This window comes from Adiantum capillus-veneris, chromosome 28, assembly GCF_014529385.1.
Source record: "Adiantum capillus-veneris isolate H3 chromosome 28, ASM1452938v2, whole genome shotgun sequence".
In the NCBI taxonomy this organism is placed as follows: domain Eukaryota; kingdom Viridiplantae; phylum Streptophyta; class Polypodiopsida; order Polypodiales; family Pteridaceae; genus Adiantum; species Adiantum capillus-veneris.
The window spans coordinates 133,134,145-133,206,233 of record NC_140958.1 but is presented as its reverse complement, the minus strand read 5'-3'; the positions used below and the strand labels follow the sequence as shown (position 1 = coordinate 133,206,233).

The 72,089-nt window shown below is 45.4% G+C and overlaps 1 protein-coding gene across 1 annotated transcript; it reads left to right on the top strand.

Annotated features, from left to right (window-relative positions):
• Nucleotides 1–13,786: 13,786 nt before the first annotated feature.
• LOC147421333 (lipid-binding serum glycoprotein family protein) lies at nucleotides 13,787–68,892 on the top strand. The gene is made up of 6 exons (XM_086505186.1): nucleotides 13,787–14,592; nucleotides 63,375–63,514; nucleotides 66,976–67,327; nucleotides 67,495–67,743; nucleotides 67,856–67,981; nucleotides 68,470–68,892. The coding sequence occupies exons 1-6, from the start codon at nucleotides 13,912–13,914 to the stop codon at nucleotides 68,647–68,649; spliced, it is 1,728 nt and encodes a 575-aa protein (XP_086361312.1). The 5' UTR covers nucleotides 13,787–13,911; the 3' UTR covers nucleotides 68,650–68,892.
• Nucleotides 68,893–72,089: the final 3,197 nt, after the last annotated feature.

The window sequence follows — 72,089 nt, the reverse complement described above, 5'->3', positions numbered from 1 at the left end:
TCGGATTTTGCCAGGGAAGCTCGAAATTTGCGCTTAGGCCTGGCTATGGATGGCGTAAATCCATTTGGTCAAAGATCAACATCTTACAGTGTATGGCCCGTTGTCATCGTCAACTACAACATTCCCCCATGGTTGACTACGAAGAAGGGGCACCTATGGCTAAGCTTGATTGTGCCAGGGCGATATAAAGTGGGGAATATGGATGTGTATCTTCGTCCACTATTGGAAGAGCTACAACAATTGTGGATTGGCATAGAGGTGGTGGATATGAGCCGACACACAGGACGACGGAATGCTTTGATCAGAGGTATTCTAATGTGGACCATGCATGACTATCCCGGGCTAACAGAATGCTCAGGTGATCTATTGACACTCCTCGCTCAGACACTGTAAATCTTGTTTTTCCCCATAGTTGATCTATTATCATGTGTATACATGCAGGGCTTCAAACAAGCGGATACAGAGCATGTGTCACATGTGGACCTAGACTGAATGCACGTAGGGCACCCTCACTGAAGAAGCAAATCTACGAAGGTCATCAAGCGTATCTTCCGGAGAATCATGTGTTACGCGACGGCTTTTTGGGAAGAGAGCCACCAAGGATGTCTGCACAAGCATGGTTAGAGCAGAAGGAGATGTGCGATGACGGATTGCCTCCAGGGATGAAGAGACTATCTCTATGGTACGAGTTACCATACTGGCCCCGACTCGTGATCAATCACTTGCTCGATCCAATGCACATATTCAAGAATGTGGGTAATCTACTATGGGACCATTTGACCGGCAAGAAAGATACTTTGGGAGCCAGAGTTGACCTTAGAAATGTGGATCGTATGGAGCAATATTGGCCGCAAACAGCGTCTGATGGATCGATAAAACTTCCTAAAGCACCATGGATTTTCACAGGAGCCCAAGAACGCAAAGTAAAAGAGGCCATTCGATCTTTGCGGACCCCCACTGGCGTAATGCACTCGCTCCGAACGTGTTTTACTAAAGAAGGAAAGCTTACCGGTTTGAAGTCACACGATTGGCATAAAATGTGTCAGGTACGTTCATAGTGGACTTTAATATCATTGCATAAAATGTGGACTTTAATATCATTGCTGCACATACTTTACAGTTTATTTTACCGGTTGCCATTGAGGGATGTTTGTCTCTCGACATCCGTAACACAATCTACAAACTTGCAAAGCTGGTGCAATGGATCTCACAAAAGGAGATCGACGTAGACTCCATACCATTCGCCAAACTAAATGCTGCGGAGCTTGTGTGCATGTTTGAGAAACATTTTCCTACTACAATACTAACCATTCAGGTGCATCTTCTTGTTCACATAGTTGATGAGGTGGAAATAGCTGGCACAGTTCATTCCAGATGGATGTTCTTCTTAGAGCGTTTCATGAAAACGCTTAAGGGATATGTGCGTCAAAAGGCACGTCCGGAGGGTAGCATGGCAGAAGGTTGGTTGGTATCAGAGTCCCTAGTGTACATTGGAGAGTGGCTAGACGGATTTGATAAATCCCGGGACACGCTATGGCGAACCATAGATGATGAGCGCATATCTGGGATTGTCATGTGCAATCTCGGTGTTGAGAAGAAGATGACGGAAGATCTAGAGGCTAAAATCAACCGATTTTGCATGCTTCACAATCCAGTGATGCAAAAGTGGATTTCACAATATGAGGATGCAAAGCAAGAGCGACAAAGGGCACGAATCGAGTGGAGACGGGGAAGACGACCACCGATGCACTATCCAGCGGTTCTGGAGAGCCTACCAACCTTCATGAGCTTAAGATGGTTGCACAACCAATTGAAAAGCGCACAACAATGCGGTGACGAAGTGACTGAAGAAGAGTGGGAGTACTCTCGGGGTTGCGCGACCAAGGTAAGTTTGCAATGTACGACTAGCAAGTGACTTTATTTATAAACGTTTGAACGGCCACTCATAATCTTTGTTCGTTGTAGTATAAGTCATACACAGCAGCATGGTGTAAAGGTCGACATTTTAGGGTGGAACGAATCGACAAAAAGCGTTTTACTCAAGATTGTGGAATCATGGCAAAATTTGAACAGTCTAGTCGACGACGTTCCTCTGATGCAGATCCCGTGGTGGCGGAACTCACTTACTTCGGCACGCTGCAAGAGATTTTGAGGATCGATTACAGAGGATTTTTTGTCGACTTGTTCGACGTGCAATGGTTCAAGATAATCATGGAGGGTCGAAACGCTACTGTGCGTAGAGGAGAGTCTGGTTTTCTTGAGGTGGATTCTACTAAGAAATGGACTGACCTAAGAGACACTTTCGTACTACCCGAGCATTGTGAACAAGTAAGTATATAAATAGTTAACATCCCCCTTTTACAAGTTATGTGCTTGAAAGCTCTCATGTAAGTTATGTGGCTCTGGCAGGTAGTATTTCATCCTACAAAGTCTACATCAAACTGGTGGTACGTCATAGAGGTAGCCCCTCGTAGTGCAAGGACGTATGAAGGCTACCATGTACCAATCACAACGACATCAATGGAGGAGATCAGAGAAGATGCTCAATCAGAAGCCGCTGCGGTGGTGCCAGACGAGCATCAAGATGCTACTACTCTATATGTGGTGCATGCAGAGGAGCTACAAAATGAAACAGAGGATATGTGTTTAAACGGAGAGCTCTATATAGATATAGGAAGTTATGCTGAGTTATGCGAGGATGAGAGAGAGATCTCTTAAAGCCACAAATATTGTATTTGAACAATTTTGCTCCGTGCTGTAAAAGCTCTGGCTCTCTAAGTAGCTTCCATGGTGTATAATGCTCTTTTCTACTCGCGCTCACATCTTTTGATTGAAAATTCTGAGTTTTCGACTTGCCTCTTTTATCACTCGATTCATTGCGTCATTGTATTTATATGCGTCATTACGTCATTGTATTTAATGGTCTTTGCGTCATTGTCTACTCTATTCATTCAATATTAAGTTTAAATATTCGTGTGTTTAATGCAGGTATGGATGATGAGGAGTTTCTTTCTTCTTTGTCACCGCAGCAGAGACAGTGGTACGTGGAGCGTCATCGCTCTGGCGCATCATCGCGCGTTCCTACACCATCCGCATCTCCCTCTCTTTCGGAGCATTCGGCGCGCTCCGAAGCTTCGGCGTCGACGAGACGAGCGTCACACTCGTCTAGACACCGGCGCTCTAGTGGTGGCGGTGGCGGTTGTTGTGGGGATTCTGCCACCGATGCCTCCACACCGCCTCGTGTTCGACGAGGCTCTTTACCCTCCCCTTCTTTGCCCGCCCCCACACCAGCCACAGCATCGCCATCTACGCCAGGTTTTGCACGGCTGACTGTTCCTAGAAGCTACACACCTCTACCTACTCCGCCGGGAGCCACCCCACTCGACACTCCTCGCTTCGGCGCCCAGACGCCGGTGGAGACACCTGACGTCCGTACCCCCATCGACACGCCGCTAGAGACCCCTGCCGGGACACCCAGGTTCACGCGTCACCGGCCAGAGGGCTTGCCTTACTCCATCGACATCAGCGGCGGCATCATCATGGATGATGACGGTAAGAAGGTGATCTCGCGCATGCGTGGTCTTTGCTCTCAGCTGTTTAGACACTATATACTAAACAAATGGAGTGAAGTACCAAGTGATTTAAAAAACAGAGTCATCAGCATACTTCATGATGAGTTTCCCGTTCCAACACGGGATCAGCGCTTCAATGAAGACCTGATGAAGATTCGAATGCGCGAATACTGCAAACACAAGCGTTCCGAAGTGCAAAAAGCAATCAAGAATGGGTGGAATAGGCCAGATTGGCTGGCCAAAGAAGATTGGAAGAATGCGAAGAAAGCAGCGCGCGAGAATCCCGACAAGTGGAAGCAACAAAAGGATGCAGCCAGAGCGCGAGTAGAGGCAGGGAGCTCGCACCACTTGGGGAGCGGTGGATGGGCATCATTTGAGGCCGATTTTGTAAGTCTTTTCACATTGCTCTTTATGCATGTTCGATAGTTTAGGGTTTATGAGTTTTTTAGTTCTAACATAATGAAATCTTTGTATGTTTTGACAGTGGTCGATGACAGGACGTGATCCCACACCGTACGAGCGCGAGTACGCAGGCAGGAAGGGCTTAAACGCCCTGATGGACATTCTCAGTTCTCGCGGCGGCATGGTTAGTATTAGGGTTTACTCTTTTTTATTTTTTGTATTGTTTTATAAATGTCGTTATATGTTTATATTTACTGAAAACTGTCTTATTGTCTTTTTTTGCAGAATCCGACAGATACGCCGCTTGGACGCGATGAGACGTCTGATTAGACGACGTCAGTTTAGCCGTAGCTAGATAGCATTAGTTTAGGGTTTCTCGTAGCTTATGTATCATGAGACGGATTTTATACGTCTTTTTGAACCATGTATATTATTACATTTGTCACCGCAATTCCTTTTGCCAATCAATTCTTTATGCCTATGATGTTGTACAATTGTCATTATTACATTTGCCAATCAATTCAGTTTGCCTATGATGTGTACAATTGTCAATTTTGCAAACAATGCGTCTTGTGGGTGACTATTTTGGGTCTATTATCTACTTTTGCACTTTTTTTAAAAACTGAATCAAGTACAATATGGTTGATGGGTGGCAGGGCATTCAATGCCCTGCCACCAAAAAAATATTCTCTCAGGCGCTATTTATGGCTCTGTAGCGTCGCTATATGCGTCGCTATACTCTTCTGTGAGAGCGTCGCTATAGGCGTCGCTATGAGCGTCGCTATATAGTGACGCATATAGCGACGCATATAGCGACGCCTATAGCGACGCTCTCGTAGCGACGCTGTTAGCGACGGTTTTAGCGACGCCGGGGGTTATAAAAACCCAGTGTATTTCCATCGCTAACAGCGTCACAAGAGCACACAACCTCTTGTAGTGGGGGGGGGATAAGGTCGCCGCGACTTACGCGCGAGCACACACACACTCTACCTACCTACTTACAACTAATATACCTACTGTTACACACTAACACACTTCATTAGCTCTCACAGATCTACTTCCTACTTACTATACTTTGTATTACACAGAACTAACAACTTTAATACTAAGACCTTATCACAGAGAAAACACGGTAACCTTTCAAAACTTCATTAACAAAGAAATACATAGTAGCAACACAAAATCCTTCTTCTCAACACACACACCTTCCTTCCCTACCCTTCCTACAATTGAAATTGCACCACAAAAGAAGCACAGAGTGCCATTCAAGCTTAGTGTATGTCAGGCCAAGGGCCAAACCAAGGGGTCCCTGACTTGGCCAAGGGCCGGCTGCCAGTGGGAAGGGGTCCGAAAGGGGCTAGGAGCCTATTAAAGGGAGGCTGGGCGGATGGACCAGTCATGGCAGTCCCTTGGTGCTTACACTGGTATCAGAGCTTCAGGCTATTTTGGGACTGAGGCACGTTTTTTGGAATGCATGTTGCATGCAATCTCGAGTGGAGGGGAAAGAAGCCGAAGCCGAAGAGCTAGGGCGTGGGCAGAACCTCCAAGCCGGGAAGTCGACCTCCCGTCGACCTGCGTCAAATTGCACGCACTTAGGCTCAGTTGGAGCGCAAGGAGATTTCAGAAACATCTCGTGCTTGGCCCGGCCCCAAAAACCTGCTGCATCGTGAGCTTGCATCTCCTTCGTCATCGCGCAGTGAGCCGCTTTCTGTTGCAAACAGAATTTGTCAAAAAAAAAAATTATCTCTTCACTCGAGTCACCCTAAGACTCAATGAAGATCCTTTGTCCACGGGGTCACAGACCGGCACGGCCGGCTGCCTTCTTTCGAAGCCCTCTTTTCATCGGTGGGCATACACAACACACACCGGTGGTAGCTTCTTGCAACTTTTGCATTCCGCACCTGCTGCAAACCAGATTTTGAAGTTTCGACAAAGTGCAAATTGGTCATCAACCTTCAACCGATTTGGTGGTTGCATACGATGCAAGCCACCTCGGCAGTGACTATCCATTGAGTTGTGTTTTCAACTTCCTCATCGGCTGCCCAAATTGTCGGAAACTTTCAAGTTTATTTGGTGTATTGCATACGACGCAAACCAGACTATTAGCACCTCGAATTTTCTCTGTGCTTTCGAGTGAATCATCCACTGCAGTTTTGCTCGTTGTTGTCAAGCCGGTAGTGGTCACGGATTGAACTATGCTTTCGAAGTCGGCGTTCTTTCTTCTCAACGACGTAATTATACGGTTCCTTATCGCATACAGCTATGAGCTCGTTGGAATTCAGGTATTCTCCTTTCTTTTCTCGCACAGTACGTCCACAGCATGGATTCGGACATAGATATGCACCATGCATTTGATTTCGAGCAATCCGCACCCATTTCGTCTACCGATGCCACGCGGACGGTTCCTCTCACGGAGAGTAATCGTGCCCCAACGGCAATAGACGATGCGTATGAGTTGCTGGACATGCAAGATTTTCGTGCATTGCAAACACGCATGACTGTGCTTGAAACGAATTTTGCACAATTAAATCAGAATGTCACAGCATTATCCGATTTGATTAAGTTGCATATGCGGCAGCAGGCCACGGACCCTGCTAGTCAGCCAATTCAGGAGCACGGCTCCACACTAGGCCAAGGGCCGGCTGCTGGGCAAGGCCCTCCTCTGGGACCGCTGCACTCTCTGACCCAAAAAGAGGTGGACGATTTGTTGAAAAATACAAAGCCACCAATTTTTCGGGGAGAAGAGCGTGAGCGAAACAAGGATACCGTGAATATTTTTCTCAATAAGTGGGATGGTATTCATGACCTTAGACGTACCCCCGATTCAGCCAAGGCGCTGCAGACAAGTCTGACTTTGGACGGCAAGGCCTACAAATGGTGGATGTCTCTCAAGGAGAAGGCCATGCTACCACAGACTTGGGCAGCTTTTGAGACTGTCTTCGGGAAGGAATTTCTACCTACCAATGAGAAGGATAGAAATTGGACCGCCTGGGACGAATGTTCTATGCGCCAGCATAAAACATTATTGGAATATATTTCCCATTATCAGGATGTGATCCTCAAGCTGGAAGGGATGGATACCTTTCAGCAGGTCCGTGGGTTCATCCGTGGGTTAACTCCCGAGCTTAAGAAGCACGTTAAAACCCAGGATCCACAAACACTTGAGGACGCAATAGTGCAAGCTCACATCCATGATGATCCCGATGATCGGGCATTGCATATTTCGCATGTGCATGGCACTACACCTGTTTCAACACGTCCACAGCATGTGTATCATAAAAGAAAAAATGTCTCTACTGCATCAGAGACCTCCAAAAAGCCCAAGGGGTTTAGAGGTCCTCTCTCAACGAAAGAGTTTGAGAAAGCCAAAAAAGAAAAGTTGTGCTTTAAATGTTTGGGAACTGGACATAGCAAAAAGGATTGTCCCAAGGGGAAATCTGCTGCTCAAGACAAGGGGAAGGAAAAAGCAGTACACATGGTGCAGCTTTTACCTCTTGAATCCTCTTCCCAGTTTGCTAATGTGGAAGTAACACACACCGAGGCGGTGCATGAGTGTTGTATCACGGCCTTCATGTGGCAGCAGACTTTCGGACCACATGAGTTGGTGCGTATGCATGGATCTATCCAAGGGCACAGGGTGCGGATCTTGGTAGACGACGGTGCATCGCACAATTTCATCAATTATAAATTGGTGAAACGACTCAAATTGCCCCAAACCCCGAGTTCCCATCGCTACAAGGTAGCAATGATTAACGGCCATGATGTTGAGATATGGGAAACTCAGGTTAAAGATGTACCTCTGGAAATTCAAGGATATCGTACCTCTTTGGATTTCCAAGTCATGAATATGGAGAGGGCGGATGTGGTTCTTAGTCGTGAATGGTTGCATAGTTTAGGATCATCCCTTAGACGTAGCTATGAGCATAATAGTCTAATGTTCGAATCCAATGGTGTGCACGTGCTGCTGTTGGGGGAGAAGGATGTACCTTCCTCACCACTTATTTGTACAGCTGAGCTTATGAAGCTCGCTTCTGATGATGCAATAGAAGAACTCTTTTTGTGTTACTCACTATGCCATTTTATTTCCAATGTGGATGATGTTTGTAATGATACCAAAGTTTTGAATCAAACTTCCTCAACGCCGCATTCTTCTCTCTCTCCTCTTCCAGCTATGTCTACTAATTCAAAACAAGCAAATGTTGCTAATGAATTGAAGGAAATTTTAAGGGAATTCAAGGATGTGTTCCCAGATGATTTGCCACCAGGGCTACCGCCGACACGTTCTGTGCAACATGGCATAGACGTGGTTGCAGGTAGTAAGCCAGTGAGTAAACCGCCTTACCGAATGAGTCATTCGGAGGCTGCTGAGGTGGAACATCAGCTTGCTGACTATCTCAGTAGAGGGTTTATTCCACCGAGTTCTTCACCATGGGCCTCTCCCATTCTCTTGGTGAAGAAAAAGGACGGTAGTATGCGCATGTGCGTAGATTACCGTGGATTAAATGCGGTTACTATTAAGAACAAGTACCCATTGCCACGAGTAGATGAGCTGTTTGATAAGCTCACCCACGCTCGTCTATTTTCAAAGATTGATTTAAGATTTGGGTATCATCAAGTACGCATCAGGCTTGCGGATATACCCAAAACAACATTCCAAACAAGGTTTGGACATTATGAGTTTTTGGTAATGCCCTTTGGGTTAACCAATGCTCCAGCTACGTTCATGACACTCATGGATAGTGTCTTGAGACCATACTTGGAAAAGTTTGTTATCGTTTTCCTCGATGACATTCTTGTATATAGTGCATCTGAGGAAGAGCACTTAGTACATTTGAAACAAGTGTTTCATTTGTTACGCCAAAATCAGTTATATGCCAAGGAATCCAAATGTGATTTCCTCAAGGAGGAAATTCACTACTTAGGGCATGTTATTTCGGCTGTAGGGTTACACATGGATCAATCCAAGGTGGATGCCATTCGGAGGTGGCCCTCTCCCAAAAATTTGGAAGAGCTCCAGATTTTTTAAGGCTTTGCAGGTTTTTATCGTCGATTCGTTAAAAACTATGCCCATATTGCTGTTCCCATGATAGATCAGTTGAAAGCCAAGGGCAAGACTTTTCAGTGGGGATTGGAACAACAGCAAAGTTTTGACAAACTTAAAAACACATTAGCCACAACTCCTGTTTTGGCTATTGTGGGTCCCTTAAAGCCATTCGTTTTGGAAATGGATGCTAGTAATCATGCGATTGGAGCAGTCCTTCTACAGGAGGGAAGGCCGATTGCATTTGAAAGCAAGAAGCTGGATTCAGCACAACAGAATTACTCTGATTACGAACGAGAGCTCTATGCAATAGTGTCTACTTTAAAGACATGGCGACATTATTTGTATGGTGCACAGTTCGAGATTGTGTTTGACCATGAAAGCATCAAGTGGTTTACACAACAAAGTGATTTGAAGGGTCGCAAGGCCAGGTGGGCTGAGATTCTTCAGGAGTATGACGCCAAGCTACGATATCGTAAAGGGCGGTACAATGTAGTGGCTGATGCTCTCAGCCGAATGCCAGAGATAAACTCTCTCCTTTTCATGGAATTGCGGAGTGAGTTTTTGGAATCTCTCAAAGGTAAGTGCAAGCATGATACTGCATACTCCAAGGTGTGGAGCTATGTTAGAAAGAGGGATCCTTCTCACTCCAATGTTGGTAGTGGTTTTGTTTCCTCCACACCCAGTTCTCCTCTTTCAAGTGATGAACTGCAAAGATGAAAGAATTTTTCCATGGATGATGGGTACCTACTCCACAAGGGGAGAGTGTGTGTACCGACGGACGCGGACATTTGGCGCCAAATTCTTTATAAATGTCACGATAGTCCAAGTGCAGGGCACCCGGGAATTAAGAAAACTTATGCACTCGTAAGAAGACAGTTTTACTGGCCAGGTTTGCATGGGTATGTTCAAGACTATGTCTTGCATTGCCAAAAATGTCAAGTTAATAAAGCAGAGCGCCTGAAAGCAGGAGGACTCTTACATCCTTTAGAGATTCCCAATGGTAAATGGGAAAGTATCTCCATGGATTTTATTGTGGGTTTACCAACCACTATTCGAGGACATGACTCGGTATGGGTGGTCGTAGACCGATTGACTAAACTTTGTCGGTTTATTCCAACCAAGTCAACCATTAAGACTTCAGACTTAGCTAAGTTATTTGTGGACAATCTTTACCGGTTGTATGGATTGCCAAGTAACATTGTGAGTGATCGTGATCCCAAGTTTAACAGTCATTTTTGGAGGGCTGTTTTTAAGCGATTGGGTACACAACTTAATTTAAGTACGACTGATCACCCTGAAACAGATGATCAGACGGAACGAGTCAACCAAGTGCTAGAGGATAAGCTACGAACATACGTTAGCAAGAAGCAATCAGATTGGGAAGATTATCTTCCTATTCTTGAGTTTGCATATAATAGTGCTAAGCATGTTATAACTGGTTTTAGTCCATTCATGCTTATGTATGGTTTTCAACCTAGATCACCAGTGACGGTGGGGTTGGCAACTGAGAAGCTCCAACAGGTCAAGGAGTTTCTCCAAGATCATATGGAAATGCTGAGACTTGCTCGTCAAAATGTTCGACAAGCACAGGATCGGTATAAGAAGTATGCTGATGAGAAACGTCGGCAAGTTACCTTCACGGAAGGTGAAGAGGTATTTTGGCGTGTGCCAGAGCATTCAGAAACTCTGAAGACTGGATCGACACCCAAATTATCTCCCCGTTATTGCAGGCCATTCAAGATACTCAAGCGAGTTGGTGATAGGGCCTATAAACTTGAGTTACCTGCGCACTCGCGTGTCCATCCGGTATTTCATGTAAGTCGTTTACGTAAACGCTTGCATGGGGACGACAATGTTATCGGCCAGCAGATATTGGTTGATTTCACTGAATCTCCCACTCAACCGCATGAACCTGAACGCATTTTAGATTTTCATGAACTCCGTACTCGTCATCATGTACGTAGTCAAGCTTTAGTCAAGTGGAAAGATTGCCCCGAAGAGGGTGCCACTTGGGAAAACATAAGTGTTCTTAAGAAGAAATTCTCCACTTTTGTTTTCGAGGACGAAAATGCTTCTCCAAGGGGGGAGTAATGTCAGGCCAAGGGCCAAACCAAGGGGTCACGGACTTGGCCAAGGGCCCGGCTGCCAGTGGGAAGGGGTCCGAAAGGGGCTAGGAGCCTATTAAAGGGAGGCTGGGCGGATGGACCAGGCATGGCAGTCCCTTGGTGCTTACAGTGTATGGCATTCCCTGGCAGCGGCGCCTAAAATGTATGCGTATGTCGCACGTGTCAATGCAAGGAACTTGCCGATACACTGTGTGCGACCTACAAATGGCTCCAAGCACACAACAAGCTTAAACTAGTAAGGTCAAAGATGGCGATGGTGTGTCACTCACCGCTCTGCGCTTGCTGGTGTGTCATGGAGGATTCCTCGCCGCGAAGAAGAGGGAGACGCCGCTACGCCGCGCTCAACCACCTCGTCGCCGTCGTGCCGCCGCAATGCTCGATCGCACACACACACTCTCTCTCTCTCTCTCACACGTATACACACACACACACACACACACACACACACACACACACACACACACAAGGAGATGAAGAAGAAGAAGATGGAGATGGAGCAAGAGCACTCTTCTATTGCACATATGAGAGAATGAATGAATTTTAGGTTTAGTTGACTTTTATATGAGCTCGCCCCATTCACACTTGGGCGCCCATGCTTAGCCAACTAATCCCTTGAATGTTCCAGTTAGAGTGCGCCTCTCATCAACGATCACTCTTACCCTTTTCCTATTGGACCGACAAGCCCGGTACCTGACTCTACCAAATAAATAATACGGCATCCGTCTTAGGTGATAGGAATGTGCGTGAGGGTTAACACTAAACTAAAGGAAGCATTGAAAAAGAATAGTTGAATATTTTTTCTTGCAATGTTGCACATATGGAAAATGCTAAATATACAGTGCATGTCATGCAAAAGTGCCATACAAAAGTATGGTGGAGAGTTGACACTGTGGTCTCTCAAGAAATTATAATAGATAAAAGCCAAGCCGTACCCTGTAGGCTTTATGTGTGGATGAAATTGCCACATGCTTTAAAGATGCAAGCGTAGGTGATTACATCTAAGGAAATGCCCTCGCACATCTGATGAAAACAACCCTGAGCTTCCTGCCCCTGCCCTTGTTGGGAATATCCCGCAATCAATGCGTTCAAAGAAACGACATACTGGATAGCCCTTGACTAACAATATCACAATGAGTTCTTCTGCCCATCTCATTGTATTCCAGATTGCTACAAGCCTTGAAGATGCTAACATAGGTGATTGCATCTAGAGAGATGCAATCACCTATGTGAAGAGATGTGCTTGCTTCACATCTCTGAAAACATCTCTCTGGCCCTGCCCTTGAGCATATCCCACAATCAATGCGTTCCAAGCGACGAGATTCCGGACAGAAAGATCCTCAAGCATACCACATCTGGAATACATGTTGATCAAGGGCAGTACATGATCCTTTTGGCGAAGGTTGTCGAGTCGAATGTGTTGGTGCAGGGTTCTATTGACTGTTAGAGGGCTATAGACCAAAGCTTAGTACATGATCCTTTCGGCAAGGGTTGTCGAGTAAAACTTGCCGGTGCAGGGTTCTGTTGACTGTCAGAGGGCTATTGACCAGAGCGCGTCGCAAAGGCAAGGTATTGAGACTGGCGTTACTTTGAAAAGATGGTGCTCATGTCGCTTTTAAAACATCAATCAATTAACTAGAGTGCTTCGTTAGTCGCATTTGTATTGGATTGAAGTGAGAGTAAGAGAAAGCAAGAACCTAGAAGAAAAGCTTCAGAGAGAGAGAGAGAGCTTGTGCTTTGTTTTCCACAGATCTTGTTACCTCAAGTTGAGATGGTCTTGTGTTCACAATGCCATGATCTACATGCCCCAACTTTGATATATCCAGGAAGCCTATCAAGAACTTCTCAACATTGTGCTCTTTGAATATGCGTCTATACTATTGTGAAGCTCAGTGACCAGTTCTTCTAGCTCATGTCCTGAGAGAGAGAGAGAGAGAGAGAGAGAGAGAGAGAGAGAGAGAGAGAGACCAAGTAGTGCATGTGTTTTATTTTTAAAGGCACAATGAGAGGAAAAAAAAAAAGAACGCCAGAGACAAACCTGTAGACAAAGCTCGGAGCTGCTTCAGGCAACCTGCGAACTGCTTGCGGCTGCAACTTGCGAACTGCTTCTGGGAACCTGCGAACTGCTTGTGGAGAAGATCGAATTGCTGCTGAGAGCAACACGGAATGCTTTTTTTATTTTATTCAATGGTAGCTTTTGACAACGTAGTTTTTTTTAGAGCTTTTCATCGCTGGTTTAAAAAAAAAATAAAAGGAGCCATGTGGTTAACGAGAGGCCACAGATAGGAATGCTTTTTTTATTTTATTCACTTGGTAGCTTTTGACAGCGTAGTTTTTTTAAGAGCTTTTCATCACTGGGTTTTTTTTAAAATAAGAGGAGCCACGTGGGTTAACGAGAGGCCAATGATAGGAATGTTTTTTTAATTTTATTCACTTGGTAGCTTTTCACAGCGTAGTTTTTTTAGAGCTTTTCATCGCTGGGTTTTTTTAAAAAACAAGAGGAGCCACGTGGGTTAATGAGAAGCCAGGGATAGAAAAATGCCTTCTACGCCAACGAAATAATCAATGCACGCGATATCGTGCATCATCGATTAGTTGGTTTGATCAATGATTAGTTGGTTTGATCAATGGCTGTCTTTGCGCCAAGTGGCTCACTCCAGGAGACATGAGGCTTACCGGAGCAATCAGAGATCTAAGAGTTTCTATGTTTAGCTCTGCGTGCGAAGAAAACACAGCAACAGAAAATTATGGACCGTGAAAGGACGCAAAGATGAGCTGGTTGCTTGCGATTTTTGTGTTTGGGCTTTGTCTGCCAAGCGTTGAGGTTCTTGGTCGAGAGGAGAGGCAGCCATATTCACGCTGGGCAAATCCCGAGTTGGAACGGGCTGTGGGTAGTGAGGCGGAGTCTTTGGAAAGGGTTTGGAATCTTCTGCAGGATGGGACATCAGATGCTGCAGCAAATGACGACCTTGACCATGGTTTTGGGCATTCAAGGCCATTCAACTCACAGCTTCGTTTGCCTCAGGAACCATCGCTAGTAACTGATGGGGAGCTTGTTGCTCAAAGTGCATCTCCAGCAACATATGCTCACTACCATTGGTACAGTGAATCCAATGATGCCCCCGCAATTTGGATAACTCTAGCACAGAGGGGCCTTGATTACTTGAAGGATGTGCTTTTGACGCAGGTTCTGGAGGCTGTAACTCCTTTTCCTCTACCAAATATTACGAGAACTGCAAACATCCCATTTGTGGGAGAGGTCAGTGCATCCTTCACGAATGTCACTCTCGTGCGCGCTGAAGTGCCCTCATCTACAGTTGCACTTGGTGATACGGGCGTGGCCGTGCAAGCTTTCAATGCAGCTGCCAATTTAACGCTTAGTTGGCAGTATGATTATCGCAACATTTGGCTTCCTGCACCTGTCTCTGACTTTGGTGGTGCTGAAGTGAAGGTAGATTTTTCAGTTCAGTCATCTTCTGCACATGTGGCAAACATCTCTATCCGTATTACATGAATTTCCCTTTTAGTTTTTTCCACATGGTGGATGGTTTTGGTTTGTACAACAAGAAATTTAATACTTCTAATAAATTTTTCTTGGAGGTCATAGCTTAATAGATTGAGCATACGAATGCCAGCAACTTAGCCTGAAGAGAAAAACAAGGGGTGCTTGGTACTATTGTGAGAAAAGGGTCTTCTACCCACAATGAGATAGAGGTTGTGCACACATTCATGGAACTTTCTAGGCGAGGTAACTTGAGGATTATAGTCTGAGGTCAAAGTTTACAACGGTTGAAGAGCTACGCCCTCCCTCTGAGTCATCCACAAAGTTGCAGTCCATTGGGCCGATTTGCTTTGGCCTTTCTTTATAGGAAGGGTCCAAAAGCAACCCCTAAAAGCGATATTAAAAATCACAATTGTTTTTTTAACAAATGCTAAAAGCACCTAAGTGAACTGCCACGAAAACTTGACTCTCAAAAGCATCGAACGTCAACGTTTTCATAATTGGCTCCGAAAAGCGCACACCATGATGTCACGCAATGTTCTCCTCGTCCATACATGCCATGTCAGCATTGTTGTACAGTGCCACGTCACCATGAGTAAATATAATCACATCCATCTTACCATTATACTTATTGAACTGGATCTTCTCGGGAATTGGTTGGTTTGCTGATGTTTTGGTGTCACGTGCACATGGCTCTGTGTGCCACATGGACATGCTTCATCTGTCACGTGCCACTTCACTTGCGCTACATGGACATGTTCTGCCATAATCAAGCATGAGTCTTAGCTTAGGACTGAGCTTGGCACCTTTGTGAGTCTCTAGCAGGACTGCATGTCCAGGCCGGTCACAATTGCATACCCTCTCTTGCACAGAACAATTATTCCAGCATGTAGACATTTGTGCTGCGTGAACCACGGCTTAAGTCATTTTTATTATTAAGTGACTTATGAAATTCCAAATTGTGGAGCTCTCATGATGACTGCTTGGCCCATCTCTTGGGAGCTATAAAGGGAAGGTAGGGGCGCTAGTTGAAGCAGATGACTTGGGAGCTGACAGGAGCTTCGAGTCGTGCCACTAGAGTTAGTAGAAGCTAACGTTTTCTCAGCATGGAGACCAGCGTTTTCAGCCCTAAGAACCAACGTTTTCTAAGAAGAAGCAGGGACACAAGGAGGTAGGCACCCCACTGGCAATACCTTAAGAGCCCTAGCATTTTCTCACCCATGTTTTCAGCCACAGTCATCAGCGTTTTCAGATCAGCTTGGAACCTCGCCGTACCGCATCCTTCCCGGTTGTAGATCCTTGCCGCATCGACCATCGTCACCCAGACCAACCTAGCGTTTTTGGTTTCAGCCAAAGCAGCTAGCGCTTTGCAGATTCAGCCCAGATTAGCTAGCGTTTTTGCATTCCAACTTTGCTTGCATCGGCGGTTGCAGTTCCGCGCCATAGAACCGCCACGAAGCGCGATGGTTCTCTATACCTTCTCACTGCTCTTCTGTCTCGGACCACAAAGTTTTCTTCTCTATGGCATGCACGATTTGGACATCTATGCTATCAGCAGCTTCAGCAGGCTGCTAGGACCTCTATGGTGTAGGGTTTACTAGCGATATGCTCCTCAACAGACGTATGCGAGGCTTGCCAGATGGGCAAGCAACGCAGGGTTTCCTTTCTGAAGCACGCACCCAACAGAGCTTCGGCACCACTCGCACTTGTTCACATTGATCTATGTGGCCCCCCTTAATTTTTTGGCTCACAATTTTTGCTTGTGCTTGTGGATTGGGCTTCGTTCTTAAAGCTCAAGTCGGAGGCTTTCAGTTTTGTCATGTGACACATCCAACCCTATGTGTCCGTGGACAAGCTACAGCATGATCATGGTTCAGTCAGTCCAGTCAGTCTAGATTAGAAGTGATTTGGCACTTTTGTGAGTCTATTCGTAGACCGTGCATGCCGAGTCACTTAGCATAGATGCATATCCTCTGGTTGCACACAGCATGATCATCAGTATTCTCTTCAGAATCCATCAGATTCAGTCAAGGGAATTTTCCAATGCATTTAGCCTATTTTCCCTATTTTTGACATTTTCACTTATTAATTTAAGTGACTTCCCAACAAAAGTAGGTAGGGCAATTTTGCTAAGAAAATATATAAGCAAACCCAACTTAGCACTTTCTGGCAGAAGAGGCAGCAAGAGCTTCCCGCTCAACAGGCACCTTCTCAGCAAGAACCCCATCAGAACCCTGGCGTTTGCAGATTTCCTTCATCGCCAGACATTTCCCTCACTTGGCGTTTTCAGCCCTGCTTGATCGCCATCAACAGTTAGCCCTATCGTTTCTAGTTTGGCATCGCCACAGATACCTACACCCTAGCGTTTTTGACATCATTGGCCTCTCCACCAAGCTGGCGTTTTTCAGCTGTGCATGCATCGCCATCACCCCCATAACCTTAGATTTCACTAACGCTAGCAGTCAGCCCCCAGCGTTTTTGGTTTTCAGCCTTATCGCCGCAGATGCAGCAACGTTTTCAGCTTTGAAGACGGCAACAGATTCAGCCCTAGTTGGCTGCAGAAGACCCCCATTTTCAGCCATCGAAAACGCAGCCAAAAGTCATTTTCAGCCACCCAAAACAGCCCAAAGATTAGCACAAATTCAGCAGATAGAAGACCACAGATTTCAGTCCTAAAGTCGTTGTCATCACCGTTGTCGTCACCGGCATAGTTCGAGGTTGCATCAGTCCATTGCATCATCATTGTACCACTTTGTGCAATCAATAGTAGAGCACTCTCGCCGACGAGAGTGGGGCCTATGGAAGGGGGTTTTACAATGTCTACGGTGTCGTATTTCTCTTCTCTCTCTATCTCTCAGTCTCATACACTTTCTTGCACAGTGTCCATTCACTTTGTTTGTGATCATAGCACTTTCTCATAAAGAATGGAAGGCTCTCCCTTCCATAAGAACAAAAGGAACCTTGAGCACAATTCGGAGCACTCATCTTGAGCAAAGTTCAAACATTCATTCCGCTGCACCTAACATTGGTATCAGAGCTTTGGTAGAGTTCTGTATCACTCAAGGAAAGAACCACAAGAATTTTTTTGCTTGTTGTGGTTGCATGAACCCAAGTTTGCTTGGGCGTGTTGATTCCTAATCGTGTTTTTGAAGAGCGACAGGAATCTAGGAAAGAAGGGCTTGTCCAGTCTCCCCTTGTGTCTCTTTTCACTCATTGAGAGCGGACCGTGCACTTAGCGGCCGGCCAATCGACGTGAGGTGGGAAAAAGCAACCTTGGTGTGAGCACAAGGCCGCCAAGGGGTGCGCCCGCAGAAAGGAGTAGAACTCGGGTGAAGAGAAGATCCTTCTCAAACACAGATTACAAGCTAAAGAAGAACCTCAAGACCCGCAAGAACCTCAAGAACTCAAGAACCCCAAGAACCCAAGTTCCTCGTGAACTTAAGAACCCAAGACCACAAGAACCCACAAGAACCCACGATTTGAGAATGATCATCACTCGAAGCGGAATGGATACTTCGCTTGGAGGTGATGAGCATGAGAGAGACGAAGAAGAATTTTCCCCACCTGAAGGTTTTTCCGACCCTCCCCCTTTCCCATCTACGGCAATGATTGCACTAACTCCAATGGAGGAGTTGGAGTTGTTTATGGAACATAATTTACAATGTGAAGCAAGAAATGCAGCAAGAATGGCAGCCATAGCGCGTGAGCGCGAGCAAGCACGCTTGGAAGCCAAAGAACGAAAAGCCAAATTGGATCGTGAATTCAAAGAAAGAAAAGCAGAAATGGAACGCAGACACGTAGAAAATGAAGCAGAAAGACAAGCAGAGAACAAAGCAAGACAAGCAGAATTTGATTGCGAGATCAAAGCAAGGAGGGAAGAGTTCTTGCGACTCTTTTCTCAAGCTCGGGCACAGATGCAAGAGATTCGGGAAAAGGAGACTCTCTCAGTCTCTTCTTCTCTACAACATGACACACAGGATTTGCATGAGTGTGTGAAGCATGATGATGATTTGATTGACAATGACTTGCATGATGTTTTGATTGACAATGATAAGCACAATGATTTGCATGATGATAAGCATGATGATTTGAATGATAAGCATGATGATTTGGATGACAAAGATAAGCATGATGATTTGAATGATATTGCTAAGCATGATGATTTGGATGCCAAAGATAAGCATGATGATTTGCATGATCAAGATGTGATTTCTCACAAGCACGATGAGTTGCATGAAGATGATGTGATTGTTCACAAGGATGATGTGTTAGTGGATGCTTGTTCTAGCGAAGCTAACCTCGTTGTAGATTCGATCAATCACGAAGAACCGATCTTGGCTTTTGAGTCGAGGTCCAAAGAACCTCCACAGGACGATTAGATCATTCAGGAAGAACCGATCTTGGCTCTCGAGCCTTGGTCCAAAGAACCCTCACAGGAAGTAGTATGTGTTCGCATGATTGATACGCACGCATTTTTTGAATGTTTCATTCGTGATCGTTTCCTGTACTTTAGTCAGCATCGTTATGTGATTCCTTTTCCTAGGCATGACATATTGTATGTTGAGCACGTTCCTCTCATGGATGAGCACGAATGTATGTGGATTGTTTATAAAAAGCTGAAAAGTATGCATTCAAGGAAGTCACCTTTCATGTCTCTTCCTTGGCATGACACAGTTTCCGAACAAGCACATGAAAATGTGAGCACCAAGCATGGGCATTTCCGTTGTGAATTGCCAAAGGTGATTGCTCTAGATCATTAGAGAAAGATTTGATTTCATTGTTTGCATGTGTTTGATGAACGGGTTGTCACTCCGTCTCTATGTTCATCTACATTGCGTACACAGTTTTTAGCAAAGACAAGATTTTTTCCCTCCACTTTACATGGAATGGGTATGTTCATGGTTTTGTGTTGGAAATGGTTTTTGGAATTTTCAGCCATGGAGATACTTGAAGAAGAAAGAAGCAGGTCTCTAGACGAAGTTGAAGCATCGAAGGAGCAACAGAAAAATGTTGCTTTTGGCACAGCCCAAAGAAGCAATTGTTGCAGACCTTTATGAAGTTCAAGTACCGCACGACCCACACAACAGGGTGGGCCGGCGAAGAGTCCCTTCCAGGATTCCGGATGCTATTGGCGATCTCCTTCGACGCCATACAGTTCGGTACAAGTACCTCACTTTGAAAAGGAGGGGATGTTACGTGACACATCCAACCCTATGTGTTCGTGGACAAGCTAGAGCATGATCAGGGTTCAGTCAATCCAATCAAGTCTAGAGTAGAAGTGATCTGGCACTTTTGTGAGTCTATTCGTAGACTGTGCATGCCAAGTCACTTAGCATAGATGCATATCCTATGGTTGCACACAGCATAATCATCAGTATTCCCTTCAGAATCCATCAGATTCAGTCAGGGGAATTTTCCAGTGCATTTAGCCTATTTTCCCTATTTTTGACATTTTCACTTATTAATTTAAGTGACTTCCCAACAAAAGTAGGTAGGGCAATTTTGCTAAGAAAATATATAAGCAAACCCTAGTTAGCACTTTCTGACAGAAGAGGTAGCAGGAGCTTCCCGCTCAACAGGCACCTTCTCAGCAAGAACTCCATGAGAACCCTGGCGTTTGTAGATTCCCTTCATCGCCAGACATTTCCCTCACTTGGCGTTTTTAGCCCTGCTTGATCGCCATCAACAGTTAGCCCTAGCGTTTCCAGTTTGGCATCGCCACAGATACCTACACCCTAGCGTTTTTGACATCATTGGCCTCTCCACCAAGCTGGCGTTTTTCAGCTGTGCATGCATCGCCATCACCCCCATAACCTTAGATTTCACTAACGCTAGCAGTCAGCCCCCAGCGTTTTTGGTTTTCAGCCTTATCGCCGCAGATGCAGCAACGTTTTCAGCTTTGAAGACGGCAACAGATTCAGCCCTAGACCCCCATTTTCAGCCATCGAAAACGCAGCCAAAAGTCATTTTTAGCCACCCAAAACAGCCCAAAGATTAGCACAAATTCAGCAGATAGAAGACCACAGATTTCAGTCCTAAAGTCGTCGTCATCACCGTTGTCGTCACCGGCATAGTTCGAGGTTGCATCAGTCCATTGCATCATCATTGTACCACTTTGTGCAATCAATAGTAGACCACTCTCGCCGACGAGAGTGGGGCCTATGGAAGGGGGTTTTACAATGTCTACGGTGTCGTATTTCTCTTCTCTCTCTATCTCTCAGTCTCATACACTTTCTTGCACAGTGTCCATTCACTTTGTTTGTGATCATAGCACTTTCTCATAAAGAATGGAAGGCTCTTCCTTCCATACGAACAAAAGGAACCTTGCGCACAGTTCGGAGCACTCATCTTGAGCAAAGTTCAAACATTCATTCCGCTGCACCTAACAAGTTTCATTTGAAATTAGAAGACGATGGTTGAAGAGGAGAAGATGTCACAAAGTGATGACGTGGCTACGGACAACAGAAACCCTAAAATTCCTGCAAACCCTAATTTTTTGCCAAAAACCCTAATTTTCGGAAATCGCGGAGACTAAAAAAAAAGTTAAAAAAAAAATAGAATGATGAGCGACGCAAATCTTGCTTTTTCTCTATGCAATGAGAAAGAGAGAGAGAGAATGCTTTTTCTTTCAAGTTTTGACTCTCTGTGAGAGAGAGAGAGCAGTTGTTTTTGATTTGAAGTTTTTGGGGCTCTGCTTTTGGGCATCCCTTGTAACTTTTAAATTAGTGGTGAAGGCCTTACTTCTCAGAGCATCTGGACGTAGAGTCTGAGAGTGAATCCCGACCCACTCTCTTGTACTTTGAACTGATTAATATAAAAAGAAATACCGAAAGGGGCGCCAGTCTTTGGGGCCAATAGCATATCTTGATACAGAAAGGAGTCCCTTTCTTGTGGGGATCCACAGAGGTGACTGCCTTTCAGACATTGAAAGAGAAATTGACTACAGGACCAGATTTGACTTTGCTGGACTTGCAGAAGTCATTTGAAGTATTTTGTGATGCTTATGGTCGTAGTCTGGGTGCGGTCTTGATGCAAGAAGGCCATGTCATTGCTTACGAGAGCCGATTGTTCTCTAGGCCGGAGATGACAGCACAGATTTATGAGAAAGAGCTTTTGGTGGTTACCCATGCTCTTACTCAGTGGCGGCATTACCTACTCGGAGTGGATTTTACCGTCTTTAAAGACCATAAGAGTTTGCGCTACTTCTTGTCACAGAAGCAGCTTTCGGAAAAGCAGATGCGGTGGGCGAACATCTTGTCACAGTTTCACTTCCAGATTGTCCATGTGCAGAGACAGAAGAATGTGGTGGCAGATGCTTTGTCTCGGAAGCCGTTGGTTCTAGCTATTTCCGCGATACATCATAAGAGCCTCGAGGATATGGTCGATCGGTATGCAACAGATACAGATTTTGCAGATATTTTTCACACGGATACGGGATTGGGAGACAGTAGCTCGATACTCCCTTCGGGAAGGCTACTTGATGAGAAAGACTATGTTGTGCGTTACACAGCCGTTGAGGGAAAAGGTTATAACTGAATGCCACTGTCCACCTTTTATGGTCACCGCGGCATTGATACCACCATGAAGGGGGTAGAGAGATACTTCTTTTGGCCGAGACTCAAAAAGGATGTGGAAGAGTTGTGCGCAGTATGCCAGAAGGTCACGTTTGACAGGCATAAGGCACAGGGATTGTTACAGCCTTTACCCATACCCACCCGCCCCTGGGAAAATATTGAAATGGATTTCATTTTTGATCTCCCGAGAACACAGATTGATCACGATGATTTTCTGATTACATGGCACGTCTGAGACGATTGTCTCCGACAGAGACCCCAGATTTATGAGTTTGTTTTGGAAGGCAATTTGGGAGAACATTGGCACGCGGTTGCAGTTCTCGTCATCGTTCCACTTGCTGACTGACGGGCAATTTGAGATTGCCAATTCAGTGATTTTAGATTTATTGAAGTCTTGTATCTCGAATTAGAAGACTCAATGGGAAAAGAACTTACCTTTGGTGGAATTTGCCTACAATAACACGATACACTCTTCGATGGGAAAGACGCCATGTGAGATTGTTGAAAGTGCTGCGAAGGTTCCATCCTTCCTGAGCACGAAAGATTAGATATTCGAAGCGGATGAATATTCGCGAGATTTGGATACGGCTTTTGCCAAGGTTCGCGAGACTTTGTAGGAGTCTCAAGAACGACAGAAAAAGGTAGCGGATCGCCATTGTCGCGACTTGAAATTGAAGGAGGATGATTGGGTGCTCTTACGTTTTGAGAAGGCACGCCTACGAAAGAAAAAGGGAAAGGAGAGGCTTTTTCCAAAGCTTAGTATGCGATACTACGGACCTTTCCAGATCACTGACAAGATAAATGATGTCTCCTTCTGATTGAAACTGCCAGATACTTGGAGGATTCACAATGCATTGCATGTGAGTCTCTTGAAACCTGTTAAGGGTGATGTGTCTGATGATAGGGAGCTTGATGAGCAACCCGAAGTGGAAGAAAACGAGGAGATCCTTGTTCCTGAATAGATTTTGGCACATAACGATACGAAGAAAGGTAAAGTCCGAAGGCGGTTCTTGGTTAAGTTCAAGAACTTTCCTGCATTTGATGCGAAGTGAATGGAGGAGGAGGACCTAGCAGATACTCCTCGGATTGTGAAACTTTACCTCGATGTTTTGGTTTAGCATAGTCTACTCCAAACGGAACCCAGAATTCAGCTTGGCCGGAGATCTGGTGCAGTGGGATGCACAAGAGGGGAGTCACTCCGCTCCCTTGTCAACAGATGCCTTGATTTTGATACTAAAGTCACTGATGTCTCTTTGAGCTTCAGGGATACTGAGAGCTGACAGTATTCTGCTGGATGACTTTATGAAATGGAATTCCTGATAATGATACTGATTTGTTCTTGACTTCTTTTGAGTGCAAGAACTGATAGCCGAAATGATTGCAGCATTTTGGTATGATTGATCTCGAATAGACATGGTTGCAATAGGGGTTAGTCAAGAGGACATCGATGAGGTCCCGATTGGACCTAGATGTGATTGCTAGCTACATTGCCGATAAATCATGGTCTAAGATCCGAATGAATGTTGAATGTCATGTGATGTCCTGTGATGTCGTGTGATGCGACTATCGATTTTGTACATGTGCTAGATGTGTGTTCCTAGTACGTAGGTACTAACAGTCAGTGTCTGCTAAGACGGTTTATGCCTTTTGTTTGTTTTGCAGGCGTAATCGCGGTCGATTACAATGCTTTCAAGAGGGGGGTATGTCACAAAGTGATGACGTGGCTACGGACAACAGAAACCCTAATTTCTGCCAAAAACCCTAAAATTCCTGAAAACCCTAATTTTTGCCAAAAACCCTAATTTTCGGAAATCGTGGAGGCTTTTTTTTTTTTTTTTTTTAATAGAATGATGAGCGACGCAAATCTTGCTTTTTCTCTATGCAATGAGAAAGAGAGAGAATGCTTTTTCTTTCAAGTTTTGACTCTCTGTGAGAGAGAGAGAGCAGTTGTTTTTGATTTGAAGCTTTTGGGCATCCCTTGTAACCTTTAAATTAGTGGTGAGGGCCTCACTTCTCAGAGCATCTGGACGCAGAGTCTGAGAGTGAATTCCGACCCACTCTCTTGTACTTCAAACTGATTAATATAAAAAGAAATACCGAAAGGGGGGCCAGTCTTTGGGGCCAATATCTCTAGGCACGGAACTCCGCCGGGCCAGTGCAAATCTATTGTGATCTGTGAATTGTTTTGAAGTGGTTATTTGGTGTTGTTGCGGTTGATTTTTGACTTGGAGTGTCCAAGTCTGTTACAGAAGAACTTGCACGTCAAATGTATTCGCTCAGATAGAGGGGGTGAGCTCCCCTCGAAGGACTTTGCACAGTGGTGCAAGTCAGAGGGCATCCTGCGCCAACTGACTACTCTTGGCGCTGACTACTCCTTACACTCCTTCCCATAACGGAGTTGTTGAGCAGAAGAATTGGACTATCATGGAGATGGCTCGTGCGATGCTTGTGCATGTTTCTTTGCCCCGGGTCAACTAGGCAGAGGCGTGCAACACGTCGGTTTACATCCAGAACCGTTCTCCTACCCATGTTTTGCAGGACATGACTCCTTATCAAGCTTACTACGGGCGCAAGCCCTTGGTCTCACACTTTCGAGTTTTTGGGTGTCCGGCCTTTGTCCATGTGCCAAAGGAGAAGTGACAGAAGTTAGAATTCAAGGCGAAGAAGCTCTCATCTTCTGTAAGGTGTAGCGAATGTGAATGTTGAACTTTGCTCAAGATGAGTGCTCCGAACTGTGCTCAAGGGTTCCTTTTAATTACGGAAGGGAGAGCCTTCCGTTCCTTTAGTGAGAGAGTGCAAATGATCACAAACAAAGCGGATAAATAGTGTGAATGAAGGTGCTGAGACTGAGAGATAGAGAGAGAGAAGAATACGACACCAGAATGTTGTCAAACCCTCCTGTGAAGGCCCCACTCTCTATGGCAAGAGCGGTCTACTATCGATTGCACAAATCTCTACAATGCAATGGTCTTACCGATGATGAGGATGGCGACGAGACGGTCTGAAAACTGAAAACGCTAAGGGCTGAAATCTGCAAATCTTGTATCTGCTGAATTTTGACTCTATGTCGGTGACGATGTCGATGACGACGATGCGACGACGACGCGCTGAAACGCAGATGCTGAAATCTGCGAATAGCGGGCTGAATCTGCAAACATTGGCTGATTTGACCGTGCGGCGAGGATCTGCTACGGGAAGGTGAGATCTGTGAGGTTTGGGGGTTGTTCTGCGGTGTCTATAGGCTGAAAACTGAAAATGCTGAAGCTAGGGCTGAATCTATCACGGAGACTCTGCAAAATGCTAGGCTGACTTGCTGGTGCAAAAACGCTAGGCTGAATTGACGTCTTGCTGCAAAAACGCTAAGGGATTTGTTGTGGTCTGCTATCGCCAGGTTGATCTGCAATTGCAAAACGTTGGGGCTGTTCTGCACTTGAAGAAAACGCTGGTTCTTGGTGGCTGAAAATGCTAGGTTTACTGTCGGGGCGTCTTGCTGAGAAGGTGCTCTGTTGGACACTTGGTCCCCGCTGCCTCTTCTGCTAGAAAGTGCTAGCGCTAGCTTTTCTTATATACATGCTTGGTCAAATTGCCGTACCCAGTTTCCCAACAAAGTCACTTATTAATAATAAGTGAAAAATGGCTAAAATAGGGAAAAAGGATCTGTGCACTGTAAAAATGCTCCTGATGGGTTCTGATGGTAATCTGATGATCATACTGTGTGCAAGGAGAGGATATGCATCTACTCTAAGTGCCTGGACATGCACGGCCTGCGAACAGACTCACAAAGGTGCCAGAACACTTCCTAAGCTAATTGAACTGAACTGAGTCATGAAGAAGCTTGTCCACGTACACATAGGGTTAGATGTGCACGTGACATCCCCTCCTTTTTAAAGTGAGGTACTGGTACGAACAATATGGCGTCGAGGGAGATCGCCAACAGCGTCTGGAATCCTGGGAAGGACTCTTTGCCGGCCCACTCTGATGCGTGGGTCATGCGATACTTGAACTTCATAAAGGTCTGCAATGCTTGCTTCTCTGGGCCGCGCCGAAAGCGAACAAAGTCATCTGTGGCTCCTTGAATGCTTCAACTTCGTATGCGTCTACGTTCTTTGAGAATCTCCGAGGATGAAAATTCTTGAAACCACTTCCAACACAAGAACATGAACATACCCATTCCCTGTAAAGTGACTAGAAAAATTTTAGTCTTCTTTAAAGACGGTGCATGCAATGTAGATGAACATATAGACGGAGTGCCAAACCGTTTATCAGACACACGCAAACAATGGAATCGAAACTTGTTTTTCTGATCTAAATCAATCAACTGTGGCAAATCACAATGAAAATGCCGATGCTTGATGCTCAATCCTTCTTGTGCTCTCTCGGAGACTGTGTTATGCCAAGGAAGAGACATGGAATGTGAATTCCTTGGGTGCAAACTTTTTCATCTTTCCATGAGTAATCCGCATACATCCATGCTCATTCATGAGTGAATCGTGTTCAGCGTACCATATGTAAGGTGCAGCGGAATGAATGTTGTATTTTCTCAAGATTAGTGATCTTTATTGCTCAAGGTTCCTTTTAGTTCTTAGGGAAAGAGAGAGCTTTCCGTCTTATGGAGAGTGCTATGGTCACGAACAAAGTGAGTGGAAATTGTGCGTGCAAGTGAATGAGACTGAGAGAAGGAGAGAGAAGAGATACGACACCCGAGAGGTTGTAAAACCCTCCTCCGAAGGCCCCACTCTCGTCGGCGAGAGTGGTCTACTTTGATTGCACAAAGGTGTACAATGCGTATTCAATGGACTGATGCAACTTGGACTATACCGATGACGACGACGGTGATGACGACGACGACTTGGTGGCTGAAATCTGAGATCTTCTAATCGCTGAAATTCGGGACTGTTCGGTGGCTGAAAATGACTGTTTTGGCTGCGTTTTCTTGGGCTGAAATTGGTGGTTCTTCTGCAACCAACTTGGTGCTGATCTGCTGCGGTACCATAGGCTGAAAACGCTATGTCTCTGCTGCAGATTGGGGCTGAATCTCAAAACGCTGATGTGGCTGAGGTTTGTTGGGGAACTTGTAGGTGATGGATCTGCTGTGAAGGGAAAACTCCAAGCTGGGGTGTAGATGCAAATCGCCAGGGATGGTTGAAGATGCAAAAACGCCAGCGATGGTCTGAGGGGGGGTACTGCTGAGAAGTTGCCTGTTGAGCGGGAAGCTCCTGCTGCCTCTTCTCCAGAAAGTGCTAACTTGTGTTTGCTTATATATTAACTTAGCAAAATTGCCCTACCTACTTTTGTTGGAAAGTCAGGAAAATAGGCTAAATGCACTGGAAAATTCCCCTAACTGATTCTAATGGATTTTGACGGGAATTCCGATGATCATGCTGTGTGCAACCGGAGGATATGCATCTATGCTAAGTGACTGGGCATGCACAATCTATGAATAGACTCACAAAAGTGCCAGATCACTGCTAATTTAGACTTGACTGGACTGAGTGAACCTTGCTGTGGTGTAGCTTGTCCACGGACACATAGGGTTGGGATGTGTCACGTGACATCCCCTCCTTTTCAAAGTGAGGTACTGGTACCGAACTGTATGGCGTCGAGGGAGATCGCCAATAGCATCCGGAATCCTGGAAGGGACTCTTCGCTGGCCCACTCTGATGTGTGGGTCGTGCGATACTTGAACTTCATAAAGGTTTGCAACGCTTGTGTCTTTGGGCCGCGCCGAAAGCGACAAAGTCGTTTGAATCTCCTCTCTTGCGTCATCTTCGTCAAGAGATATGCGTCTTTCGTCTTGAAGAATCTCCATGGCTGAAAATTCCTGCAACCATCTCCAACACAAAACCATGAACATACCCATTCCATGTAAAGTGAAGGAAAAAAATATTGTCTTTCTCAAAGACTGTGCATGCAATGCAGATGAACAAACAGACGGAGTGACAAACCGTTCATCAAACACATGCAAACAATGAGATCGAATCTTTTCTGTTTGATCAAAATCAATCAACTGTGGCAAATCACAATGGAAATACCTACGCTTGGTGTTCATACTATCATGTGCTCTTTCGGAAACTGTGTCATGCCAAGGAAGAGACATGGAATGTGACTTCCTGACATACAGACTTTTCAGCTTTTCATGAACAATCCGCATGCATTCGTGCTCATCCATGAGAGAAACGTGCTCAACATACAATATGTCATGCCTAGTAAAACGGATCACATAACGATGCCGACTAAAATACAGGAAACCGTCACGAATGAAACACTCGAACAATGCGTGCGTATCAATCATGCGAACACATAATGCTTCTTGTGAGGGTTCTTTGGACCAAGGCTCGAGAGCCAAGATCGGTTTGTCCTGAATGATCGAATCGTTCTGTGGGGGTTCTTTGGACCTCGACTCGAAAGCCAAGATCAGATCTTTGTGACTGCTCGAATCTACAACGAGGTTAGCTTCGCTAGAAAAAGCATCCACTAACACATAATCCTTGTGAACAATCACATCATCTTCATGCAGCTTATCATGCTTGTGAGAAATCACATCTTGATCATGCAAATCATCATGCTTGTCATTGTCATCCAAATCATCATGCAAATCATTATCCTTTAAATCATCATGCGTCTCATAATCATGCAAATCCCGTGTGTCATGCTGTGGAGAAAAAGAGACTGAGAGAATCTCCTTATCTTGAATCCTTTCAACTTTGTCCTGCATATTAGCAATGAGAGATGGAGAAGGAGCAATGTCCACTCCATGAAAGACAGTAGGAGAATCACTTTTGGCATTGAGAGTTAAAGTGTTAGCCTCAAAATCAATGAGAGCGTTAGTCTCACGAAACCATCGAATGCCCAAAATCATATCACATCCTGAGAGAGGAGAAACAACAAATCTTCTAGTGAAGGCAGTCTGTTGAATTGCAAATAACACATCAAGGCATTCCTCTGTGATGAGAGCGTCCATACCGGGAGGAAAGCCAGAGACCTCGATAGGAGATCTCGGACTAACCTCGAGGCGGGCTCTCTCAACAAGAGAGGAACTGATCACATCATGCATACTACCTGGGTCAAACAATATGACAAAACGGTGCCCCGACGTACGACCATAACATTTAATGAGAGAATTATCAATGGGAGGGTCCTGAGAAACTTCGGGCACAATCGTGTTATCATTCATTGCATTGACAGATGTAGTGGGTGCTGTGGGTTCTTTAGATTCATTCGATTCACGCTTAGGACATGTTCTTTTTATGTGACCCTTAATGTGACAATGAAAACAACGACCTTCCTTAGAATACGTGCTTTGTTCTTCCGACGTGATGTATCCTCCTACAATTCCTTGTGCTACCTTTTCATCTGGGGTAAGCTTAGGTTTAGCAATTGTGTTAGCCTCACCCTTAGATTCATTGGAAGAATTCTTTGATGAGAGACTGTTGGAAGATTGGTTAGAAGAGTTATCATTCTTACCATTCTTATCGTTCTTACCATTCTGAGGGTTCTGAGAATTCTGAGATGTCCCTTGAGAAGACTTGTTCTCCTTAGACTTTCCCTTGTTGTGCTTCATCTCTTGGGCGAGAGCGATTGCTACCGCCTTGTAAAGATCCGCGGGGTCAAAGACTTCAACATCAAACTTGATGTATTCGTCTAACCCAAAGAGAAAAACCTCTTTGCGCTCATCATCCAACTTGCGTAATTGAGTGCCTAGGTGCAAAACACGGTTAGAAAAAGACATGACTGGCATACCATGTTGCTTGAGATTACGCCAATCCTCTTTCAATCGTGCGAGGTACTGAGGTGGCATAAACCTCGCCTTGAGCTTGTCTTGGAAATCAGCCCAACTAAAAGAGAGGGGCGTGAAATCCTCGGCTGCCTCTAGGTGCGCGGCTAGCTGTGCCTCTTGCCATGCATGGTACCAATTGATGACATCACCGGCTAGGTACATAGCTGCCGTCAAAACTTTGCTATTTCCTGTTTTCTTAGTTGTCGCAAAATAAGCATTAAATTGATGTAACCAAGAATGAATCACCGTAGCATCCATCTTACCATCATACTTACTGAAAGTCAACTTTTCGGTGACTGGGTTGTTGGAGTCCACATCGTGGCTTGCACCACTAGAGGAACTCCCACGATCTTTGGGTGGTTCGGTCTTCGAGGCTAGCACTTCGGAAATAAATTCTTGATTGCGAATCTCCCTTTGAGGTTCTCGCTCGGCGTCCCTTTTTGCTTTGCGTTCATTTCGTTCATCGCGCTCGCATTCGAGAGCAAGTGGATTTTCTTCTTGTTTTGCGGCAAGTTTTGCGTTTCTTTCATCGCGCTCACGTTCCTGAGCAAGGCGCTCACGTTCCTGAGCAAGGCGACTTGCTTCTTGTCTATCCATCATGGCCATCATCCGCTTGACCATTGCCTCCATAGGGTTTGGTGCACTTGGTGGCGTAGATGGCGAAGGGGGAGGGTTGAAGAAATCATCTCCGGGTGGGGACGAGTCTTCGTCGCCTTTCTCATGCTCATCACCTGTATGCGAAGTATCCATTCCGCTTCGGGTGACGACCATGCACTATGATCTTGGGGTCTTAAGCTCGCGAGGAACTTGGGTTCTTGAGGTCCTTGATTCGTGAGAATCTTGGGTTCTTGAGGATCTTGAGGTGTTCTTTCGCTTGCAAATCGCGTTGGAGAAGGATCTTCTCTTCACCCGAGTTCTACTCCTTTCTGCGGGCGCACCCCTTGGCGGCCTTGCGCTCACACCAAGGTTGCTTTTTCCCACCTCACGTCGATTGGCCGGCCGCTAAGTGCATGGTTCGCTCTCAATGAGTGAAAAGAGACACAAGGGGAGGCTGGACAAGCCCTTCTTTCTTGGGATTCCTATCACTCTTCAACAAAACACGATTAGGAATCGCCACGCCCAAGTAAACTTGGGTTCGTGTGACCGCAACAAGCAAAAAAAATTCTTGTGGTTCTTTCCTTGAGTAATGCAGAACACTTCCAAAGCTCTGATACCAATGTAAGGTGCAACAGAATGAATGTTGTATTTTCTTAAGATTAGTGATGTCACAAAGCGGGCACCACGTGCCAATAGAAAAGAACAAACTGAGCAGACTTTTAGCACTTCAATAACAAGAGAATTCTGTGAGAGAGAGAGAGAGAGAGAGAGAGAGAGAGAGAGAGAGAGAGAGAGAGAGAGAGAGAGAGAGAGAGAGACGACACGCGACACGGAGTGGCGGAATTCCACCCCAGAGAGTATTGGCCCCAAACCTTGGCGCTCCTTTCGGTATTTCTTTATATTGCATCATCAAAGTACAAGCCGGTACTCCATACTCTGCACCTTCTCCAGGAAGCATGCCAGAGAATGAGCCCTAGCCTCATATTTAAAGGCCCTTGGCCTGAAAAGCAGTTTATATGAAAAGCTTTCAAACTCAAAAGCTTCTGGTCCAAAAAGCATAAAAAGTTTTCAAAAGCTTCTGGTCCAAAAGCAATGCCAAAAGCTGCCAGCGCAATTTACGGAAATCCGTACAGCCTGCCACGTCATCATGTCAGCGCAATTTTCGGAATTTGTCTGTTGCCTTAGGGTTAGGGTTTCTGGCAGAAATTAGGGTTTGCAGGTTTTAGGGTTTTCAGAATTAGGGTTTCTGGCAGAAATTAGGGTTAGGGTTTTCTGCACTCGGGCAACCATGTCCTCACTCTGTGACACTTCTTCTGCTGCTTGTTCTTCTTAGGGTTTAGGCCCCTCGGCCGGCATCTGTAAGTTGGCTCCATTCTTTAGGCTTCGACACGTCAGCAGTTTGTTACATCTCCCCTTCTTGAAGAGAGTAATCGTCTGCGATTACAACATATCTGCAAAACAACTCAAGTTAGCTCAAAAATTTCCGAGGGACATTCCGAGGGACAATCAGTTTGCTCTTTTTATTAAGGAGTTAGCTTCTCCTTTCTGCTCTTTTGATCAAGGAGTTAGCTGCTCCTATCGGCTGTTTTGATCAAGGAGTTACCTTCTCCTTTCGTCCAGATCGGAACTCTTGATATTCCGGCGTAGTAAAATTAGCCATCACACCCAGACCGTACTGATCCTCCTCGGGTGTCTTGATGCACTAAAATTACGTACCTAGGCAATCTCATCCAATTAGGAATATTCAGTGGTTGGCACATCACAATGCAACACAAATGCTCACATATGCATGTTACAAGACATAGAAACATAAAGCCGCCGATGAACACTCCTCCCGCATAACCTAACAAGGTCCGGGCCGGGAGATATTCAACGACTCCCTCATCACTCCTCCCGCATAACCTAAAAAGGTCCGGGCCGGGAGATATAGAGGCCTTTTACAACCAAACGCCCCCCAGACCGCAGCCTGCGTCATTTGGAGGTGCTGAGAGTAACCACTGCTCAGACTTCTTAATACTCCTCCCGCATAACCATCTAGGTCCGGGCCGGGAGTCACAACAACAATTATTTTACAAGCATACAACCAAACGCTCCCCAGGCATCAGCCTGCGTCGTTCGGAGGTTTAAACAATACCAAAGTAGTATTTACCACTGCTCCACCCGGGAGTAAAATTACCAATCATTGAAACCAGTATCAAACCAGAGTCAAACAATTCAAATCGGCACCAAAACAAGTTCAAAGCAGATACCATCCATTTCAAACAAAGTTTCAAACAATACTTTCTTAAACAAAGTTCAAAAGTATCTAACTATTAAACAACTAGAGAGTTCATTCAGGCTTTTGTTCGGACAACCGAACTTTGAGGACGACTTGCTTGCCCTTCTGCATCACGGTGATGGTTCGGTTCCGGACTTGGAGAGTCGCATCATTTTTGTCATGCCAAGGCATGCCTAATAGAACGTCACAATTGCCCAACTTCATGATGTGGAAATCATGATGTTCCATGATAATCTTGAATAGTCACTGGAAGAGCACCGATGAGCGGTACTACTTTCTGAGTTTGCCCTGTGGCTAGCTCAGCTTCAATTTCTCCACCCTTTGCATCATAATCAAAGTGCATCTGCTTTAAGAATTCTGGATGGATAAAGTTCTCTGTAGCTCCGGGGTCAAAGAAAATAAGGGCTTTGAAACCATTGACTTTGCCATATGCTCGACACAATTCGTTTGTACTCTCAAGGCGTATGCCATAAATATCAGGAACTAGTCCAATAGCGGGTCTAGCTCTCTTAGCAGGAGGTGGCGCCGGGGTTCTGTCGACCGATGGTGCGGGCGTCGGCCCCTCTGGTCTATCAGTGCGTTTGGGACAATTAGAATGATTATGCCCTGTTTGAAAGCATCCAAAGCATCGGCCTTCTTGTAGTAAGTTGTCTCTTTGTTGAGGCGTCAAACGAAGCCTTTGCGGTTGATTTTCACGAAACTCTCGAGAATTTGTTCGTTGTTGCCGAGAGTTGTGGTTAGTGGCCGGAGATTCTTCTGTGGTTGTAACCGGCCTGTTCAATCCAAAAAGGGCGGTAGACTTTACTTTAAACCTTGATTTAGCTTTCACCCATTATAAGTCGTCTATTATACCTGCGCTATAGTGACACAAGAGAGGGGAATGGGATACAGATGCTAGAATGCACCTGTATGAGAAGACTGACACCAGATTGGCCCCTAACTTAGGCGCCCCTTTCGGTATTTCTTTATTCTTTAAAAGAGGGAAATAATAGCAGTCTGATCACGGCAGTAAATACTAGACTGAGTAATGCAATGAGCAAGAAACTCTCCAGGGGGACCACAATAAGAAGCACCCGTGGACCATAAGTCACGAATCTGTTGTTGCAAAACTTCAGTGGTGAGAACACTATCAGGGATGCGGCAGCCTCGTCTCTGTGCAGAGGATCTAGTGAAGGAGATGAACAATGAGATGGGAAAATGATATGAGAGGCTGGTCCCTCTCCAAATAGTAGTAAATCCACCTAGAGCTGCTGCCCAAGGGCCAATGTAAAAACGATCAAGTCGCTCTAATAATCTCCCCTGCTGTCTCTGAAACCCCACGAGTAATGTAGTTTAGCAGAGTGGTGACCAAAAGAGGGTATGTGCCAGGCGTCAACACCGTTAATAGCTAGAAGGAATCGATCCCAAGCTGGCTACTGATCGGGAGAAATGGATGATAGAACTGGAGGTGTGATGGATCGCCAGTCAGAGTCGCTCTCGACATTGTTTAAGTCGCCTCCAACAACCCAAGAGTCTACAGCAGGTAAACCAGCAGCCAAGGAGGACCAAAAAGTAGCCCTCTCCCGAGGAGTAGTGGGTGCATAGACTGACATAAAACCAATGATAGATTCCCGAATCCGAATAGAAACATAGACTGCTCTGCCAGCGACAAGGGTACCATGCTGCTAAACTGCGGCCAAGTAACGTGGCCCCACTGAGATGCATACACCGCAACTCTGTCCATGAAGGCCCATAGCAGGCTCCCAAAAAGTGTGGGCTCCCGAGGGCATGAGATTACGAAAGGGAGCGGCAATCTTATGCTCCTGTACTAGTAATATATCCACAGTGCCCACTACATGAGCGTGTAAATCTCTGCGAAGTAAAAGCTTACGGGAACCTCTTACCCGAGAAGTCTGTAAACCATTAGCATTCCAAGAAACTACATGTAAATCCATAGACTGCATGAAAGAATTTGTAGAGCATCTGACTAACTGCGCATCTTCTTGGAGGCAGCTGGGCCATCCAAGGGGTGAGCTTCGGGTGGTAGGAAAGCAACCCGCAAGCCCTCTCTAAAATATGGTGTCTCATTGCACCAACTGCGGACCTCAGCTTGTTTACATTGCATTACCGATGCTGCAGCTTTGACACCCCAAATGCGCATAGACATAGGAAGCACCACATCTGAGGATACATGAATGACCATAGGCAATGAATAGCAAGCATAAACATCACTCCACTCCATAGCACCAATACATGAAGGGTAGTGAGGAGACAAAACATCAGGAGCGGAAGTAGACAACCATAAATGAAGTTGAGCCATAGATTGTGCATACACAAAATGTAGAACCTGATCCTCGGACCATTCCTGAGCAGCGTGGAATGGAAGGAAGAAGGAATGGGTAGGCTGTCACAAGGCGGGCACCACGTGCCAGTAGAAAAGAACAGACTGAACAACTTTAAGCACTTCAAATAACAACTGAACTGAAATGGAGAGAGAGACGACACGCGACACGGAGTGGCGGAATTCCACCCCAGAGAGTATTGGCCCCAAACCTTGGCGCCCCTTTCGGTATTTCTTTATATTGCATCAACACAGTACAAGCCGGTACTCCAGACTCTGCACCTTCGTACTGAAGCATGCCAGAGAATGAGCCCTAGCCTCATATTTAAAGGTCCTTGGCCTGAAAAGCAGTTATAGTAAAAAGCCTTTAAAACTCAAAAGCTTCTGGTTCAAAAGCAAAGCCAAAAAGCTGCCAGCGTAAATCATGGAAATCCGTACAGCCTGATGCTTATCTCGCTGCTAGACAGACAGAGCTCACAGAGGAGATTCGTCGCGTACAGGAGGCTAGGTCTGAGTTCGCTCATCATGCTTCAGTTTCTCATTGGATAGCTAAAGCTGATCGAATGAATAAAGACTTCTTCGCTGCGCATAAAGAGCGCCCTCCTGGCACCACCCTTCGGACTTTGTGCGATGCTCAGGGGACTCTACATATGCATCCTGATGTTATTCTTGATATGTCTGCAGATTATTTTGAGACATTGTTCACTGCTGATGTATGCACTACTGAGGTTTTACTGTCCGTGAGAAGATCTGGCATCACACTCGACACCGTTGTACAGACACTATGGCAGAGATCTTGTTGGCACCCTTCTCACTTACAGAGCTCCATGCTGCTATCGAGAGTCTTGATCCATCCTCCTGTCCAGGAGAGGATGGCCTCACTAGAGTTTTCTTTTTGACTTATTGGGATGTATTGCATATACCACTGCTTCGCGGTTGTCAGGACATCTTTGCATCAGGATATATGCATCCGGATCTTTGCTCAGGTCTCATATCTCTTATTCCGAAAGGGGGTGACACCACTCAGCTCCGACAGTGGCGACCTATTACACTACTCCCTTCGGTCTATAAGATATTAGCGTTACTGATTAGCCATCGCTTGAGACCGTTCTTACCAGATATTATTCATACTTCTCAGACAGGCTTTGTCATGGATCGATGCATACTGGATAACATCTTCACTTTTTATGAGGCAGTAGAGTGGGCCAGATCATCTTCTGAACCTCTCGCTTTCTTTATCCTTGACTTCGAGAAGGCATACGATCGTGTTGAGTGGGACTTTCTCGAAGGATCATTAGCCAGGATGGGTTTCCCTTCGAGATGGATCTCAGGAATTTCCGCTCTCTTCAGGACTGCCAGTAGTGCTATTACTATTGGTGGCCGTGTCAGTCGCAGTTTTGAGCTTTTTCGATCTGTCCTTCAGGGATGTCCTTTAGCAACATATCTGTATCTATTTGTAGGAGAGACTATGTCCGACTTTCTTCGTGCTCAGTCATGCATTTCGTGGCTTGACCATTCCAGTACCTACAGCTCCGGACCTTATTGATCAGGAGTTTGCTGATGACACTATGCTGATGTTGCGCTATTTGCTAGCTTCTCTTGATGCCATGCGGGAGGCCCTAGAGGTTTTTTGCATTGCCAGTGGTGCACGCATTAACTGGCATAAATCCCATGGGTTATTGGTTGGCAGTGATGACTTACCTACTTGGGGGGTAGCTGATGGTTTCACATGGCTGCAGCCGGGTCAGACATGCAGATATCTGGGCTTTCACGTTGGATTTGATGTTTCCTCACAGCAGCAGTTTGCACCCATACTACAGTCTATTTGCAGGAAGCTATGTCATTGGTCTTCACGTCATTTGTCGTTGGCTGGCCGTGCATTGGTCGCCAACCAGGTCATTCTGGCTACAGTATGGTATACGGCCTCTTGTTGGATGCTACATTCTGGTGTGATAGCGCAGTTCCGCTGACTAGTGCGGAACTTTTTATGGAGTGGCACAGATGGGACTACTGATACTCGTGCTCGAGTTCGCTGGTCCACGATTATTCGTCCTAGGTCAGAGGGAGGCCTTGGCATTATTGATCGAGAATTACAGAGCCGCGCCCTTCTTACCAAGCTTATTGTTCGGGGTCTTTTTCCCGGCCAAGAACATTGGAAGATGCTTCTTCAGGCCGCTCTTTGCACAGTGACTCCACGCCTCGGCACTAGAGATAGTCATACTTGGCATACAGGGTATCGTTTCCTCTTTACGGATGCCCCCTTGTCCACCACCACCCTCTCACCCTTCATCCTATTGCTCCTTCAGATTTGGGTTTCCATGCAACGGGCTATCATACGCTCACCTCCCTCATGTCGTGAGGAGATTGAGCGCCAGCCTCTCATTTGGAATGATGCAGTTCTTGATTCTTCGGTTAATCCACCTCGTCAGCTTGGAGAGAGGACTCACATTGATTGGGCTGCTTGGGACACTGGCCCTGCTGCCTCTATGCGGTTGTTTCATGAGACGTATGTTGGATGTAGATTTTGTGGCAGAACATTATGACATTGGTCGCGGGGTGACAGACAGACTGCTTGAGATTGACTCCGCCGTTCCTTCACAGTGGGATGCAGTCATGCGAGGCATGGTTGAGATGCCTCCACATTGTGGTTGGGAAGGCCTCTTTGCTCAGAGCACTCTCTTATTAGTTCGTTTAGACACCATGCTGTTCACAGTTGCTGCTGACTACTCTCAGGGGATTCATGCTAGATTGACATATGATGCCACCTCTCTGCACCCTGTCTCCCCCGGCGCTCGATGGGAGGCCATACGAGTAGTCGGCTCGCGTGCGAAGCGTCGTCGTGTTGACCCCCGTTTTGCTTCCGCTGATGCTGCACTTTGGAGGCTCTGGGTGTGGGAGGGTCGTGCCCTATCTCAGCTTTATTGGGACCCAGGAGAGTGGCATTAGCCTCACTCTTACCCCACCGGTAAACCTGTATCATTCTTTGAGTACACTGTCAGGATTGGAAGGTTAGCATTGATGAGACAGCAACTAGAGCAGCCCACTCGTATGCGTTTCTATTTACATTCAGGTCTCTCCCATGCTTATCTACAGCAGTTTTGGTCAGCCATCTTGGTCAGCCATATGGGATTTACATGCGGCTCGTCGTATTTCTTTTTTCATGTGGATGATTGCACATGCAGGACTTCTAGTTGGGACTTGGCTAGCTACAATGGGTCATGATCCGTTATGTACTCGCTGTCCTTTGCGACTACTGGAGTCACCTGCACACTGTCTTTGGTCATGCTCATCTTCTCATGTAGTGTGGCTAGCAGTTTGCTTTTTACTTAGCAGAGCCGGTGTTCAGCATGGATTTCTCACTTGGGGATTTGTCTCATGGTTGATGCCGATGCCCGGACCGCATCTTTTCTACGAGGGCTCAGACACAGATCCAACCCTTATGCTTACCTCGACTGGTTATCGGCGAGGGACTTTGGCTATGTTACCACAGATTGCTTGGCAGGGGGATCCTCAGACACATGATGAAGTTTTTTCAGTCATCACTAGCATTACACTATGGAATGTTTGGAGAGCTCGTTGTCTTCACATTCTCAGTGCGGCTCCACAGCTCCTCCAGGATACCCTCACTGCCATTTGGCTAGACATCATTCACACTCTGATTTGGCAGTGGGATTCTTCCTCAGGTACATCTCGAGCAGCCGAGGCTCGTCGATTTGCCTCTTCGGCGTTGGGCCCGATTCCCACTCTTCTTCACACTAACAGGTGGCCAGATTACATGGCATTATGCCCCCCCTCGGTGGTTTCTCCTCCACTCATCACACAGACCACCATGAGATTGTTCTAGTCGAGTTGTCACTATAGTGGCTCTCATTCTTACATTCAACTTGTACACCCCACGTGATAGGCTATTTTGGCATCCGTTGGGGATTATATTGTACTCAGTAATATACAGCCTTGATTTTTCCAGAGAGAGAGAGAGAGAAAAGAAAGAAAGAAAGAAAGATTTTTAACGTCTATGTCAGGCCGAAATCGGCCTATGAGACAAATCAAATGTACATTGTGTGTATGTCATCCGTCTATCGGAAAGACAAATGAAACAAAATTGATACAAAACTGAACTGAATGTAGGTAGTGGAGTATCTGAGGAGGGATGGAGCTCTATCTCTAGGGGTATATGCATGTCTGTATGCTCAAGGTAGTACAATCATGAGAATGCATCAAGCTATCTAGCTCCATCCTGTACTAATGGGGGGATGTAAGATGTGGTACATGGGTGGGTCTGGTGCCAAGGCTACCCGGATGAAAGCTGTCGGGTTGGCCCTCATCTGAGCCACTCGCTCCTCAGTGGCACGGTGCTCCCGGGCTCGGATCTCCTCGATCTGTCGGTGGTGGGAGCTCGCGCCCCTGTAGCCTGTGACTCGTGGTCGTCGTCTAGCTCGGTTCACCTCCGCCTGTGGGAGTGTCACTCCCCTCTGAGTGTCTGGTGAGGGGGGGGCGGAAATCCTCTGAAAGAAGTCTGTGAGCTGCGACTGTCTCCCCTCTGTCTGTGTAGCTGTGTGTGGCTGTAGTAGTGTGTCCCGATGGCTCTGTATCTCTAGTAAGAAACGTCCGAGCTGTCTCTGATCTCGAGATTCCATGATCTCTCGGAGAGTGGGCTGTCCTCTAAATAGGGCCTCATACCTGCCTCTGATCTCAGTGTATGCTCTGCATCTACATACAAAGTGCTCCTCACTCTCCACCTCCTCTGTGCAGGCTCTGCAGATTCGCTCCTCCTTGGGAACACCAGTATGTCTCCCGATCTCAATCTCTAACCTGTGTGAAGCCACTCTCAGCTGACCAATCGCCACCCGTGAGCTATGTGGCATATATGCGTCCATGTAGCGTGGTCTCTGTATGAACCCCCCAGACAATATGGTGAGAAACTGGTCTCTGTAATCTGACATCCTCGTCCCCAAGCTAGGTGCCTCCCAGACTCTCCTAGTGTATAGCTGCCACAGATCCTGTCTCAATACCAAGTTCCTCTCACTGCGAGAGAGGTGAACATATGGTGAGTGGGGGTCGTACTGGAATGGTGGTAGGCTCTCCGTGTCAAGACCGTGTCCCTCAAACCATGCTCTGACCTGTGAGTACCATGCTCTCTCATGCCCATTCTCTGATAGCTGTATAGCTGCCTCAAATGCTCTACGGGTAAGTCTGTCAGGAGGTAGCTCTCTCATCCTCTGGATGAAGCAAACTGTCTGGAATAGTGCCTCTACAACCATAGGTGGTGTGGCGAGCTCGGCTCTAATAATGTCATGTGGCATTGTCTTCTTGCTGCGGAGCAAGCGTGAGATCATATATACCTGTGGTCTCTCAAGCTGTGTCCATTGGTCAGCTGTCAGTCCTGGTGCCCATACTGCCGCCGAGTACATCAAGGCCGGGGTGACTAAGGTGTCGAAAAGCCATCCCTTCGTGCGGGGCTCCTGAAAGTGTGCCTGGTGGCACCTCCGCTCTAGCATGGCCAGAGTTGCATATCCTCGGGTGAGCCTGTCAACAGCAGCCTGCCTCATAGTGAAGGGTCCTGGTAGGCTGGTGAATGTGATGCCAAGGTAGACATAGGAGGTGACTACATCAACCTGTCCTCCTGCTGCTGTGAAGGTGGCGGCGCTCCTCACTGCACTGGATGTGTGAAAGATCATAACCTTGGTTTTGCCAAGGTTCACAGTCAACCCCCTGTGTGTGCTGAATTCGTCCAAGGCCTCAAGATGGCGTTGCAAGCCCTCGGGTGACTCTGAAATCAACACAATATCATCAGCATATAACATGATGTGGACCGGAGTACCTGCCAAGTCGCTCCCCTCTCCCCCTGCTCGCAGTATGTAGTCGGAGATCTCGTCGATGTATAGCCCAAAGAGGGTCGGGGAGAGTGGGCATCCTTGCTTAACACCAATGGTGCTAGCAATGGTCTCTGAAAAACCGCCTGGGCAACGAACCCGACCCGTCACCCTCTCATAGAGAGCATATATGGCCCAAATCATCTCTGTTGGTACCCCAATGCTGTGAAGGCGCTGGAAGAGTCTCTTGCGTGGGACTGTGTCAAAGGCCTTGCGGAAGTCCACAAAGCAGCAGTAAAGCCTCTTCTTCCGCGCCTTTGCCCCATCAATGAGGCAGCGCAGAACGAAGATGTGGTCAATGGTGGAGAAAGCTCGTCTGAAACCTGCCTGGCCTGGAGCTCGTAAACCCTCGATCTCTGCGTAGCAGCTGAGCTGTGCCTCAAGTACTGCTCCATATAGCTTGGCCATCGTGTGGCCAATCATGATAGTCCTGTAGTTCCCTGGGTCCAGGGTGTCGCTAGATTTGTGGATAGGCACTATGGTGTGCTGTGTCCACTCCTCTAGGAAGCCCTCCCCTATAGCCCGGTTGAAGACATGTGCAATCAACTGGGCTATAGTGGAGGCCGCATAAATGATGTGCTCACTCTGTAATCCAGTATGGTCAGCTGATCGTCTGTGCTGCATGCGGCGTATGGCCCTCTCTACCATCTCTGCTGTAAAGAAGGAGGAGCACGTGGGGCGTGGCTCGTGTGGTTGTGGGATAGGAGGCTGCCCTGACACTTCATAAAGTCGCTCTGCATAATCATGCCATATCTGTGGATCCTCAATAGCTGTAGTCGGACGTGGCTCGCGCAGGGTGCGCCATGCCGTCGCGCTATCCATGCTCATGAATAGGCGGTATAGCTCAAGCTCCTGTGCCTCTTCGAATGCTCGCCGCTTTTGGCGTGTCAGCGTCTTCATATGCCGTCTGGCCTCTCTCTCTGTGATCTCTCCTAAGGCTCGCCGTGCATGGAGGCGTCGGTATAGCTCTCTGCACTCATCATCATACGAGCGGTTCTGAGGCATAGTCCCGGGGGGGGGGAGTGCGTCCTGTGTGAGTGGTGTGTGGAAAAGAGCTAATAGCTGAAGTGTGGAGAACGGAAGAGATATGTGATGTGAGAACTGAGAGTGGTGTGGATGGGTGGAGGAGACATAGGCCATGTTCGACCTTGGCCGAGTAAATAGAGGCTAGCTCATGTGTGAAATGGATGGTGGTGTGTGGAGTGTGTGTTGTGGAGCTGTGTGGGATGGTATCTCCGGTGATGGAGAAAGAGAGGTATGTGTGGTCGGCTCCGATGGGTATGGGTGGGATGGTGAAGGATGTGATAAGGTGTGTAGCCTCCCTGGGTCCCAGGATATAGTCGACTGTACTCCCCCCTCCTTCTGCAACTCCATGTGGCATACAAGTCAGCCCCCCTGAGGTGGGCCACTGGACCATCCCGTTATAAATAACGAGACGGTGCTGGGAGCCAAGTCGAAGTAGATGTCGTCCGTAGGCTGTTACTGGAGCTCTGTCTGCTGTATCTCTCATAGTAGCCTCCTCATCTAGAGTGTGCAGTGTCTCTGGGTCCTCATGGTCATATGTCTCACACTGCTCACTGCGCGTACGAGCATTGAAGTCTCCCATAAGGAAGACTTCGCCCAGTGTGGAGTACTCCATAATCTCCTCCGTGAGGCATGTGTACGGTGACTCCTGCTCAGTAGGGGCGAATCTGGAGCATGTGGGAGCAAAGTAGCAAAGGGCAATGTAGACGATCCTGTCTCGTGAGAGCTCGAGGCGAATCCACATGTAGCGGGCCTGTGGGTCCCGGGCAACAATCTGTAGTCTGCTGTGGAGCCCCTGTCTAAAGAGTATGGCCACTCCTCCTGAGCCGCGAGTGGTGTGCTGGCGCATACATCCTCGATGTAGAGACTCCCACTGGAATCCATGTATCCGTGGTAACCCTCTCTCTGGGCTCTCGTGTGTCTCTGTAAGTAGAATGATGTCTCGACCTCTCATCACCTCCTCAAGTCTCTCTGGGTGTGTCCATAGGTCTCCATTGCAATTCCAAACCGTGACATGAATCTCCTCGTGTGTCCCACAGGCCGCGAGTCCCTATGCGATGGTCTTGCCATCAATGATAACCCTACCATCCCGATATACTGCCTTCTTCCCTTCTTTGCGGGCTTGGTGGACTCGAGGCATGCACGCGCGACGGTGATCTTGTTGCATCTTTGTGAGGTCATCGTCAAGATAAATCGGGGGGCCGTCTATCCCTCTCAAGATGACCCTCTTTCAGAGGAAGGAAGTTCGAGACTCCTCGGAGGCGAATTGGAGGATGAGAGCTCTTTTCTTTGGATCTTTGCCGGCTCTCCAAACTTTGGAGAAAGGGATCTCTTCTTACTTGTATCCCACTTTCTTGCATAAAGCTTTCCCATCGCTTTCGGGTGTAGACCCTTCTTCTTCTTTGATGCCGGTCACTCGCACATTGAGACGGTGAGCTTGTCGCATCTTCTCCTCTTCGATGGTTGTGTGTACGATGAGTACCTCATCTTTTTGGGCTTCCTCTCTTGCTACCTTCTTGATGTTCTTTTTGACCACTTCGACCCATCCTTCTTTGGTGGCCTCTAATTTGTCCTCAATGCTTGCGGTGAGGGCTTTGGTGATCTCCTCCTCGAGGGCTTCCTTAGCCTCCCCTTTAATCTCTCCTTCCTCGGGGGTGAGGGATGTGAGGGAAGCATGAAGGAGATCGATTTGTGCCTTCATCTCTTCTTGCTCTTTCCTCCATCTCTCCCTCTCCTTCTCGTTCTCCCGTTCCCTTCTCTCCTTCTCCTCTTTGAGATTTTGGATTTCCGCTCTCATGTCCTCCTTCTCTTCGTTCCATAGCTTGATGAAGGTGGCTTTCTCCTCCTTCCATATTTCTCTCTCCATCCGCCATTCTTTCATGTCCTTCTCCAATTGGGCAAGCCTCTTATTCGTGAGCATGAAGGACGTTGTCTTCGTTGTCGGTGTCGGCGTCTTGATGATGGGGGAAGACATGGTTGTCTTCGTAGCTACCCTCTCTTCATATTGTGAAGAAGAGGGGAGAAGGGGAAGAGAACACTCAGCTTGTGTGTATGCAGGGGGCAGCGGGCAGGGGATGGGGATGGGGTGTGTGTGTGCAGTGGATGGGCTGGTCGTCTTGGCGTGCAGGGAGCAGCGCACAGGGGGGGGGGGGGGGGGGGGGGCAGCGCGCAGGAGGGAGCAGCGCACAGGGGTGGGGCAGCGCGCAGGAGGGAGCAGCGCACAGGGGTGGGGCAGCGCGCAGGGGAGGCAGCGCGCAGAGAGAGAGAGAGAGAGAGAGAGAGAGAGAGAGAGAGAGAGAGAGAGAGAGAGAGAGAGAGAGAGAGAGAGAGAGAGAGAGAGAGAGAGAGAGAGACGACATGCGACACGAAGTGGCGGAGTTCCATCCCCAAGAGTATTGGCCCCAAACCTTGGTGCCCCTTTCGGTATTTCTTTATATTGCATCAACTCCGTACAAGCCGGTACTCCAGACTTTGCACCTTCTCCAGGAAGCATGCCAAAGAATGAAAAATCAAAGAAAGCATAATCATCTTCTGACTCAAAATCTGCAGCTATGTCCTTATCTTTGCCTAGTAACGAAGTATCATTTCCAAAAACTTCTTGCTTGAAATCATCTTTGTCTTCATCAATTGATTCAGGAGAAGTTAATGAATTCAAAAATTCAAAAATTATAATTTCTGCATCCGCATCGGAAATCATATTCGCTTCATAATCCACTGTGTCATGCTGCTTGACATGTACACGTGAGGCTTGAATTACTCGTTCCGCAGGATAAAGCCCGTGTAAAATCAATTCACATCCATCTTTGAACAAATTGATAGTATGTCCTCGAAAGCTAATAGTTGGATCACATTGGAATAATCAATGCTTCCCAAGAATTATGTTGTAGTAAGATAAAGGCATGACTTCAAAATCCAATGGATCTGCATGATTTTGAATCTCGAACTGCAACCGTTGAACTGTCTCATCACAAGTCAAAATTGATTCATCTACTAATTCCGCATCATATAAGTGAGATGTCTTCTGAGTTGGCAAGGAACTATCTGAGTGCTGACGAAATTATTCGAGTATCCACTGTCCACCAAAACATTGATGGATATTGAGAGTTCTAAGAAGGCTTAAAACTTGCTTTGAAAGAGGCTCCAAATCTGAAGAATTGCACTGAGCATGCTTCGTAAGAATAGTCGTATCTGCTGAGACACAAATTGTGTTGACCACAGATTTATCTTTATCTTGAGCAGAAGTTGGTTGTTCGGAATTTGATGATGTTTCCGCGTTGGAATTTCTTTTCAAATTAGATGGATTTGGTTTCTATGGACATTGATACCATCTATGGTCATCTCCACAAATTGTACATAATCCAACCTTCTTTGAAGTGAAAAGCGAGCGTTGTTTGAAGATCGGTTGCCAGGGAGAAAGTTCCGTGTAGGGCACCGATTATCGCCAAGACGTTCCACATAAGCAACTGCAGCATCTAAGGTGGTAGGGTTGTATTTGTGCACATTGTCCTTCAAGGTTGGTTCAAGCCTGTCAAAGAAACTGTGTAGTTTATCAGAGGGGCCGAGATTCTCTATCTTCATAGTTAGTTTCTGAAACTCTGTGATGTACGCGGCCAAGGAACAGACATGCGGCGAAGAGAGGACCGGGCATGAAAATCCGCATTGGCAGCTCGAAGTCGTTGCGACTAAAGAAATGCCGTGTCTTTGAGCAGAAAACTAGCAATTGCAACTTTTTTACTCTCTACTAAGTCCATGTTGGACAAGTAGACCTCCATTTTGAATAGCCATTGGTCGAGCACGCCCTTGTCGCGGGGACCATTATAGGGCTCAGGCAATTTAACATCCAATTTCTTCTTCTGTGCAACATTAAAAATTTTAATAAAGTAATTGAAGTTTGCTATTGTCTACCTCACCAATTGGATCGGGTTCGTTTTGTTCGACCACTGAAGCTTCGGAAAAAGGTGGTGGAGAAGCAGCATTAGTCGTCCGAGAAGTTGTAGGACGACTCCAAGAAGTGCTTTGCGTCTGCATCTGATCCAAACTAATGTGAAGTGATGCGAGGCTTGTGGAAAATGTGGCCATTTGTTCCTTGATCATAGCGAGGGAATCCTCTGATTGACCTTCTCCGTCCTGAGAATTCGGCATGGTTACGCCTCAAAGGGAACTCGAACAAGTGCAAGAGCAGGTTCTCGGACAGGTACTCCAAGAGGTGAAGCTATGTTTGAAACAGGTTCGGGATCTGGAGTCGGGAAATCGGAAAGAACTACCACTTCGGGTGCAGGGTTTTTTTTTTTTGAAAAAACACCTTCGGAAATCTTGTCTTGTCACGTGCACATCTAACCCTATATGTACGTGGACAAGCTACTTCATGACATGGGTTCAATTCAGTTCAGTCAGTCTAGCCTAGGAAGTGTTCTAGCACTTTTGTGAGTCTGTTCGCAGACCGTGCATGTCCAGACACTTAGAGTAGATGCATATCCCCTGGTTGCACATAGCATGACCATCAGATTTTAGTCAGAACCCATCAGGAGCATTTTTACAGTGCATAGACCTAATTTCCCTATTTTAGCCTGTAAGGTGCAGCGGAAGTGAATGTTGAACTTTGCTCAAGATGAGTGCTCCGAACTGTGCTCAAGGTTCCTTTTACTTGGGGAATGAAGGCCCCACTCTCTATGGCGAGAGCGGTCTACTATTGATTGCACAAATCTCTACAATGCTTGGACTTGTCGACGATGTCGACGACGATGAGGACGACGACAAGACGAGATGAAATCTGAAAATGCTAATGGCTGAAATCTGCAAATCTTTATCTGCTGAATTCCGACTCTATGTCGATGATGAGGTTGATGATGACGATGCGACGACGACGCGCTGAAAACGCAGATGCTGAAATCTGCGTTTTCCGGGCTGAAGCTGCAAACTTCGCGGGATCTGACCGTGCGGCGAGGAATTGCTGCGGGAAGGTGAGATCTGCGAGGTTTGGGGGTTGTTCTGCGATGCCTGACTGCTGAAAACTGAAAACGCTGATGCTACTGTGGTCTTGTCGCGATGGAACTGCAAAAACGCTGAGGTGTCTTGCAGATGCAAAAACGCTAGGGCTGAAAATGATCTTCTGTTGCAAAAACGCTAAGGTTCCTGCTGTCTTGTGGTAGCCGAGGCTGATTTGCTGAACAAAACTCTAGGGCTGGTCTTGTTCCCAAAAATGCTAGGTGTTGCAATTTGCAAAACGCTAGGCATCTTGATGGGGTTCTGCTGAGAAGTTACCTGTGAGCAAGCACTCTTGCTGCCTCTTCTGCCAGAAAGTGCTAGCGCTAGGTTTCTATATATACAAACTTATGAAATTTTCCCTACCTAGTTCCCAACAAAAGTCACTTAAAAATAATAAGTGAAAAATGTTAAAAATAGGGAAAATAGGTCTATGCACTGTAAATGCTCCTGATGGATTCTACTGGTAATGCTGATGATCATGCTGTGTGCAACTAGAGGATATGTATCTAATCTAAGTGTTTGAACATGCATGCTCTGCGAACAGACTCACAAAAGTGCCAGATCACTTCTTAAGCTATTGAATTGAACTGAACCGAACCCTTGCCATGAAGTAGCTTGTCCACGTGCACATAGGGTTAGATGTGTCACGTGTCAAAAATAGGGAAAATAGGTCTATGCACTGTAAAAATGCTCCTGATGGATTCTGATAGTAATGCTAATGATCATGTTGTGTACAACCAGAGGATATGCATCTAATCTAAGTGTCTGGACATGCATGGTCTGCGAATAGACTCACAAAAGTGCCAGATCACTTCCTAAGCTAACTGAACTGAATTGAACCGAACCCTTGCCATGAAGTAGCTTGTCCACGTGCACATAGGGTTAAATGTGTCACGTGTCAAAAATAGGGAAAATAGGTCTATGCATTGTAAAAATGCTCCTGATGGTATTTCTGATGATCATGCTGTGTGCAACCAGAGGATATGCATCTAATCTAAGAGTCTGGACATGCACGGTCTGCGAACAGACTCACAAAAGTGCCAGATCACTTCCTAAGCTAACTGAACTGAAGTGAACTGAACCCTTGCCATGAAGTAGCTTGTCCACGTGCACATAGGGTTAGATGTGTCACGTGACATCCCCTCCTTTTCAAAGTGAGGTACTGGTACGGAATTGTATGGCGTCAAGGGAGATCGCCAACAGCGTTTGGAATCCTGGGAAGGACTCTTCGTCGGCCCACTTTGATGCGTGGATCTGCAACGCTTGCTTCTTTGGGCCGCGCCGAAAGCGACACAAAGTCTCCTTCAATGCTTCAACTTCTTCTATAGTCATGCGTCTAACTTCTTCAAGAATCTCCGAGGATGAGAATTCCTGAAACCACTTTCAACACAAAACATGAACATACCCATTCCATGTAAAGTGATTGGAAAAATTCTAGTCTTCTCTAAAGACTGTGCATGCAATGTAGATGAACATATAGACGGAGTGCCAAACCGTCCATCAAACACACGCAAACAATGAAATTGAGACTTGTCTTTCTGATCTAAATCAATCAACTGTAACAAATCACAATGGAAATGCCGATGCTTGATACTCAATCCTTCCTTGTGCTCTTTCAGATAGTGTGTTATGCCAAGGAAGAGACATGGAAGGTGAATTCATCGAATGCAAACATTTCATCTTTTCATGAGTAATCCGCATACATCCGTGCTCATTCATGAGTGAAACGTGCTCAACGTACAATATGGCATGCCTATGAAAAGGGATCACATAAAGATGCTGACTAAAATAGAGGAAATGATCACAAATGAAACACTCGAACATGGCGTGCTGACGAATCATTCGAACACATAGTACTTCCTGTGAGGGTTCTTTGGACCTAGGCTCAAGAACCAAGATCGGTTCTTCGTGTTTGATCGAATCTTCCTGTGGAGGTTTTGTGGACCTCGACTCGAGAGCCAAGAGCGGTTCCTCGTGATTGATCGAATCTGCAATGAGGTTAGCTTCACTAGAGAAAGTATCCACTAAACCATCATCCTTGTGAACAATCACATCATCTTCATGCAAATCACCATGCTTGTGAGAAATCACATCTTGATTATCATGCAAATAATCATGCTTGTGAGAAATCAGATCGTGATCATCATGCAAATCATCATGCTTGTCCTTATCATCCAAATCATCATGCTCATCATTATCATGCAGCTCATCATGCTTATCATCATGCAAATCTGGTGTGTCATGCTTTAGAGAAGAAGAGACTGAGAGTGTCTCCTTTTCCTGAATCTCTTGCTAGCTTTCTATATATACAAACTTATGAAATTTGCCGTACCTAGTTCCCAACAAAAGTCACTTAAAAATAATAAGTAAAAAATGTCAAAAATAGGGAAATTAGCTGTAAAAATGCTCCTGATGGATTCTGATGGTAATGTTGATGATCATGCTATGTGCAACTAGAGGATATGCATCTAATCTAAGTGTCTGGACATGCATGGTCTGCGAACAGACTCACAAAAGTGCCGGATCACTTCCTAAGCTAACTGAACTGAACTGAACTGAACCCTTGCCATGAAGTAGCTTGTCTACATGCACATAGGGTTAGATGTGTCACGTGACATCCCCTCCTTTTCAAAGTGAGGTACTGGTACGGAACTGCATGCCGTCAAGGAAGATCGCCAACAGCGTTTGGAATCCTGGGAAGGACTCTTCGCCGTCCCACTCTGATGCCTGGGTCATGCGATACTTGAACTTCATAAAGGTCTGCAACGCTTGCTTCTTTGGGCCGCGCCGAAGGCGACACAAAGTCTCCTTCAATGCTTCAACTTCGTCGATAGTCATGCGTCTACGTTCTTCAAGAATCTCCGAGGATGAGAATTCCTGAAGCCACTTCCAACACAAAACATGAACATACCCATTCCATGTAAAGTGATTGGAAAAATTCTAGTCTTCTCTAAAGACTGTACATGCAATGTAGATGAACATATAGACGGAGTGCCAAACGGTTCATCGCACACACACAAACAATGAAATTGAAACTTGTCTTTTTGATCTAAATCAATCAACTGTAACAAATCACGATGGAAATGCCGATGCTTGATACTCAATCCTTCCTTGTGCTCTAGTAGGTGCAGCGGAATGATTGTTTGCGCTTTGCTCAAGATGAGTGCTCCGAACTGTGCTCAAGGGTTCCTTTTAGTTCTTATGGAAGGTAGAGCCTTGTGTTCTTAATGGAAAATGCTATGATCACAAACAAAGTGAATGGACACCGTTTGTGCGAGTGAATGCGACTGAGAGATAGAGAGGGAAGAGAGATACGACACCAGAGACGTAAAACCCTCCTTCGAAGGCCCCACTCTCGTTGGCGAGAGTGGTCTACTTTTGATTGCACAAAGTGGTACAATGCGGATGCAATGGACTAATGCAACTTGGGACTATCCCGACAACGACGACAACGACTTTAGGGCTGAAATCTGTGGTCTTCTAATTGCTGAAATTCGGGACTGTTTCGGTGGCTGAAAATGACTGTTTTGGCTGTGTTTTTATGGGCTGAAAATGGAGGTCTTCTGCAACCAACTCGGGCTGAATGTGCTATTGTCCAAGAAGGCTGAAAACGCTGTTCCTCTGCTGCGGAATGGGCTGAAAACAAAAACGCTGGCAGATTTGCTATCGCTAGCAAAAACGCTAGGCTGTCTGAGAACTTCTGGCGATGCCAACAATGGAAAACGCTAGGGGATCTGGTACTGCTGATGGTATGCAAAAATGCTATGCAATCTTGTGATGATGGCAATGATGCAAACTGAAAAACGCTGGGGCTGATGTGTGGCGAGGATGGGGACCAAAAAAGGCCAAGGGTGCTGGGGGTTCTGCGGGTTCTTGCTGAGAAGGTGCCTGTTGAGCGGGGAGCTCCTGCTGCCTCCTCTCTAGGAAGCGCTAACTTGGGTTTGCTTATACATTTACTTAGCAAAATTGCCCTAACTACTTTTGATGGAAAGTCACTTAAAAATAATAAGTGAAAAATGTCAAAAATAGGGAAAATATGCTAAATGCACTGGAGAATTCCCCTAACTGAATCTGATGGATTCTGAAGGGAATACTGATGATCATGCTGTGTGCAACCAGAGGATATGCATCTACACTAAGTGACTGGGCTTGCACGGTCTACGAATAAACTCACAAAAGTGTCAGATCACTTCTATTCCAGACTGACCGGACTGACTGAACCAATGATCATGCTGTAGCTTGTCCACGAACATATAGGGTTGGATGTGTCACGTGACATCCCCTCCTTTTCGAAGTGAGGTACTGGTACCGAACTGTATGGCGTCGAGGGAGATCGCCAATAGTATCCGGAATCGTGGAAGGGACTCTTTGCTGGCCCACTCTGATGTGTGGGTCGTGCGATACTTGAACTTCATAAAGGTCTGTAACGCTTGCGTCTTTGGGTTGCGCCGAAAGTGAGACAAAGTCTTCTGTGGCTCCTTCAATGCTTCAACTTCGTATAGAGTCATGCTTCTTTCTTCTTCAAGAATCTCCATGGCTGAAAATCCTGAAACCATTTCCAACACAAAAACATGAACATACCCATTCCATGTAAAGTGCGTGGATAAAAATCTTGTCTTCGCTAAAGATTGTGTATGCAATGTAGATGAACATAGAGACGGAGTGACAACCCGTTCATCAAACACATGCAAACAATGAGATCGAATCTTGTCTTTCTGATCTATATCAATCAACTGTGGCAATTCACAATGGAAATGCCCATGCTTGGTGCTCATACTTTCATGTGCTCATTCGGAAACTGTGTCATGCCAAGGAAGAGACATGGAATGTGACTTCCTTACATACATACTGTTCAACTTTTCATGAAAAATCCGCATACATTCGTGCTCATCCATGAGAGAAACGTGCTCAACATACAATATGTCATGCTTAGGAAAAGGGATCACATAACGATGTTGACTAAAATACAGGAAACGATCACGAATGAAACACTCGAACAATGCGTGCGTATCAATCATGCGAACACATAATACTTCCTGTAAGGGTTCTTTGGACCTAGGCTCGAGAGCCAAGATCTGTTCTTCTTGAATGATCGAATCGTCTTGTGGGGGTTCTTTAGACCTCGACTCGAAAGCCAAGATCGGTTCTTCGTGATTGATCGAATCTACAACGAGGTTAGCTTCGCTAGAAAAAGCATCAACTAACACATCATCCTTGTGAACAATCACATCATCTTCATGCAAATCACATCTTGATCATGCAAATCATCATGCTTGTGAGAAATCACATCTTGATCATGCAAATCATCATGCTTGTCATTGGCATCCAAATCATCATGCTTAGCAATATCATTCAAATCATCATGCTTATCTTTGTCATCCAAATCATCATGCAAATCATTGTGCTTATCATTGTCAATCAAAACATCATGCAAGTCATTTTGTCAATCAAATCATCATCATGCTTCACACAATCATGCAAATCCTGTGTATCATGCTTTGGAGAAGAAGAGACTGAGAGAGTCTCAGTCTCCTGAATCTCTTGCATCTGTGTCGGCACGGAATACAAGAGTCGCAAGAACTCTTGTATGTGTCGGTCGCGCCATTCTTGTCTTGCCTTTCTTTTGGCTTCTCTTTCTGCTTTTTCTTCTGCGTGTTAGGTGCTACGGAATGATTGTTTGCGCTTTGCTCAAGATGAGTGCTCCGAACTGTGCTCAAGGTTCCTTTTAGTTCTTATGGAAGGGAGAGCCTTCCGTTCTTAGTGGAAAGTGCTATGATCACGAACAAAGTGAATGGACAATGTGCGCGCAAGTGTATGAGACTGAGAGAAGGAGAGAGAAGAGAGATACGACACCAGAGACGTTGTAAAACCCTCCTCCAAAGGCCCCACTCTCGTCGGCGAGAGTGGTCTGGTACAATGCGTATGCAATGGACTGATGCAACTTGGACTATGCTGATGACGACGACGGTGATGACGACTTTAGGGATGAAATCTTAGATCTTCTAACTGCTGAAATTTGGGGCTGTTTCGGTGGCTGAAAATGACTGTTTTGGCTGCATTTTCGAGGGCTGAAAATGGGGATCTTCTGCAACCAATTAGGCTGAATCTGCTGCGTTTTTATGGGCTGCTGAATCTGCGTTTTTGTTTGCTGAAAATCTGCGTTTTCATCTGCTATGTTCTGGCCTGAAAAACACCAATGAGACTGCAGCGTTTTGGCTGAAAAACTCTAGTGCTTGTTTCCGGTGTCGGTCATGGGGAAAAACGCCAGGAGAAGGGGGCTTGCTGGCGATTCCAAAACGTTGAGGGCTGATGTGTCTATGGAGAGGATTTGCTTGGGAAAAACGCCAACCTGCTGTGGGAGGTAGCGCTAGCAAAAACGCTGGCTGAAGGGGGGAGGTCTCACCAAGGGAGGCTTCGAGAGGGTCTTGTTGAGAGAGGGGAAACACCTGCTTCTTGGGGGCCTGTTGTGCTCCTTGCTCATCTGCCCAATTGTGCTAACTTGGGTTTGCTTATATATTAACTTAGCAACTACTTTTGTTGAAAAGTCACTTAAAAATAATAAGTGAAAATTACAAAAAATAGGGAAAATAGGCTAAATGCACTGGAAAATTCCCCTGACTGAATCTGATGGATTCTGAAGGGAATATTGATGATCATGCTGTGTGCAACCAGAGGATATGTATCTATACTAAGTGACTGGGCATGCACGGTCTACGAATAGACTCACAAAAGTGCCAGATCACTTCTAGTCTAGACTGACTGGACTGACTGAACCCTGATCATGCTGTAGCTTGTCCACGGACACATAGGGTTGGATGTGTCACGTGACATTGCGTGTCTGTGTTTCATTTCTGCCATTCTTTCTGCATCTCTTGCTTCGCGTTCTAAATTCTGTTTCAGAAACAATTGCTCCAACGCCTCCATAGGAGTTAGTGCAATCCTTGACGTAGACGGGGAAGGGTCAGAAAAACCTCCTGGTGCGGAAAATTCTTCTTCGCCTCTCTCATGCTTATCACCTCCAAGCGAAGTATCCATTCCGCTTCGAGTGATGACCATGCTGAAGTCGTGGGTTCTTAAGTTCACGAGGAACTTGGGTTCTTGGGGGTCTTGGCTTCTTAAGTCCACGAGAAACTTGGGTTCTTGCGGGTCTTGGTTCTTGAGGTTCTTGAGGTTTTCTTTCGCTTGCAAATCGCATGGGAGAAGGATCTTCTCTTCACCCGAGTTCTACTCTTTTCTGCGGGCGCACCCCTTGGCGGCCTTGCGCTCACACCAAGGTTGCTTTTTCCCACCTCACGTCGATTGGCCGGCCGCTAAGTGCTCGGTCCGCTCTCAGTGAGTGAAAAGAGACACAAGGGGAGGCTGGACAAGCCCTTCTTTCTTGGGATTCCTGTCACTCTTCAACAAAACACGATTAGGAATCGACACGTCCAAGCGAACTTGGGTTCGTGCGACCTCAACAAGCAAAAAAATTCTTGTTGTTCTTGTGGTTCTTTCCTTGAGTGATACAGAACACTGCCAAAGCTCTGATACCAATGTTAGGTGCAGCGGAATGATTGTTTGCGCTTTGCTCAAGATGAGTGCTCCGAACTATGCTCAAGGGTTCCTTTTAGTTCTTATGGAAGGTAGAGCCTTCCGTTCTTAATGGAAAATGCTATGATCACAAACAAAGTGAATGGACACCGTGCGTGTGAGTGAATGAGACTTAGAGATAGAGAGAGAAGAGAGATACGACACCAGAGACGTTGTAAAACCCTCCTCCGAAGGCCCACTCTCGTCGGCGAGAGTGGTCTACTTTTGATTGCACAAAGTGGTACAATGCGGATGCAATGGACTGATGCAACTTGGGACTATGCCGATGACGACGACGGAGATGACGACGACGACTCTAGGGCTGAAATTGTGGTCTTCTAATTGCTGAAATTTGGGATTGTTTCAGTGGCTGAAAATGACTGTTTTGGCTGCATTTTTTTGGGCTGAAAATGGAGGTCTTCTGCAACCAACTAGGGCTGAATCTGCTACTGTCCAAGAAGGCTGAAAACGCTGTTCCTCTGTTGAGGAATGGGCTGAAAACAAAAACGCTGGCAAATTTGCTATCGCTAGCAAAAATGCTAGGCTGTCTGAGAACTTTCGGCGATGGTAGCAATGGAAAATGCTAGGGGATCTGGTACTGCTGATGGTATTCAAAAACGCTATGCAATCTTGTGATGATGGCAATGATGCAAAGTGAAAAACGCTGGGGTTGATGTGTGGTGAGGATGGGGACCAAAAATGCCAAGGGTGCTGGGGTTTCTGCGGGTTCTTGCTGAGAAGGTGCCTGTTGAGCGGGGAGATCCTGCTGCCTTCTCTCCAGAAAGTGCTAACTTGGGTTTGCTTATATATTAACTTAGCAAAATTGCCCTACCTACTTTTGTTGGAAAGTCACTTAAAAATAATAAGTGAAAAATGTCAAAAATAGGGAAAATCGGCTAAATGCACTGGAAAATTCCCCTGATTGAATTTGATGGATTCTGAAGGGAATACTGATGATCATGCTGTGTGCAACCAGAGGATATGCATCTACACTAAGTGACTGGGCATGCACGGTCTACGAATAGACTCACAAAAGTGCCAGATCACTTCTATTCTAGAGTGACTGAACCGATGATCATGCTGTAGCTTGTCCACGGACACATAAGGTTGGATGTGTCACGTGACATGCTCTTTCGGATACTGTGTCATGCCAAGGAAGAGACATGGAATGTGAATTCCTTGAATGCAAACATTCCATCGTTTCATGAGTAGTCCGCATACATCCGTGCTCATTTATGAGTGAAACGTGCTCAACGTACAATATGGCATGCCTATGAAAAGGGATCACATAAAGACGTTGACTAAAATACAGGAAATGATCACGAATGAAACACTCGAACAATGCGTGCTAACGAATTATTCGAACACATAGTACTTCCTGTGAGGGTTCTTTGGACCTAGGCTCAAGAGCCAAGATCGGTTCTTCGTGTTTGATCGAATCTTCCTGTGGGGGTTCTGTGGACCTCGACTCCAGAGCCAAGAGCGGTTCTTCGTGATTGATCGAATCTGCAATGAGGTTAGCTTCACTAGAGAAAGTATCCACTAAACCATCATCCTTGTGAACATCATGATCATCATGCAAATCATCATGCTTGTGAGAAATCACATCGTGATCATCATGCTTGTCCTTATCATCCAAACCATCATGCTCATCATTATCATGCAATTCATCATGCTTATCATCATGCAAATCCGGTGTGTCATGCTTTAGAGAAGAAGAGACTGAGAGAGTCTCCTTTTCCCGAATCTCTTGCATTTGTGCCTGAACTTGAGAAAAGAATCGAAACAAGGCGGCTTTCCTTCGTTGTGATCATGCTCGATGGCTGCCATTCTTTCTTCTTGTTCACGTTCTATTTCTGCTTTTCTTGCTTCGCGTTCTAACTTCCTGTCCATCATCATTTGCTCCAACTCCTCCATAGGAGTTACTGCAATCCTTGGCGTAGATGGGGAAGTGGGAGGGTCGGAAAAACCTCCTGGTGGGGAAAACTCTTCTTCGCCACTCCCATTCTCACCACCTCCAAGCGAAGTATCCATTCCGCTTCGAGTGATGACCATCCATTGAAGTCTTTGGTTCTAAAGTTCACGAGGAACTTGGGTTCTTGAGGTTCTTGAGTTCTTGAAGTTCTTGAGGGTCTTGAGGTTCTTCTTTAGCGTGCAATCTGTGTTAGAGAAGGATCTTCTCTTCATTTGAGCTCCTCTTTCTCGCGGGCGCACCCCTTAGCGGCCTTCCGCTCACACCAAGGTTGCTTTTTCCCACCTGATGTCGATTGGCCCACCTAGGTGCACGGTCCGCTCTCAATGAGTGAAAAGAGGCACAAGGAGAGGCTGAAGAAGCCCTTCTTTGTTGGGTTTCCTGTCACTCTTCAAAAACACGATTAGGAATCGACATGCCCAAGAGGTCTTGGGTTACGTGCGACCGCAACAAGCAAAAAAAATTCTGTGGTTCTTTCCTTGAGTGATACACAACACTGCCAAAGCTCTGATACCAATGTAAGGTGCAGCGGAAGTGAATGTTGAACTTTGCTCAAGAGGAGTGCTCCGAACTGTGCTCAAGGTTCCTTTTACTTAGGGAAGGAAGAGCCTTCCGTTCCTTTAGTGAGAGAGTGCAATGGACACAGACAAAATGGATAAACACTGTGAATGAAGGTGCTGAGACTGAGAGATAGAGAGAGAAGAATACGACACGAGAATGTTGTCAAAACCCTCCTCCGAAGGCCCCACTCTCTATGGCGAGAGCGGTCTACTATTGATTGCACAAATCTCTACAATGCTTGGACTTGCCGATGATGTCGACGACAACAAGACGAGCTGAAATCTGAAAATGCTAATGGCTGAAATCTGCAAATCTTTATCTGTTGAATTCTGACTCTATGTCGATGACGACGATGCGACGACGACACGCTGAAAACGTAGATGCGGAAATCTGCGTTTTCCGGGCTGAAGCTACAAACTTCGCGGGATCTGACCGTGCGGCAAGGAACTATTGCGGGAAGGTGAGATCTGCGAGGTTTGGGTTTTGTTCTGCGATGTCTGACTGCTGAAAACTGAAAACACTGATGCTACTGTGGATCTTGTTGCGTTGGAACTGCGAAAACGTTGAGGTGTCTTGTAGATGCAAAAACGCTAGGGCTGAAAACGATCTTCTGCTGCAAAAACGCTAAGGTTCCTGCTGTCTTGTGGTAGCCGAGGCTGATCTTCTGAACAAACCGCCAGGGCTGGTCTTGATCCCAAAAACGCAGCATTCAGCATTCAGCAGATAAAGATTTGCAGATTTCAGCCCTTAGAGTTTTCAAATTTCAGCCCGTCTCGTCATCGTCCTCATCGTTGTCGACATCGTCGGCAAGTCCAAGCATTGTAGAGATTTGTGCAATCATAAGTAGATCACTCTCGCCATAGAGAGTGGGGCCTTTGGAGGAGGGTTTTACAACGTCCCTGGTGTCGTATTCTCTTCTCTATCTCTCAGTCTCATGCACCTTCATTCATAGTGTTCACCACTTTGTTTGTGTCCATCGCACTCTCTCACTAAAGGAACGGAAAAAGCAACCTTGGTGTGAGCGCAAGGCCGCCAAGGGGTGCGCCCGCGGAGAAAAAGCAGAACTCGGGTGAAGAGAAGATCCTTCTCTAACACAGATTGCAAGCAACAGAAGAACCTCAAGAACCTTAAGAACTCAAGACCCTCAAGAACCCAAGAACCCAAGACCCACAAGAACCCAACTTTCTCGTGAACTTAAGAACCCAAGATTACAGTGTATGGTCATCACTCAAAGCGGAATGAATACTTCGCTTGGAGGTGATGAGTATGAGAGAGTTGACTAAGAATTTTCCCCACCAGGAGGTTTTTTCGACCCTCCCCCCTCCCCATCTACGCCACGAGTTGTACCAAATCCTATGGAGGCGATGGTCAAGTCGATGTTGGAGATGATGGCACAACAACAAGAAACGACTCGCGTTGCGATGGCACAACTAGAAAGAAAAGCAGAAACAAGAAGCGACTCGCATTGCTTTGGAACGTGAGCGCGATGCACGAAAGGAAAGAAAAGCACAAAGAAAGGAGGAAGCGGAAGCAAGACGAGCGGCCTTTGAGGCATATCGTGAGGCTCAAAGAGACCTACGCACTCAAGAATTGGTTCGACAGGTTCTTGCCTCGAAGTCCGAACCAGTCAAAGATGTTGGTAGTTCCTCAAGTGGCGCAAGCCGTGATTCGGACTCCAACAACCCAGTCACAGAGAACATCCAGTTCAGTAAGTATGATGGTAAGGTGGATGCTACGGTTATTCAATCTTGGTTGCATCAATTTAATGCTTATTTTGCGACAACTAAGAAGATAAGGATAGCAAAGTTTTGACGGCAGCTATGTACCTTGCCGGTGATGCCATCAATTCATGGCAAGAGGCACAGTTAGCCACGCACCTAGAGGAAGTCGACGAATTCACGCCCCTTTCCTTCAATTGGGCTGATTTCCAAGGTAAGCTCAAGGCGCGGTTTATGCCACCTCAGTACCTTGCACTTTTGAAGGACGATTGGCGCGCTCTCAAGCAAAATGGTATGCTAGTTATGTCTTTCTCTAATCGTGTTTTGTAGCCAGGTACCCAATTACGCAAGTCGGATGATGAGCGCAAAGAGGCATTCCTTTATGGATTGGACGAGTATATCAAGTATGATGTTGAGGTGCTCGATCCAATCGATCTCAACAAGGCGGTAGCGATTGCTCTCGCACAGGAGATGAAGCACAACAAGGGAAAGCCTAAGGAGAACAAGACTTCGACAAGTATCTCCCATACTTCTCAGAACCCTCAGAATGGTAAGAACGGTAATGCTTCTAATCAATCTTCCAACAGTCTCTCAGAAAAGAACTCTCAAAATGAACCTAAGGGTAAGGCTAACACAATTGCTAAACCTAAGCTCACTCCAGATGAAAAGGTAGCACAAGGAATTTTAGGAGGATACATCACGTTTGAAGAGCAAAGCACTTATTCTAAGGAAGGTCTTTGTTTTCATTGTCACATCAAGGGTCACATAAAAAGAACATGTCCTAAGCTTGACTCTAGTGAATCTAAAGAATCCACAGAACCTAGTTCCTCTGTCTATGCAATAAATGAGAACACGAGTGTGCCCCAAGTTTCTCCTGACCCTCCCATTGATGAGTCTCTCATCAAATGTTATGATCATATGACGGGGCAGCGTTTTGTCATATTGTTTGACCCAAGTAGTATGCATGATGTGATTAGTCCCTCTTGTTGAGAGAGCCCGCCTAGAGGCTAGTCAGAAATCTCCTCTCGAGGTCTCTGGTTTGGCTCCCGGTATGGACTCTCTCATCATGAAAGAGAGCCTTGATGTGTTGTTTACAATTCAACAAGTTGCTTTCCGTAGAAATTTTTCTTTCTCCTCTCTCAAGATGTGATATGATTTTGGGCATTCCATGGTTTCGTGAGCATAACCCTCTCATTGATCGGGCGGACAATACGTTCACTTTCAATGTCAAAAGTGACTCTCCCATTTGTCATTTGTGGAGAGCAAGTTGTTTATTCTCCATCTCTCATTCCTAATGTGCAGGCGAAGATTGAACGGATTCACGAGAAGGAGACTCTCTCAGTCTCTTCTTCTCCAAAGCATGATACACAGGATTTGCATGATGATAAGCATGATGATTTGAATGATAATGACAAGCATGATGATTTGCATGATCAAGATGTGATTTCTTACGAGCATGATGATTTGTATGACCACGATGTGATTGTTCACAAGAATGATGGATTAGTTGATACTGTTTCTTGTGAGGCTAACCTCATTGCAGATTCAATCAATCACGAAGAACCGATTTTGGCTCTCGAGCCTCGGTCTAAAGAACCCCCACAGGAAGTACTATGTGTTCGAATGATTTGTCAGCACGTATTGTTTGAGTGTTTCATTCGTGATCGTTCCTGTATTTTAGTGAGCGTCTTTATGTGATTCCTTTTCCTAGACATGACATTTTATACGTTGAGCACGTTTCACTCATGAATGAGCACAAATGTATGCGGATTTTACATGAAAAGCTGAAAAGTATGCATTCAAGGAAGTCACATTTCATGTCTCTTCCTTGGCACGACACAGTTGTAGAAAGGCACATGAAAGTATGAGCACCAAGCATGGTTATTTCCGTTGTGAATTGCCATAGTTGATTGCTTTAGATCAGAAGAGAAAGATTCGATCTCATTGTTTGCGTGTGTGTGGTGAACGGGTTAGCACTCCGTCTCTTTGTTCATCTACATTGCATGCACAGTCTTTGAGGAAGACAAGATTTTTTCCACTCACTTTACATGGAATGGGTATGTTCATGTTTTTGTGTTGGAAGCGGTTTCAAGAATTTTCAGCCGTGGAGATTCTTGAAGAGGGAAGAAGCATGACTTTAGACGAAGTTGAAGCATCGAAGGAGCCACAGGAGACTTTGTGTCGCTTTCGGCGCGGCCCAAAGAAGTAAGCGTTGCAGACCTTTATGAAGTTCAAGTATCGCACGACCCACACATCAGAGTGGGCCGGCGACGAGTCCCTTCCAGGATTCCGGATGCTATTGGCGATCTTCCTTGACGCCATACAGTTCGGTACCGGTACCTCACTTTGAAAAGGAGGGGATGTCATGTGACACATCCAACCCTATGTGTCCGTGGACAAGCTACAACAACATGATCAGGGTTCAGTTCAGTCAAGTCAGTCTAGAACAAGAAGTGATCTGGCACTTTTGTGAGTCTGTTTGCAGACCGTGCATGTCCAGACACTTAGATTAGATGCATATCCTTTGGTTGCACACAGCATGACCATCAGATTCCAGTTAGATCCCATCAATAGCATTTTTACAGTGCATAGGCCTATTTTCTCTATTTTTTGACATTTTTCACTTATTATTTTCAAGTGACTGTTGTTGGAAAGTAGGTAGGGCAATTTTGCTAAGTTTGTATAAATAAAAACCTAGCGCTAGCACTTTCTGGCAGAAGAGGCAGTAGGAGCACCTTGCTCAACAGACAACTTCTCGGCAAGACCCCCCACATCAGCAGGGTAGCGTTTTTGCATCTGCAAGGACCTAGCGTTTTCATCTACAGGCAGCCTGGCGTTTGTGCACAGCAGATCAGCCCCGGCAGCAGCAAGACCCATCAAGACGCCTAGCGTTTTGCATTTACAAGACAACCGGCAGCAGCAAAACCATTTTCAGCCCTAGTGTTTCTGCATCAGCATAGCGTTTTGCAGATTCCCCGCGACGGAACATCAAGGAAATTCAGCGTTTTCAGTTTTCAGCAGCTAGCACTCGTAGTAGAAGTCCCGAACCTCGCAGATCTCACCTTCCCGCAACAGATCCTCGCCGCACGGTCAGATCCAGCGTAGTTTGTAGATTCAGCCCGGAAAACATAGATTTCAGCATCTGCGTTTTCAGTGCGTCGTCGTCGCATCGTCCTTATCGACATCGTCACTGACATAGAGTGAGAATTCAGCAGATAAAAATTTGCAGATTTCAGCCCGTCTCGTCGTCGTCCTCATCATCGGCAAGTCCAAGCATTGTAGAGATTTGTGCAATCATAAGTAGACCACTCTCGCCATAGAGAGTGGGGCCTTCGGAGGAGGGTTTTATAACATCTCTGGTGTCATATTCTCTTCTTGATCTCTCAATCTCATGCATCTTCATTCACAGTGTTCACCACTTTGTTTGTGTCCATTGCACTCTCTCACTAAAGGAACGGAAGGCTCTCCCTTCCGTAAGTAAAAGGAACCTTGAGCACAGTTCGGAGCACTCATCTTGAGCAAAGTTCAACATTCATTCCGCTGCACCTTACAGTCTTGAGTTCAACTCTCATCGGATAGATCTTTGAGGTCTCTTGGGATAGCTTCCTACGACGTTAAAATTCTCTTCTTCTCTTCTTCTTCTTCTCTCTCTCTCTCCCCAATCGCTTGAGTATATGAATTGCATTTAAAAGTTAGTTTACGCTTCCGTCTTATGTGACAACAAATTACGATGGATTGGCCAACGCTATGTGCGGGTGTGTATTGTCAGCTTTGGCTCCGCAACCACTGATATTGCAATTCGCCATGTCAACAGTTTGTCAGAGACAAGTGAAATTACTGCACAAGTCTTTAATGATAGAGAACTCAACAACAAAAAATGGAGTAGCATATGCAATTACTTTGACATGAGAGGGGGAGTTCCTCTTTGGGAGGGCTAACTCCTAGGATAGGAGCCCCTGACGGTATTTTTTTGTTTACGAATCAAGAGAGCGGTTGCATGCTGGTACAACAACTTTTCCTCTTATAGGTCCTGATGGCCCAAAATGAAAAGCAAACACTTGAAAGACTGGGCCCTTGGAAAACCCTGACCCAATGCACATCATGGAAATAACATGGCTGAAAAAGTGATTTAAATTTTGGCTACACAACCACATCGTACTGCCTGACTGCGACGTCATCAACTGCCACAACATGGCTAGGACAGCACCTGCCATATTACCAGTCCACCATATTAGCACTCTACCACAGCAAGTTATCACCTGGTGACAACAGCCTTGTACTAAGGAGTAAAGAGGTTGGAATTTTTTTGTGATTGCTTGGGGCACATGCCAAGTGTTTTGCTTCTTTTAATGGTTCTCATTCTTAATGCAGGTTGTGTGAGAATTTAAATTTCGTTTAGGTTAAACAATACTCAAAACTTGCACGAACATTGTAATGTTTTTGAGTTTTTGCTCCAAGCTAATATGTAATGTAATTTTGCAAGGTGGTAGGCATGCAAGCTGGTGTGTCTCTTGGTGTGCGAGAATATTTGGGAACATTGCATATGAGTGTCCTTCAATGTGGAACCTATATTGATAACCTCGAAGTGCAAGTCAAGGGGGAAAGCTCTTGGCTTTACCAATGGTAAGCTACTAAGGTTATTGTGAAATGTTCTCTTTTGCTTTTATTATGACTTAATTTCTTAGCTCTTGCCATGTACTTAGTGCCTCCCACTATGTTCTAAGTTCTTCATTAGGAAGAGAATGGGGTCTAGGAGGTTTACTTTTTACATTTGTATGGATTTTTGTATTTTAGAAATGATTTTAGACCATTCTAGTGTTTTGTCTAATTACAGGTTGGTCTTTAGAAAAAACTGCCAAGATCTTGAAACATGTAACTTAGTGCTACATCCTTTTGAGCTTTTCAACGTTTGGAATATTTTTCATACTTGCTAATTTTGCTTTTTTGTTGATGGCTGAGAAACTATGCCCATTTGGATGTAACATAAGTGGTTCTGGCTTTGGTTGCATGCTTACAAGCTCATCATTGAAGTTGTTTGTGTTTCTTACAAAACTTTGTCTGAATATGCTAGCCCAAATGGGCAATCTCCTTATGTGATCATGGATGATGATATTATAGAGTACACGAGAGTGGGATAGATCATGTTAGCTGGGGACTTTAATTCAAGGACAGCTTCTTGAAAGGTTGCCCTTTTTGATACATGAGGAGAGAAATTCCGTGAGGACGATCATTCGGACCTTGGCATTGAGAGAGTTTCCAAGGATTCAAGTAGATGAACAGTATGGTAAATATCTCTTGCAGATTGGAGCTAGGCGTGGGTTAGCCTCAACGGCATAGCTAGATGGCGATTGTCAGGTGGATTTACATGTTACCCACATTGGTGTGGTGCCAGCACAACGGATTACACACTCGCCTTGCTTGCTCTTATACCATGTATCCAAGAGCTCTCTGTTTTAGCAAGACCTATTGGAGTTGCTGCAGATCACACATACTTACCTTTCATGCTAGACTACCGCTATACTATGCAGCCCATGGATAATGAGCAAAGACGTTCTTACCCTAGATAGAAATATTCTATAGCGACAGATCATGTCTACACTTTTGAGATCTTTGGATTGCTAGTGGAGGTGGATACCCTTTCTCTACCCTAGATCACACTCTCACACTACGAGCTATCATTGAGGAGGGCAGATTTTGTGGGAGGAGGCTTTATTGTAGCTTTATGGATTCCCGCAAAGCTTTTGATACAGTTCTGACGGCCCGGGGGCAGATTGATGTGCAGGTTGCAGGAGCAAGGAGGGCACCAGGTGCCAACGGAAAAGAACAGATGGAACAACCTTCATACACTTCAATAACAATTGTACCGAAAGAGATGCATGACGCACGATACGCGGAGTGGCGGCGTTCCATCCTGAGAGAACATTGGCCCCAGACCCTGGCGCCCCTTTCGGTATGTCTTTATATTGCTTCAACTCAATACAATGGCGGCAACACGTCTTTGCACCTTCACGCAGAAGCATGCCCGAGAGTGAGCCCTCGCCACATATTTAAAGGCCCTTGGCCTGAAAAGGAGTTTAATGAAAAGCTGGAAGTCTGGCCTCCCAAAAGCTAGCACCCTCGGGGGCTGTCCGTATAACAGCGCCACGTCCTCAGTTCCATAAAACACGACGTCTATACAGTGCGGGTCCCATAAGTTGGTTGAACTTCAATATTTGGCCCACTCGGCGAGGATCTGTAAGTCGATGAAAACTTCATCTTCTTGTGCTTCTTCAAGGGTTTAGGCCCCTCGGCTGGGATCGGGCTCGGGTCTTCAGTGGCTTGACACATCAGGAGTTTGTGACATTGGGAGTGCCTGCAGAGCTCATATGGGGGATCATGGCCTTGTACAAGACAATTACAAGATGAGTGTGTACGTCCCAGGGGATGTCAGAGATTATTCACTCCACCATTGGGGTGAAACAAGGTTGCCCACTATCCCCCACTCTTTTGGGCATGTATATGGATGAGGCGTAAGACTACATAGAGAGGGAGGGTGACAGAGAAGCATAGTTGGCAGGGACATGGATACCACTATTGTTGTATGCGGTTGATATTGTGCTTATTTCAGATTCACTTGAGGGGATGTAGTGCCGTCTTGATGCGTTACACACATGTGTGCAAGATATTGGTATGTTTGTTAACCTTGGGAAGACCAAGGATATGGTATTCAATACTACAGAGCAATGGGTCAGGCGATCAGCACCCAATTTTACTTATGGACAGGACCGAGTGGAATATACAGATATGTACACTTAGCTTGGGGTGGTTTTTAGTGGTCCGATTTGCTCCATGAGAGCGGCAGAGACTAGATTGACTAGAGCCAGCTTTGGGAGGAGAGGATGTGTTCACAAGCTCAACTCTAAGAGCCTTGCACCAAGCTATGGATTTTTGATACTTTGGCTGCCTCAGCGATGGTATATGGAGCGCAAATATGGGGACCCTCAGTAGATCATCATCATAGTGGTCAACATGGACTTAGAGATGGGTGGTGAGACATGGAGAGGCCACTTAACTCTCGGAAGATCGAGGCTAAGCCCTCGGTTCCCCATGCGATCATCCAAGCAGAGCTGTTTGCCCCTCTTCTGGTGATGGAGGCTCTTATGAGATTAGTGGCATTCATATGCACCTTATGGGAGCTATTGCGAGATCATTATGCTCGGCTGGCTCTAAAATCCTCACAGCACTTGACAGCACAGAGAGATACATCATGTTGATATACACAGATGGCAGCATGGTTTGAGCTACATGGTTTCTCTATGGACACGCTCCCCCCTCTCTCTCTCTCTTTGACACAGGGGGAGGTCACTAGACTTATATGACAGGATTTGTTTCAGCCGGATACCCAGAGGACCTTAATACAGCCTATATAGGAGCTGGGCACGAAGATGACTGCACATAGAGAGCATTTCTCCAACTCATAGAGGATGGGTTCTTATCTAGGCCTGCCTGCATGTACACTCACTTGTCCCATGGCTTAGGATGTGCTATTGGAAAGATTCGGACATCATCACACCAGTTGGAGATTGAGATTGGCTGATTTGGAGGTGTGTCAACTGAGGCCAGGCTGTGCCAGTTGTGTCAACTGAGGCCAGGCTGTGCCAGTTGTGTCAAAGAGTGCGAGAGACAGAGCTCTGCTATACATGCCTCTTTAGAGAGGGTTTTGGGCCTCTATCTGGAGTTATGAGATACCAGGATCAGAGATGTCTTGGACTCTATTCACTGGAGATTCAGTGACATCGAGTAGGGTTATTGAGAGAGAGAGAGAGAGAGAGAGAGAGAGAGAGAGAGAGAGAGAGAGAGAGAGAGAGGCTCACAGACCGGGAGACACTTAGAGACAGATCACAGTGTTCTTCCATCCACAGATTGAGCAGAGACATACAGGGCATATCACTAGCAGAGGTATATCTTTTTAATGTCAGCATAATAGACTGCTGGTAATATTGTATTGTGGATTATCACAAGTCCATACTTTATAGATGAAAGTGGGCTTTTCCTGATTTAATCTAGGCATTATTGTACATTGCTCTTGTCTAAATCCATGACAGGCTGGTAGATGGGTTGGAAGAGCGAATGCGGAGTACCATTGAAGAGCAATTAAATGAGCAGATTCAAGAGGGTGTTCAAAATCTGAATGCGTTTTTGCTTCAGACATCCCAACAAGTGCAAGTAGATGACACAGCAGAACTCAACTTTACTGTTGTGTCCGAGCCTATCATCAGCCCCACATCTCTCAGTATTGGTGTGAAGGGACAGTTTGTAAGCCCAGGGTCAGAGGGCTTGGCCTCTCGCCATATCCCACAGCTGCCACCTGGGCTTGTGTGCAATGGCAGCACAAAGATGGTTACAATGGCTCTCAGTGAGTCAATTTTAAAGGACGGTGCTGCGATTTATTATAATGTATGCGTCTCTCTCTCTCTCTCTCTCTCTGAGACACACACACACACGCACGCGCACACACACACACACACACACACACACACACACACACACACACACACACACACACACACACACACACACACACAGATTTTCCTGCTGGTCTAATTAGGGATTTCTCTTTACAGGCAGACTTTCTTAACTGGCTGCTAGATAAATTGCCAGACCAAACTTTTCTGAATACGTCCAAGTGGAAATATCTGATCCCACAACTGTACCAGCAATACCCAAATAAGGAAATAACGCTACAGTTTAAAGTCTCAGCTGCCCCCAATGTCACACTTACTTTGGATGGGGTAGACGTGTCGGCAAGTGCAGAAATGCTAATTGGAGTTTCAGATAACGGGTCAAATGTACAAGTGGCTTGTATCAGCATTGTAAGCATACTGAAATGTGATTTTGTTCCTCATGTGTGTACTTTGGACGTGGTGCACCTGAAGCTTTCCCTTCCTTTATTAGCTCATTGCCCAGCTCATGTTTTTTCTGCAGATTGCCTCTGCATCTGGTTTGGCTGGCTTAAATGGAGACAACATAACAGGACAGGTAGTACTTAAGGATATAAGCCTTGATCTGGAATGGAGCAATGTGGGAAAGATTCATCTGACACTCGTCAAGGTAGCGTCTATTTTTTAATCCCCTTCTTTCAAGAAACAAAGGAAAAATTATTAATGGCCTTTGTTATGTTGGCAAGTGAATCTTTTTTTCTTGATGTTGGAAAACGCTGCCCAATCTGGAACCCAACATTGCCCTCTGTCTCATGTTGGCTTGCTTTTTCTCTGCGTGTCATCAATTTATCCTCCGTTCTCCATGCTACGCTCTCTCTGTATATTTCTGGCTCAATGGCAAGCTATTTCTTCTCACCACCCAACCTTTGTTTTCCTTGGCCATTACCCACTGAGCACCTAGCATTGCATACATTTAAAATTCCTTGACAGCACATGCCTGCTCCTGGACCATCTTGACGCTCTCGGCCAAGTCCTCACATTATTTTAACCTTCTAATATTTACCTGGACCATCTCGGCCGGGTCCTCAAATTCTTCTCCTAACATTTTCTTTCAAGAATGACTGGAAGAAGTATTAATGGCCTTTGCTGTGTTGGCAGGTGTTCTTGAAGACTCTTGTAAAGGATGTGCTGCTGCCGTACCTCAATATGAGTTTGAGAAGAGGCTTCCCTTTGCCTGTGATCCCATCCATGAAGCTTAAAGATTCGATGGTGAAATATGGGGTTGGCTATCTTATGGTTTGTACAGATCTAGAGTATGTAAAAAGCACTGGTCGCTAGGAAATAATGTATTGTGACTGTACATACATTAGACCATGCACGTATATTTGCAAGCTTTAAAAGGTAGAGTCTTTGGGATAGGGTTTTTTTTTTTTTCCATCTCCGCAAATTTGGCATTCTTGGTTGATTTCAATCTTGTAAAGAGAGCATTGTATATTGCAATTTTTGGCTATTTTTTTAGGCTTGTAAAGGGGAACATTGTGTTTTGTTTAAATAATTCATGAACAAGGTTGTATGTGGAGTGATCTAGAGTTATTTGACTGTTACTTCACCTCTAGTTCTTCACTCGCGTGTTCTGATTGCCAAGATTGTAGCAACTCTTCAATGCTTATCGAGTAAGTAACCGTGGGTTGGTTGGTTGAAGCCTTTGAGCAAAATAACGGTTGCATAGTCTTGAGAAGAACACCATCAACATTTGATTTTGTTGAAGTGCATGAGAGAGATCTAATCAAAAGAGTTTTCGGATGTCTTTAGAGACATCGATATCCAAATCCTTGTTTGTTTATGGATGGGCTGCTTGAGCAATGCGACTTTGCAGCTTATAGGCGTATCGAGGGAACATGTGCATGTAATACTAGTGAAGTTTTCCCAATAAGATAAGCCTCAATTATGCCAAATTATGCACTGAAGCACATAAATTGACTTTAATTGAGACATGCTTAGCTATTTATTAAGCTCTTAAACAAATCCATGATAGGGAAGAGGACAAAGAGATACTATTGAGAAAATGATAGGGTTTTACGATTTTATGGAGGTATGTATATGTACACTTTCATTGGTTTTTCATAGCAATGTTTGTTTCGCAAGAAATTGTGCACTTAAAGTTTTCTTAAAGAGTTTAAATTATAAGATGTTTGTGAGTTTGAAACTTAGAAATGCTTAGTTGATGGGTGTTGGTCTATAGATACATTATAAGTCTTCAGTTTTGCCTCTTAACTTGATCATCTTGATGCGAGAGGCTTTGAAAGAACAAAATTTTCCTCTTTGTCAATGTTTCCAAGATTTGTTTTTTATGATTATAATAAATATTTGGTTTAAAAACTAAGTTATGAAGCTTGAGTTTTTGATATAATAAGTTTTTTCCTATCCATAAGCCTTAAAATCTATGCAAATTTCTATTTTAATGATAAGTTATATTCAATTTATAAAAAAATTGTTAAAGCTACATTAAATTTTTATAGATTTCATCTTAAAACTTGTCACGATAATTTTAATCTGGTATTAATTTTGGCAAAATAAATAATTTGGCTATGCTCTTCTCCTCATAAGTGAGCGGCATGAACATGACTTGTAAATCTTGTTTTTAGCTTCAGTAAATAACTATGACAAGTTGTTGAAAAAACAGGACACTTAAGTGTTCAATTGTAGGACAAGTTGAAAAAACAAGACACTTAAGTGTCAAGAATTTCAGTTTGTATTGGTTAACCTTTTTCCAACAAGCTAGCCTGGAATAGTGTTTGTGGATCAAAGTTAACTCTCCAAAAAAATTATGAAATTTTTTTGTTTTTGTTTGGTTAAAAGAGACTATTCATGTTCATGGGAGTTCTTAGGTACCCCCCTTAGTAAATTGCATGACCCACTCTCATGTCAAATAAGTAAAATAAATACCTAAGGAACAAAATAGATAATAGGATTACGTTGGGCATTCACTTGAGATGCATAAACTTTAACACATCTGAGTTGTGAAAATTGTCATCTATTGTGAGAATGATTCCCAATGCTTGCTCATTGATTTATTGGAAATGAGGTTGAGTGGCTTTTCCTTGTTGGAGAATCTCCCATGTTGCCATAGATGACACACTTTAAAGGTTCCTCTTTCATGATAACGCCTGATTTTTATGTTCCATGTGTCTATCCATAGCCCGTGAACTTTTGAAGACCCTCTTTTCCTATTATGTGATTCCCAAGTAGGTCTTACCCAAGCATAGGAGGACACATCTTTGAGTGTGGCTCCATCAACGGAGGTACGAAATATCGCATACATGGAAAAAGAGTCTTTTAAATTAAATTGAAGAAGTGTAAACAATGATTAGTGGAAAGAAGGGAATACTAAAGCAATTATACCACTTTATCGTACCACTCCACAACAATTGGGAGAGGAAGAGAATGCAAGGCTCATCACGGTAGCACATAACAATAGTGTTGAAATTTTGGTGCAACATGGGGGAACTTACAAGTGAAATTATGAATCAAAGGGATTGAGATAATTGCCGCTACAGCTAGAGAACGGGACCTCAAACCAATAGTCTATTGAAAATATGGTCTTCAATATTTTGGAAAAAATTGGACTAATTGGCAATAATTAATAACACAAAATTGTGTGATAGAGGAATGCACCCTGACATGGTGCACAAGTTCTTTGTTGATGGGAGGAGCCAATTTGTTGGCCTTTGTAAAGGAGTATGATCTACATGTCAAGGGTGTTGCTTCTTCTATATTTGCAGCAATAATTTCAGATACTTTAATCCTTGATTTAATCAACCTTATTGATATAGCTTATAATATTCTAATAGTATTTATTCATGAAAATTAGATTATGGTGAAGCTCACCCTAGGACCCATGGTTTCTTTTGATGGGCATTTTACCCATTTTTGATAGGGAAAACGTGAGCTACCTTGGTAAAATAACTCTAATTATTTAACAAACATGAAACGAAATTGATAGACAAGGGTACTGTACAAAATAAATCCTGCTAGGATGTAATGGTTTTAGAACATGCTAATCACTTACAGGCTCTAATATTGGATGTTGGCTTTATGTTGTGTAAAAAAGCCTTGGATTCATGATAAACTAATTTACAAAATTGTTTATCAAGACACTAATGAAGTTAAACACATAAAATATTTCAAAAGTTAAGCCAAATAATTAGTATCATAAATCAACCCAAGAGACCATTTTGTTGAACCAGAATTTGTGTGGTGAGAAGAGATCTTTTATAGCCAAAAGTGGATAGTTAGAGCTTTTCTCAATTGAGTGATTCTTCCACCTATAAAGAGAATTTAAGTATATAGGCCATGAGGTATAACAATAGTAATAGGTAGATGTATATGACACTTTCTGATTTCAAAAGGGTATTAGGCCTAGGGTGGATTAATGAGAGTAGAATTCATAGTGTGTGTGTGTGTGTGTGTGTGTGTGTGTGTGTGTGTGTGTGTGTTGTGTGTGGGTATGATATGAGAGAAAGAGAGAGAGAATATGTGTGTGTGTGTGTGTGTGTGTGTGTGTGTGTGTGTGAGAGAGAGAGAGAGAGAGAGAGAGAGAGAGAGAGAAGATATAAACTTATTCTTGACAATGCACTACTTAAAAGAGAGATCACAAGGCCTCTTTTATGGACATAAACAACATGGTTCTCACTTGCACATGTTTCTTCTCTTGCATCCACTTATTGCTTATATTTATAGTACTCACATGACACTCCTATCTAGGGCTCATCAGATGG

What these genes read in the sequence shown, in the direction of transcription:
- LOC147421333 (XM_086505186.1), top strand. Translation starts at nt 13,912, where the DNA reads ATGAGCTGGTTGCTTGCGATTTTTGTGTTTGGGCTTTGTCTGCCAAGC. An exon ending in TTGGTGGTGCTGAAGTGAAG is followed by an intron (nt 14,593 to 63,374) that starts GTAGATTTTTCA and finishes TAATTTTGCAAG; the next exon opens with GTGGTAGGCATGCAAGCTGG. An exon ending in TTCATCTGACACTCGTCAAG is followed by an intron (nt 67,982 to 68,469) that starts GTAGCGTCTATT and finishes CTGTGTTGGCAG; the next exon opens with GTGTTCTTGAAGACTCTTGT.